Raw genomic sequence first — 71,749 nt, forward strand, 5'->3', positions numbered from 1 at the left:
TTCCTAGGCTTGTAATTAATTACAAACCTTTGAACAAAGCTCTTAGATGGATAAGGTATCCAATCCCTAATAAAAGGGACTTATTAAATCGGCTGTTTTCAGCCAAAGTTATGTCCAAATTTGATATGAAATCTGGGTTTTGGCAAATTCAGATAAATGAAAAAGATAGATACAAAACTGCATTTACAGTTCCATTTGGCCACTATGAGTGGAACGTGATGCCTTTTGGGCTAAAGAATGCCCCTTCAGAATTTCAAAATATAATGAATGACATTTTCAGTCCTTATACGTCATTCTGTATTGTTTATATCGATGATGTTTTAGTGTTCTCTGAGAATATAGATAAACACTTTAAACATCTTCAAGCATTTATTAATGCTGTCAAACATGCTGGTTTAGTTGTGTCAGCCAAGAAAATCAAATTATTTCAAACAGAAATAAGATTTCTTGGCCATACCATCAAAGAAGGGACTATTTTCCCCATTGATAGAGCTATTACTTTTGCGGATAAATTTCCAGATGAAATCAAAGAAAAAACTCAATTGCAAAGGTTTTTAGGAAGTCTTAATTATATTTCTGACTTCTATAAGAACTTAGCAATTGATGCTAAGCCTTTATTTGACAGGCTTAAGAAAAATCCTCCTGATTGGACTAATGTTCATACAGAAGCAGTCCAGAAAATAAAATTAAAGATTAGGGAAATCCCTTGTCTTGCCATTGCTAATCCAGAAGCTTTTAAAATTGTTGAAACTGATGCTTCTGAATTAGGCTATGGTGGAATCCTTAAACAAAGGATTAATAACAAAGAAACCCTAGTAAGATTTACTTCTGGGATATGGCAAGGGCCAAGGAAAAATTATTCCACAATTAAAAAAGAAATCCTTTCTATAGTTTTGTGTATACAGAAATTCGAAAGTGATTTACTAAACCAAAAATTTTTGGTCAGGGTTGATTGCAAATCAGCCAAAGATGTTTTAGAAAAAGATGTTAAAAATATAGCATCAAAACAAATTTTTGCCAGATGGCAAGGCATATTGTCTGTGTTTGATTTTGACATTGAATTTATCAAAGGAAGTAGTAATTCACTACCTGATTTCTTGACTCGTGAATTTTTACAGGGTCATGAGCAAAAAGCCTGATAATGGCAAAGGGAAAGCTAAATTTGCAGTTTCTCCCTCAAGCGCGGGTTCTCAGTCTTATAAGACTATGATTGTTAAAACAACGGAACAGCTTAAAGCTGAAGCCTTAAAGGCGACTCCTAAGGAGTTAAAATTAAGAGAAGATGCTTATTTAGCAGCAATTCAGTCTAATCAGACTAACGAATACATCTATCCATATATTCCTTACACTACTATATGGATAGCTCCTATTGAGCTAAAATACGCTCATCTTTCTCCAGCTGAAGCTTCATCCTTTTATCTCAGGGAATCAGCGGACCCATTCCTTTATCCTAAGGAATACAATTTTTACTGCGCAATCCTACAAGTGACTCAATCAGTAGAGTTTGATTCTGTCATAAGGTCAGGCGCTGAATGGGCTTATTCTAAAGCCTTTATTAAAAAAGTTGTTACCCCTGAAATTTGGCAGGGTGATTTATTTAAATATCATGAAATACCCAGAGCTGGGAGAAGAGAGTTGGACAAATATTGGTTTAACTACTTTGATTACATAAAAGCCTGGGAAGGGGCCTTCTGTTATGAGAACAGACTAAAGAAACACAGTTGGTTCCTCCAATTTCGTGATTTCAACACCACTAATCTTCCACAGTGGTTTATCAAGTGGTTTTACACTTGGGGATCACACCCCATAATTTTCCCTGACAAAGTCAGGAGTATATTTGATGATTTTATTAAATCCAACCCATCACTAAAAAATCCAGAGCTTATCTTTGCAGCTCATTATCAGGTGCCATGGATAGTTAAATGGGACGTTATTATTGCAAATTGTCCTATTAAAAAATTTGAAATAACAGTCTCTCATGTCCCTTATTTGGGAAGAAGAATTCTTATCAAATGGTGGGATAAATTTGAATTCTTTAAGGATTCAATATTTTCTGTAAAGGGAATTATTTCATTTGAACCAGCACCTCCACCAAAGGCTCCTAAAAAGGATGTTTCAGATCTTCTTAAAGAACTGCTCGCTTCTTCTTCAAAGTCAGACCTAAAGAAGCAGTTAAGAGAAATTTTATGCGACTCATCTGATGAAGATGACAATACTGAAGATGATGACTCTATGCAAGATTCCCAGGACCCATTTGCATAAAGTCTTAATCTCAATTATGATCGCTTTTATTAAAGCCAAGCATTTTGTAATGGGAAGGATATTATTATATCCACCACAATTATTCGCACTTTAAGGTGTCGGCATAAAATGCCAGTTATCTTTGAAATGTATATTAGCAGTAATTAGGACCTGGCGATGGGGCCCATCGAGCACCCGGGGTTACTTTTACTTGTCGTGATGCGTCGGCGGAAGAGATATTTCAGCAATAATGATTCCTTTACTTTACTTTAATAAAGAGCAATTGTAATACGTCATTGCTTAGGTATTTTGTTTTGTTGTTTTGTAAGTGCTCCATCTATATAAGGAGACTTAGTTCATTTGTAAGAGTACCTTGTAATTTTCTTCTACCTTGTAATTTTCTTCTACCTTGTAATTTTCTTCTACCTTGTAATCTTGTAAGAACAATAAGAATAAAATCCTTTTCCTCTTTCCATATTTCTCCACTCACTTCCTCCACTAACTATTGGTTTCTTCCACTAACTTTCTTCTTCCATTAACTTTCTTTCTTCCATGATCCTGTCTAGATTGGTATCAGAGCCAAGTGCGTAGGGAGGTATGTAATCTATCATAGTTTTTGTTAACATTCTGATGTTCTTTTTTTGTGTAACTTATGTGGCACATAAGTTAGTTATTTAGTGCCACCAACCTATGTTTTCAGGATTCTATCTTGTTTCCAGTGAATTTAGTAATGTGTTGGACATTAAACTGTTTCCTGGAATCTTGTAAATGTACTGTCTCTATGTTTCGTTTTCAAACCTATGACTGTGTTTTTGTTAACATTCTGCTCTTCCTTTCTTGTGTAAATAATGTGGCATATAAGTTAGTTATTTAGTGCCACCAACCTATGTTTTTCAGGATTCTATCTTGTTTCCAGTGAATCTGGTAATGTGTTGGACATTGAACTGTTTCCTAGAAGCTTGTAAATTTACTGTCTCTATGTTTTGTGTTTCCAATTTATGTTTTTAGTAAATTTAGTAATGTATTGGACATTGAACTGTTTCCGGGAAGCTTGTAAATGAACTGGCCCTATGGTTTGTTTTCCAACCTGTGCCTGACCATTTTTTTCTCATTCAAACTTATTTACTCCATACTTTTGCGAAGTGAATTTTCCTGTATAGCTTGAACATTATTTGTGTACTACCCAATTCTTATTCGAACTTATGTTGTAGTTAGACACTTTTGTACTTCGATTAATGACCTTAACAAAACAATGATCAATGACCGCATAAACATGTCAATGTTCTAAGTCACAAACCATTAATATTTTACCATATAATCCGTTCCTAAGTAAACTTAACAAAACAACACATAAACTTTTAGATATTCAAATTTTTAGTTTACTTCTGCAATACTCTTCCTCTATCCGTCCTTTGACTCCTCCAAAATTTGGTAGGTTATTTCTTCCCTCTTTCTCCGTGTTTTGTCTTCATATTGTTCCTTTCGGAAGCACTTTGTCGGGTAATTATGCTTGATGCTTTCGAGAAATATTTCCTCCATCTTTATCATTACGTAGAGACCACAATCTGGACTGTTTGATTTTAAAATTAGACGAACACACAGTTAGTTTCATGTACGGAATAACATAGTACTGTAATGGTCCAAAATCTGGGCTCACCTTTCCCCTTGTTGGGGCATTCAACATCTTTTATAAATGGGATTTTTGTGTCAATTTTTTTCCTTCCGCACTTCATCTTTATCATCGTTGCTGCCAGGATTTTTGCCAATTCTTTTGCATTGTAGTTACATCTGTTTCCCAGGTCGATGTCACGAATTAAAGAGTTGAAGTGCGTCCATTCGTTCTCCTCAAAATCATACACCAACAAAGTCCAGTGATGGCCCTCGAAAGAGTCATCACTGTATGGTGTATTAAGTGGAACGCACAACATTGCCGTATGATCTTTGATGAAGTGCTTCTTAATCCGATATTTTAAATTAACTTTGATTGTTCTTTCACTGCGCTTCTGCCTTATCATTGTCTGCATTGTGTCATTTTAGTTTACTAGTGAATTCACAAAATCCTCTTCAAATTTATTATAGTATTGGCTAAGAAACTTACAAATAGCAACGATGATAGGAAAAGCACTTCACGGTCGATGTTCGTATCTGACAACATTAAGTTGTCTGCAAACCAATCAATTATTTGAGAGTCACAGCCTCTATTCATCATTAGCTCGTCTAAATCTTTTGTTGTTAGGCAGTGATGCTGGTCCTTGTTACAGATATCGAGGCTGTACAAGATAAAGTAGGTCGAATTCATTAGTCACTCAGGATAATTAACTAGAAACTGTCTTGTTTACTAACCACAAACCTGTTTACCCGGAACCTTCCTGTGTACCAAACACACACTAATTTTCTGTCTGTAAAAAAAAATTACTCCCTCAGTCCCAAAAAGAATGACCTATTTTGAAAACACAACTTTTTAAGGGAACATCATTAATTGGAGTTTGACTTTAAAAAATAACATGGTTTTTCCAATTGTAACCTCATTAACTTTTGTAATTTACAATGAAAAAGTTGAATTTACTTTTAAATAAAGTTGTCATTAAATTTATAGTAATGGGTATTGTTGGAAAGAGCGAAAAGTTCTTTTCTTTATTTTTAGAAACAGGACACTAAAATGGGACAATCCAAAATAGAAATTAGGTCATTCAATATGGGACGGAGGGAGTATGAACCAAAAATATTTTGAAGGAATAGATAATACCTTGTCCATCTATTTTTCATGAATTTTTCCATCAATGGTTTTTCAGTGTCTTTCACATATGGCCATAACCCCCCTATTCTCCAGTTACTCAATTTCACATGGGGTTCTTTCTTCAGTTTTATCGCCTCCAAATCAATAACCGGGACTTCACTTGTTCCTTTTTCCGTTTTTCTCCTCACCCTTGAATTATTCTTAATCCTTTTCACAAGTGATGTTGGTACTGGCGAAGACCCTTTCCCTTTTTTAGATGCTACTCTTTTGGGAGGGCTTACATGGGGTGATTGAAACTGTCTCATGTTTACGGACACTTGTTCCACTGATTGTCTTCCCATTTCAGCAATATAGTCGAATTTTTGGGCCCCGGGTGTACACTCTTCATCTTCTTCAATCGGCACGGGAGACTTCTTTAGTGGAGTCCACTCAATTACTTGCGTCTCGAGTTCCATGTTGAGATCAAAACTAGGATAATCGTCGTTTGGATCCACCATCCTCTTTACATTATAATCTGTAAATAAATTACATGTGTAGTATTAAACTTGATTTTGAGGACCATTTAGTAAAGTTACGTACTAAATTGTGGGTTAAGATAATTGTTTGCATTGGTTACTTTCAGCATCTCCCTCGTCGCTTTCCTCTCCTTGCTTTCATCGCTTTCCTCGCTATTGTCTGATATAACTTCATGTAAACAACACTAAGTCATTTCCGAGACATATAATAATTTACGGTGAATGAAAAAGTTTCTTATAGAGGATCTAATTCTGCTAATTAGAATTTCAATACCCTAAAACCTTGTGAATTAATACTTAAAACCTGCCAATTGTTTACTATTTCTGGAATAAGAATAAAAACACTTGAAACTAACTCAATACTAAATGTAGAGAACAATATTAGATTAAACCAAAATAAATTCCTAATCTGAAATTAGAGTTTGCCTTTTTTCGCAGCTTTGCTTGCACCCTTGCTTTTGTCCTTTTTTTCATCCTTTGTCTCCTCATCTTCATCCTGTTCTTCCTCACTCTCTTCATCTTCTTCTTCCTTTTCTTCTTTACTGCCTTCTGACTCATCTTCCTCACTGTTCTTATCATCATCTTCTTCATCATCATCTTCTTCACCATCATCTTCTTCAGCCTCTTCTTCCTCACCTTCTTCATCATCCGTATCTTCTTCTCCACTGTCGGAATTTTCCTCATTACTCACTTTACCCTTTCCCTTATCTTTCTCCTCTTTTTCTTTTCCTCCCTTTCCTGCATCTTCCTTTCCTGCAACTTCTTTTCCTGAAACTTCCTTTCCTCAAACTTTTTTACTCTCTTTACTCTTTTCCTTTACTTTCTCCTGAGCCTCCTGTTGTTATACTGGTGCTTTCTCTGTATTCATTTCCATTACAGGCACTAAAATGCCTTCCGCTGATCGAACATAAGTGGCTACTGGAATCATTCCCTCTGCCAGTAGATTTGAATATCCTTTGAATGCATCGTCCCTCTCTTCAATAGCTTCTGCCAGTTCTGCCTGAAGTTCTTCATTTTCTTTCCTAAGCTTTTCATTTTCTTGCTTTAGCTGGTCATTTCTTAGCTTAAGTTGGTCAATCTCAAGAATCAAGTCACTTACGTTGGACTTGGTCTCTATTGTTTGCAAGAACTTGGTTTCTTCTTCGTTGAGGAGGAAAACAAAAGCTTCACTTACCTGAATGAGGAATAATATCGTATAATTATTTTCTTTTATTAACATGTGTAGTGGATATCTTAATGTAAAGTAAAAAACATTTCAGTTAACCAATAAGTTCCAAGTAAACCAATAATTTCCCACTAAACCAATGAGTTTAGAGTACATAAGTTAGTTTACATTAAACCCATAAGTTTACTGGTATGTAAATGTTATTTTATACCTGTTCAGATGTCAGACTGGCTAGCTTCTCGTCAAACGTTTCATTTATTTTCAACAGAGACCACCTTACAATCCTTGGGATTTCATCTTTATACCTCTCCTCTCTTTCATAGCAGAGAGTATGCTCACAGAACCATAGCTTTAAATAAGACAAACACATTTGTAAATTGAACAAGGCACTTCAATTCTAAGATATAATTGAAATAAACTTAAACATACTCACAGGCAGGATTAGTAGGCAGCCTGAAGCTCTAATTGGGTCGTTCGGGTGCTTATTCATGTGGTTTATCATGTATTGGTGCACCACCACTGGCCAATTATACTGTGAATTGTTGGAATCGAGTACCCTGTTGTTAAAGGAAATAAAACATTCGCAAAAATAAACATGATTATCAACCTGATGGCATCCATCTCATCCTCTTCCCCAACCGCTTTTCTCAGTGCATTAGCTATTTTAATGCATGCCACTTTTGGAGGCACCTCTCCAAAGTACTTTTCACAAAAATCTAATTGTGGTTTCTTGAGTACTTTGGTGGTTGGGAAAACCTCTGTTACCTCCCCTCTCAATGGCATGCCAAGAATCACAGAAATATCCTGAGGCTTCACCTTTAATATTTTGCCAGCGAGGTTGAAAGTTTCTGTCGAAGAGGAATACAAGCAGATTAGTTCAAAAATCGCGTTGTTTGGTCGACTTGTGCTGTCTGTGCCAATCTTGTCATTTATAAACGCGTTGACCAAGTTGTTGAATGGAGACTCTGCAAGCAACTTCCTCTGCCTGCGTGTCAATTTTGGATATGTAACTTTCAACTGCGTCTATGTATTCTTAAGAGAAATCTTGTACACCTTTGACAACTTGGTTGCCAAATTGTCGGGTCTATTTTTTGGCTCACTTGGAGAGCCAACCCAGCCACTTGCAGAGCCACCTTCAGGTACAGCTAGTTTTTTCTTCTTTTTGGGCCTTCCTTCTGGTTTTACATTTGCCATTTTTCTCTTTCCTTTAGGTTGTGGCACCACCGTTAAGCTATCATCTTGTGAGACCTGAAAAAATTACAAACCACTGACATTAGAAAGAGTTGAATTTTCTGGTAATCATCTGTGTGTTTCATAAAGAAAACTTAACTATGGTAACCATTCAGTGTACAAGAAATCAACTGGTTTACTGCAACTATTTTGTTGTACCAGAAATCAACTGGTTTACTGCAACTATTTTGTTGTACCACAAATCGTCTGGTTTACTGCAACTATTTTGTTGTACCAGTACACAGTAAAATTTTCTGCGAATTCCTCTTTGTATAATATACAATTTTATAAAAACAACTACAAACCACTCACATAAGAAAGAGTTGAATTTTTGGGAAATTATCTGTGTCTTACATACAGAATACTTAATGATGGTAAACCATCCAGTCTACAAGAAATCAACTGGTTTACTGGAACTATTTGGTTATACCAGTACACAACTTTATGAAACAGATCAATGTACAGGAAATATTATTATGTACTAGGAATAAGTTTATGAAACAGAAAATAGTTAAAGTTTTCAGTTACATACCTTTTTTCTAGGGCTCATTCTTCGACTTACTTGTTCTTCAAGAACAGTTTTCGATCTGCTAGACCGAGGTTCATCAATCGATACTTTCTTACTTGATTTTTTTGATGTAGTAGGCTTTACCATCTGTCCAAAACAAAGTAATATCACACAGTAACGAAATCTCTTAGTTGTTCATGATATAGAGATAGATAGAGAGAGAAAAAAATTAGAACATTAGGGTTTTTTGAATGAAAAATTACTAGAGAAAATAACAAAAACTTATGTTCATGATATAGAGTGAGAGAGACAGAGAGAGAGAAAACCTACCTTTGATTTCTTCAAAAAACTTCACAGTTGGAATTAGGGTTTCCTTCTTGCAACTCCCTTCTTCAATAAAAAAGGATTGTGGTTTTGTTTTTGAACTGAAATCAGGTGAAAGAGGGCTGATTTTAGAGGGATTTTACGGCTTCTGTTCTTTAATGGCGGGTGGTTTTTGAGAGAGGGAACGGTTTTTTGGTAGAGGGAATGGTGGTTTTTTGGGAGTTGATTGAAGTTAATTGAGGAAGAGGGAACGGTTTGGTAGATTTGGTAGATTTTTTTGCTGGAGTAAAGGCGTGGGAGAGAGAGAGTGATGGGGATGGGACGCCTCCACCTGCAACAGTCACTTCTAGCCGAAATTTTCAGATTTTTTTCGCGTTTCCCAGGCAATTTGAGTGGCATGATTCGTAATTTTTGAGTGACACGAATCGTAAATTTGTTAAAATAAAAGGGTATTTGGTTGGTCCAAATTGGGATCTGACACAAAGGACCTCCTTTAAATTTTTTGCCGACTTTGGATTGGGTCCTTATTTTGGGCCTTACACCCATTCCCTCATGTAATAATCCTTGAAGACTGAGCTTCCTTTTGCTGTCCAAGAAGTTAAATATTGACAAAAGAGAAGACCAAAGTTTATTAATACTACTAAAACCAAGAGTTTGGAGTAGTCCTAAAATCAGAGATGGTTTATTCAACCTATAAATCAGCGCCAATCTATAGGAATAATTTATTACTACAAACTACCGAGATCTCAACCATACCCAAGTTTCAAGTAATAAAACCAAGAGAACATTAACTCATCTCAGATGTTCAGCCAGTTTCACAAGAAACTAGAGAGAGGGAGAGAGAGGCATTGAAGAAATGCAGAAAGAAACTACTTGTAGGCCATCGAGATGGCTTCATCCCAATATGTTATATCCTCTTCTTCTCATCACCATTTTCACTGTGACAATCATTACTTCCCAAGTGTTTTACCCTTATTACAATAGCTTCCCCTCCATTATAACCACCCATGATAAAATTGTCATACCTTACTCTCTTCACAACCAGATCATCAATTTACAAACCCAACTCGGAACTCTGTTACAACAGCTAAGAACCGAAAACCCAGATTGCATATCTCCAACAAAATTCACTGATCAGTTACTTTCCATCGCAGTTTCTCTTGACAGATTCACAGACATTTTATCAAATATATATAGTCGCCCATCTGTTTCTCTCAATGAAACAAGTAACTTAGATGTGGATTTCACTGAAAATGAAGATGGCGAACAGGAAGAAGAACAATCTTTACATGAAAGGATCTTCAATTCGAGGGAGCTTCAAAATTACACTTCACCTAAAATTAACAGACAAGGTGGAAAGAAAAACTTCTTAGGAGTAGAAGCAGTTTATCCATCTGTAGGACTTTCATGTGTAACTTCAGCATCAAATATTGAACGTTACTTAAACTACAAGCTATATCGGACTTGCCCGGATGACTGGATCGTTGCTCAGAAACTTATGGTAAGTGGGTGTGACCCACTTCCTAGAAGGCGATGCTTTTCAATGTCCCCTAAAAAGTATAGTAAGCCATTTCCTACCAGAACTTCCCTATGGAGCTTGCCTAGTGATTCTAATATATTATGGACTCACTATAAATGCAAAGACTACTCGTGTTTGATTTCGAACAAAACAGTAGGTCATAGAGGCTTCTTCAAATGTGCAGATTGCTTTGATTTCAATATAAGAGGTTGGGAAATTTCTGCAAATGAGTCAATTTCAGCTGAGTTCACTATTGATCAAGTTCTCAAGTTGAAATCAGGAGAGATTCGAATAGGATTGGACTTTAGTCCTACAACAGGTACGTTTGCAGCGATCATGCGAGAGAGAAACATAACGATCGCAACTGCTACAATGAACTTAGGCGCTCCTTTTAATGAGGTAATTGCCTTGAGAGGACTTCTTCCTCTTTATGTTTCAATAGGCTCGAGATTGCCATTTTTCGATAATACACTAGATATTGTTCATTCTACTTTGTTTTTAGATGGATGGATAGGATTAGAAGTGCTCGAGTATGTCTTGTTTGACTGGGATCGTGTTCTTCGTCCCAAAGGGATTCTGTGGATCGATCGATTCTTTTGTAGTGAGGAAGACATGAAGTTGTACTTAGAAACAATTAGTAAATTAGGATACAAGAAGCTATTATGGAGATTAGTTCCAAAGACTGATAAAACAAGGGGTGAGCTCTTCTTATCTGCTGTTCTTGAAAAGCCACTGAGAGATTAGAACTGCCCTTAAAGAGACAAAGGTTGATGTGGCCCCTAAGCATGTCTAAAAATATCAGTCTTTTAGAGAACAATTTTTGAAATCAGTATGATTGTTCATGAAATATTTTTGTAATTCAGAAGCATTGTGGCACCCAGTTTAAAGAGATCATTTCAGAGATGTAATTCGTCGTTTATAAGTTTGAATTATGCTACATTGCTACCGATACAGTAATAGAGGATTTGAAAAAGGGAAATGACAAAGTTACAAAAGATTTTGACAGGAAAAAAGTTCCCAGCTAATGTGGCGGTTGTGGTTTGAAACTTTGACCAAATCTAGGCCGTTGAGAGATGAATATCACAACCGCCACATCAACTGCGAACTTTTTTTTGTAAAAATCCTTTGTAACTCTAGCATCTCCCTTTGAAGAAACTGAAGCTTGCAGATGCATTTCAAACGGTAACAAATTGGTCGTACTAATTTTATCTTGTAGAGTAACTCCTTTAGACGTACCTTTTCTTTCTTTTTCTCTTAAAGCAGCTTTAAGTTCTTCACTGAATCCTCATCCTCTTTAATTTTTTTGCATTGTGGCGACCTGTTCCAGTTAAAATCTTTGTGGAAAGTTTAGTTTGAATCAGATGCTCAGGGTTTGAAGAAATTTGGTCAGAACTTCTTATAAATCATTTTGTTCTACAAAAAACTGATCAATCGGTTTTTTTGTCTTTGGCTCCCTTTATTTTCATTTGACTGATTGCAAGAAGTTTGCAACTATTTGCAAGAGGGTTGTAACAGGTTGGAAAAAGATTGCAACTGCTTGCAAAAAGGTTGCAAGTGCTTGTAAAAGGGTTCCAAATATTGAGCTTTTGACTGAACAAGTACAAATATATGAATTTTTAATCAAACAAAATACTTATGTTGGATTTTTGACTTAAAAAAACTTAAAATTAGACTTTCGGTGCAATTTCCTGTTGTGGTGCCTGTTGGTAAAAGTTCCACTTGGAATAAATTTCAATTATTGAGACATCAAAAGGAAAGAAAAAGAAATTAAATTTCAATTAACACCAAACTCAAAAAATTAAAGTGTTCTCACTGTAATTGCGTCTAAACTTGACGTTGCGACTCACAATTCCATCCTCCACAGTACAAGACTAGTTATCAACAGTATCTTTGTTAGTTGCCGTCGCAAAAAATGGAAACGCCAAAATTCAGTGGTATCCAATCACATCATTCCAAATGCCAGAACAGGAGTGATTTGTTATTGCTAACTACAAATGACTCGATCTTCACAGTAAATTGCCACTATATTATACACACCACGCCAAATCGTAGCACTATAAGGAACAATCGATCTTCAGTAAATTGCCACTAGTTTATAACATGATTTAGGGTATAAACGTAAGTGTTTTGATGATTAAAATTCAGCAATAGCATAAAGATTATTCGATGATATTTTGGTTACACTATGCATGATTTATTTGTTGATTCCTGTTAAACTAATAAACCCATTATATGTTATTGTTAAGCATGAAAGTCATCTTGTATCATATGATGATTTGTTTGTATGTGTGATGTGGTGATGAGGTGAGTTGGTGGGAAGTTGATGAGTTTGGTGGTTGGTTCGACTCTCTCTACCGAATATTTGGTGCGATGATCAACGGGTCTGCATGGTAAGGCGTACTGAGGTATGATCTAGGTATGGAGCGTATGAAGTCGATGCTAACACAAGGATAGCCTTGTGGACCCCATCTACATGCAACGTAGGTTATGGGAGGGTTCGGGTGATGGTTCTGATTTTCCTGGATAGACACCAACTTACCATAACACTTGTGTTTGTTTGTTATATGTTACTTGCCTATGCCTCTAGTTGTCACCATTAATTATATACATGGAGAAATCTAGTTGACTTGATAGATCTTGAGACAATCTATTAAGGTTCGCTTGAAGTAAAAGTTATTTTGCCTGTAGTAAAAGTTCTATAACTTTTAAAAACTAGAAAATAACATAAAGTTAGTTTGGCAAGACAATTGCTTACATGTGAAACAGTTAGTTTAGTAATATTAATAATTTATTGCTTTTCTATTTTTTCTTTGACATCTTTTTATTTCTTTTATGTTCTCTACGAAATTGAGTCACTCTATAATACGACTAATTCACATTCCAAAAAGTAAGGATATCAACTTGATGAGAAATAAAATTGAAATAACTTTTTAATAAAAATAAGATATAATCATAGTTCCATCTATGAAGGAAACTGATAATGTACAGTCATACTGTTGAAAGTGTCTTGAATATGGGTTGATATCTAATCCGGTTTACGACTGATGTGCGTGAAAATGCCACATTTAGTCACTTAACTTTGATGAGTTAGTTCCTTTCGAGTTTCATTTCTAATTATTTATGTGTTTTTATTGCTAGGAAGTTTATTTGGGATTTGACGTTTGATTCGGGATAAAAATAGCGAATTATCACATTTTCATCTCATGCGGAAAAAAGGAAGAAAAGAACACCAGGGGTATTTTGGTCAAAATCAGAAGTCAAACAACAAGTCAAGTCAATGACGAGTCCGACGGTGAAAGCGGAAGTCAATTCGGAGTTCGGACGGGAAAGTTGTGAATGAAAGAACTCGAGGTTTGATTTTGAAACAAGGATTCTATGAAGGCACCCCTTGGGTTTTATATGAAAGTCAAAGTCCAAGCCCAAGTTCAAGAAGCAACTAAAAGAACAGATAACAAGGAAGAATTTAGGAGCACCTCCTTAGTTCTAATGAAACAAACCCATAGCTTAAGAAAAGAAAAGAAGAAGAGATCTTAAAGGCACCTCTTTGTGGTGTTGTTGGGCTTGTCTCATTAAGAGGTTCATCTTCTATCCTTTTTCTAAGTCTGATTTGGGGGGGGAGAAAGGGGAGGCTAGGGTTCTTGAGGTGTTCTTCATAAAAAAGCTCTAGGTTTTGGGATTGAAAGGGGGGAAAGGAAGGAGAGTAAAGAGAGGAAGTGGTGCCGGCCATAGCTTGGCCGTCCAAGCCAAGCTAGACGGGCACGGACAGAGCTCGGGAGGGAGGTACCCCGAGCAGCAACAAGGCAAAATCCCGAGCTCCATTGGAGCAGCTCGGGATTTTGTATAGGCAGCTCGGACTGCTCGGGTATTCATGGAACAACACACGGGACGTGCATAGCTTCTTCACGGGACGGATCAGAGCAGCTTGGACGGCATAGCACTTGGTCGGGCTAGGGTTTTGGCCGAATTTGTCACTCTCTTTGGTCGAACTTTTCTACCTTTTCCGACCATTTTCTTGAGTGGAAAAGTTAGGGCTTTTGTTTCCCTCATCTATACCTTGCTTTCCCTTGTGTTTGATTTGATTTTGGGCTAAGAATTTCTAGAGAGAGAAAGCTTGGTGAAGCTTTAATGGTGGATTTGTCTAAATGAAGAAGATGATGCTGATTACTAAAGGGAATCCTGATTTTTGCTAAGGGGAGATCGGCTGCACCTTAACTACTCACTTTTTCCGACGATCTTAGCCTCGAACCACATCGGAAAGGGGGATTCTCTTGTCATTTCCTTTTCATTTATTACTTATTCATCATGTTTAGCTAAATCAAGTGTGTCGATTATGGGATGAAATGTGATGAATTTTATGACTATGTTTGTGATGATTTAATGGTTTGATAATAAATTGATGTTCTCTTATTTTGATTACTTGTTTCAATCGTTTTTCATGTGTCTTATCAAATACTTCGCATAGTTAATCGATTAGGCAAAGTGATCGATATCGATCGTAGTTTAGATTCAAATTTCATGTGTCTTGTCATGCACTTCACATAGTTAGGCGACTAGACGACATTTTCGATGATTCGGTTTTAATCGTTTAGGAAGTTTGTTTGACTAAGTATTCTCTCCGAACATACGGAGTGCTTATGAATGTTCACCTTAGGAATCGAGACTAGATTTACATCAATCCATTAGATCAGACTACACATAGTCGTAGATTTATCATTATAGATTCCCGGACTTCGACACCTCCGTCACTTATTTGTCTCCCGACTCTTGTCCCCTGACTCTAGTTCCTCAGACACTTATCTCGAATCTCCCTCGCCCGTTCACTTTGATTGTTTAGTTTAGTTTTACTCGTTTTCTTCTTTTGTTACTCTTTCGACCAAAACCCCTATTTATCTTTGTTGCTTTCCTTTTTAGTCTAAGTTAGCTTGTAATATCTAGACCGAGGGATAAGACCCTTCGATATCCAAATTGCCTTCCTATCCTTGGATCGATCCCGGCTTTGCCGGATTACTACTTGATACCTCCGCTTGGGTGTGCAACCTTTTCGGGAGCATCAAGTTTTTGGCGCCGCTGCCGGGGATAGGTTTAGTAGTTTATATATCGTTTACGTGTTTTGTTCATTAGTTTAGTGTTATTTGCTTACTTGGACGTTTATTTTCTTTGTTTCTTTTAGCTTCTTTTAATTCTTGTTTTCTTTGCGGTACTCAGCCAAGGAGCTTTAAAGGACGAAAGCAAACAAGTTTGGGATAAAAATGTAGAGACAAGAAAAGGGAAGAGGATCCAATTGTGGTAACAAACGCCACCTTTAGTATCATTCCCTAACCTTTACCTATTTGAGCGGCTTAAGTGCATTTGTATCTTGTCTATTATTGATAGTAGTAGTTGAATTGAACACTTGTGATTGCTTGCATTTTGCTTTAATTGTGCTTCAATGGATGTTTATGGGAATGATAGTTGGAATGATGGGTATAAGGTTCATCGACCACTTAGAAGTCTTAGAGACTACCTTGAACCTAATATGGCTAGCATACCTTCATGCATCATATTTCCGATTTATGAGTGTAGTTTAGACATAGACCCTGAGATTATTCCATTACTTCCTATATTTCGAGGCCTAGAGAATGAAGATCCATATTTTCATTTGAGAGAGTTCGATGAGATTTGCTCGATACTCCCAATCAATGAAGTACTTGAGGAAGTCGCTAAGCTCAAATTATTTCCATTATCATTAAAAGAAAAGTCGAAAATATGGTTTCATTCTCTAAGGCCTAGTACTATAAGAAGTTGGGATGAGATGACTAGGGCGTTTTTGAAAAAGTTTTTCCCAATCCATCGAACCAACACCTTAAGAAGAAAAATTATGAATTTTGAGCAACACAAAGAGGAGACCTTCTTTGGGTGTTGGGAGAGATTTAAAGACCTCCTTCTCGCATGTCCACATCATAACTATGAAATATGGAGGGTCATCGGGTTCTTTTACGATGGCTTGACCTCCAAAATGAAACACTTCGTGGAAGTAATGTGCAACGGAGAGTTTATGAGTAAAAGTCCTAATGAGGCTTGGGAGTATCTCGACCTCTTAGCGGAGAAGGCCCAAGATTAGGACACACCCGTTAAGACTGACGGAGATATAGCCGAAGGAAACCATTACTCAAAAGGAGGCATATGCTTTTTAAAGGAGAATGGGGAAGTAGAAGATAAAATTGCCTACATGGCTCGAAAAGAATGTATAGATGTGCATGATGATGATTTAGTTATTGATATTGTTTGTAGCATTTGTGCAAGTAAAGAACACCTAGCGGGTGAATGTTCCGTGATTTCTCATTCTCGAGGGGTCTCACTAGGATGCACAAATGGTGTAGACATTCATGGGAAGCCCGTAGGTTCGAGGAGTGATGCCTTTACAAATGATTATGAGAATCTTCAAGAGCCCTTAGTCGGTTTCACTTATGCGTCTCATTATGAGAGGACTCTTGAAGATGTTTCGAAATCATTTTATGAGGCAGAAACTCAGATTAGCCAAAATACTTTGCATGTCCTTAAAGAGTTGGAGGAAAAATTGAAAGACATCGAGAAAGGGATTTTACAACCCCAAACTCCAACAAATCCCAAGGGTATAGGTGAAGGTAATACACCTAGTGCTAATGTTAAGTCCAACTCCATTCTAAAAAGTGATGAAATGATTAGCATGGATACTCCCATGACGGTAGACATACCCGAGGATCGTGCGACTTTTAAGAATGGTGGTGGGCATAACGAGGTTTTAAAGTCGAAATCTGAGTCTAAACCAGTTGATAGACCTAAACCCTCATTCTCTCAACAATTATTCTCTACCTGTGATATATATATGCTTGCACCGGTAGTTCAAAGGGACAATACAATTAATGCCTAGGAGGACCATAACAACATGACTAGTTTGATTCCTGGGACCTTTGTAGATCATTTTGGTGAAATGCATGCCCCCTCTGTTATTATATCAAACTTTGTTGCCTTGTCATCATCCAAGTTTGGGGATTACCTCTTATTTTTTGTCGTCTCACTTATATACCCATGCCATTACATTGTTGTGCGACGGTTCTTACCGGTTAAAACTTTCTTATGGATAGACCCCCAAATCTTTCGTCTTTTGCTTTATGATCGTTGAACCATTAAGATGGGATTTGATGTTTGTGGGTATCATCTCTGGAAACCCTCCACGAGACAAAACTCGTGCTCTCGTGCATACGAGAGACTCAAAGGCTAGTTGCATAGCTTGATGCAATCGAGTGATCCTGCGTGAGTGGTCATTTTTATATGGTCATGTTTATGCTTCATTCTTATTCTATTTATTGATGTGTTAGGAGTGTTTCTCAATTTGTATACTTTTGGGACGTGGTTCGTTCCAAGTTTGGGGATGGCGATGGGCTTATCATCAACTTGGAACTCGAATACATAAGTCTTGGTAGTATTACCTTTTATCTCCTTCGGCTATGGTAATATCCTTCCGCTCTTCTGTTTAACTTATTGTACCTCTTATATTTTAGTGAACATATGCTTAGAACATTGAGGACAATGTTAGTTTTAAGTTTGGGGATGGGGATACGACTTTTGGTCGCATGACATCATGACCTTAGATTTCAAAAGGCAAGAGGGTTCAACAAATTGACCAAATTTGAAAATTTTTGGGTAGATTTGGTATGACTCTAGTGGTATTTTTAAGTATGTTGATACATGTGGTTCTTTCTTGATAAATCTTATGCATGCTCTTAGTCCCTTCATGAATGTTAAGTCCTTCAGTGTTCGTGTGTTATCATGTGAGTATCATCTTAAGGAAGAAGGAACACTTCTAAGTGACCTAAAATAGTCATTAGTGGAGACTTAAACCCATGTGAGATATCTGAGCCTTTTCATTGCTTTTGAGTGTACTCTTCCGCGCTAACTCCGAGTAGAATGAAGAGCTACTCAACTTCGCAACTTTCAATAGAGCTTAGACGATCTCATGAGCTCAACTTCCTTAGCCACTAGGAGTGACATCAGGATAGCGAATAAACCTTACTCTTGTAGTCCATGAAACCCGATAATGGTGTCAACTTTAGAGAAACGGATACTCCACCATCCATTCATCATACTACTCTCGAGAATGAAGGCATGAAAAGTAAAAAAAAAAAAAAAGATGTGAAAGCAAAATGTGAAAGTAAAGGTGATTTGTTGAGAATACTAGTTGTATTTTTGTTTTGGTGTTTGGGTATGTGTGTAAAAAAGAAAAGAAAAGGAAAGAAAGTGAAAAAGTGAAGAAAAGAAAAAAAGGAAAAAAGAAAAAGAGAAAAGAAAAGAAAGAAAAAAGAAGAAAAAGAAAAAAAAGAAAGAAAGTTTGTTTATATTGTTATTTTGTGTTTGTGTAAGTGTTATGAAAATAAAGTATTCAATGCAATAAGTCAAGTTTAAAGGTTGTTTGAGTGTTCTTTTATCATTAAAGGCGTCGACATTCTCGGGATTTCATCATCTTCCATTCCATCACTTGTATCCGTTTACCTTTAGGAGGCGCTATTGGAGGGTAGAGTGGGTGAGAAGGGTGAGTGAGCTTCCCCATTCCGTTAGTGGTTGTTTCCATTCCTAAGAGATCATTTCGTTTTAGAACTTGATATTCTCATTTAATTTTGCATGTGTTGAGTTTACTTTATTCCATGCTCACACATGAGAGTGAACCATTACAATTCGATTTTGAGTGATTTCATGTTTAAGAGCGTGTGACCGTGAGGCTAAAGTCGAGGCGAAATGTGCTATGATAGGAAACAAGGTTTTGTAACTTTAGCCTTGGATGATACTCATGATGATGGGACACTTGCACTTGAGTATGAAACTATTAGTGAGGAGACTCTTTGCATGTTTTTGTGTTTATTGGTTTGATTCATATGTTTGACATACTTAAGTTTCTCACTTGTGATCATCAACGACCCCACCGACCTGCTTAAAAGGCAATGGTAATTGTCTGTCGAAACCGAAGGTTTCGGCGCGAAATTTTGGACCTGTTAGTAGGCCTGATTACCGAGGCAGAGCTCGTATGTGAAGTAAGACTCTGAGGCAGAGCTGATCTCTAAGACAAAGATGAAATGCGGAGCAGGGCTTATAACGGTTATTAGTGTTAGTGTATCCATGTGTATTTCGAATTTAAAAAGAGAGAGTCGGTGAGGCGGTGGGATTAGGGTTTTAGTGTCTATATAAACTAAAACCCTAGGAGATATCTGTGTTGAATTCTCACGAATCTCTTGTGTAACTTGTTTACTTATCATAGTGGAAATCATGTTGTCATTGTCGTCGCGGAGTAGGTCTCACCAACCGAACTATGTAAATCTCTTGTGTTATGTGTGATTGTTCTTTATTCCCATTGTTTTTCTTAGATTAATTACTTTCTTTTGTCATAACAAATATTGTGGCGTATCATATCTCTCATTGCACACATTTCTCTTCGTCCTTTCTGAGTTGTTTCTATATGCCTCGAATTTCGACTTTCGTTCTCCCTGCTTCCGTTTTCGGCCATCAAATCTATAAAATATGCCTCGTTTACTTGGGACCAAGAGGCATTAGTTGCAATTGCAGCTTCATAAAGACGCAATGCAGACTGATTGAAAGTTAGCTAAAGTATAAATTGATAAATTAGTTGGTAATATTATTAAAAGTAAATTTACAAGCAATCAAAACTAATTTTATGGAGAAAAATCTAAACCTAATAGGGAAACCAAACCAGCCAAGAAAAAAGTACTGAGAGCCCACCATCTATGTAGAGATTCAACAAAATGCACCATTTTATGACATACTCTTTCATCCATCATAATAAATTAGAATACACAAAACTAGATTCAAAGAACAAGCCCAATTATATGTTGCGATGCAAAATATCTAATACCTATTTAGTAAAACAAGAGATGTGAACAATGATAGCAATGATCATTATATTAAAACTTGATATATACTCATAACTAGTAAAAATTAACAGTGGTGGGTGAGAGAGAGATGATGATGGGGAAGCTACTTCCAAGGTTCTAATGGCATTTTCTTAGAGAGTAATAAGTGATTGGATTTTAGTAATTAAAGGGTTATTTTCATAGGTAATCGTTTTACATTTCTTAATAGTGAAAATAAACTTTGGTGACCTAGACTTCATCAATCAAGAACATGACAAAGTAAAAGAAAATGAAAAAGAGTTATTGAGAAGAAGTACATGTAAAAGAAGGGAGACGCAGATTACCTGTTTTTTATGTAAAAAAAATAAAAGAAGAAGGAGAAAAGTAATGGATGAGCAGCCAATTTGTGGGGAAAAGAGAAAACTACGGAGAACCCTAGAAAATGGGTTAAAATTTGTCCCTAAAAAAAGACGTGGGATTCCCTCCCAAAAAAGGGCGTGGTTCCCTCTTTTTATTTTCAGCGAAAATAGTCAAGTTATTTTTCCCTCCAACAAAAGTTACTTTGCTTTCAAGTCAAAAGCAAAAAAGATTTACTTTAAAAAAAAAGTTAAACTTAACTTAAGTAAAGTCGGTCATATTTACGTTACAAACTAACTTTTTTACTTTTCTACTTTAATAAGCAAAAAAGTAACTTATTTTAGTGTTCCTAAGCTAGAGAAGTCTTTAGGGTGAAGGAGGTACCCTTCGATCAAGATGACAATGCGATCAATCTGGCCAGTAGGAAATGATAATGATCATAAAGTTTGGTAATTTTTGGGAATCAATTTATTTATTTAGAAACCGACTACAATCTGCGGCTTAATTGGTTGATCCAAGGCTAACTACAACAAAATCATACAACACATTATACATAAAGACATCACCTTGATCGAAAGAAATGACTAGTGGGAATGGTGCTTAAGACACGGTAGAAGACCGGCCAAGAGATGCATAAAGAGGTTCAGCAAGGTGCCGACTGGTAATAACCAAAGTGGGCGGGCCAGGCGCTTGGGCCAAGTCAAGGGATGGGACTTTCCTGGCCGACTACATGAACTCCTTAAGGTGAGGATTGAAATGGTAATAACCAAAGTGGGCGGGCCAGGCGCTTGGGCCAAGTCAAGGGATGGACTTTCCTGGCCGACTACATGAATTCCTTAAGGGTGTGTTTGATATCTCCCATTTCCATGGAATAAAAGAATTTCCATGGAAATAGGTATTTCCACCGTTTGATACGAAATGTAATTCCATGGCTTTAATTCCCCAGGGAATCTATTTCCATGAAATAGTCCACTTTTAATTCCTTGCTCCCCCCTCCGAATTAGTTTATTTTAATATGTTCGGATACTGGAAACCTAATATTTATCTCCATATATGTTCAAAATGATATTTTTACCCATAAAATTTAGCAAAATAAATTTTTACTTATACATCGGGCAAATGACATTTTTGTCCTTCTTACCAAATGACATGTTTACACAGTTGCCAAAATTACATTTTTACCCTTTTATAATATCAAATGGACATTTTACCCTTATGTTGTCAAAATGACAATTTTACCCGCATATAATATTAAAATGACATTTTTACCCTTAAATTAGTAAAGTGACACAAGGTTAAATAATTTTACCACATAGGGGTAAAAATATAATTTTGCAAACATAAGGGTAAAAATGTAATTTAGACAACATAAGGATGAAAATGTAATTTTCGCAAAAGTAAAAATATCATTTAGACTACATAAAGAGTAAATAAAAACTCTTAATTGAATATTATATTCGTAGAAGTTGGTTGTCAACCAAATAACAAAGTTCGTAATTCCACGGAATAATAAATGACTACCAAACGAAAGAACTCTTATTTCTACGGAGTAAATTCCGTGGAAGACTTTCCCTGGAACTCTTGTATTTCCATGGAATTGTTTCCCTGATGTCAAACACAACCTAAGATGAGGATTGATTTCAATCCTCACCAAGGGAGTACTAATCAGAAAAGGTTTCCGATTAAATATTGTATTTAGATAAGTTTTAATTTGAATCTTGTAAGGAATCCTAATTCGATTAGTAAGTCTCGATTTTAATTTGACTTAATAAGTCTCTATAAAGGGTCGTGGTCACCTTTGCACTTGTCAATCAATTTAACCTCCCAAATAATCTCAACGTCTGTCTTTGACATCCCAGAAAATTTATCATTGGAAAGAGATATTGCGACTTAGCAATCCGAACTACGAACGCCCTAAGTCTCATCTTACTGCACCCAGATTGTTGTTGTCACGAGCTCTGTACGTTGTGGGGCTTCCAGCTTCTTCATCTGAAACTTCGTCCTCAACTGAATCTCTGATGACTGTTCTTTCCACAATTCAAAACCCTGTTTTGACATTACCGAAGTCAATCCATGGGCCCAAGTTGTCGCGACAATCCCTGTACTTTCACTGAGGATGATCTCGTTAAGTTGCAGCTTGGAAATTCCATCCCTGAGCATTCGAGTTGGTTTGTCCTTCTGCTAAAGATTGAATCTTTAAGACCACCGATCGGTTCCTTGGCCTCTACGTTGCATTTCTGAAAGAAGGCTTTTCTCTCCTTTTTCACTCTTCTTTTGTGGCTTTCCTAAACCATGTTGGGTCCTTCCCATGTTATCTTAGCACAATGCGGTTCGCTGTCATTATGGTCTTTTTTATTCTCTGTAAGTTACAGCTCAAGATTGTCCCAAGGATTCTGTCTTCACGTAGCTTTACCACATGAAGTAGGATAAAGTTAACTCTTCTTGATATTACTTGGCTGTGAAACGACATTCAAACATCCTTTTCAGGGCTACCTGAAAGAATTACAAAAGAAAATACCTCTTTATTTAATACAATGAGAACAATCAATGGTTCGCCATTCCTCCTAGGTATGTTACCCATGAGATTGATGAAATTCCCAAACTTTTTCTTGGACCGTCTGATGAGGCAGATGTGGCACTTAATCGAAAGACATGGTGTTTTGGATATCAACCCTACCTTTTACCAATAATGATAGGGACCTCGAAATCCCGGACAGAACCTAGGCATTCTTGGCCGGCTGGCGTTGAATTTGTCCCCCTCTCGCGAAATTTTCTATTTGGTCCGTCATTTGCAATAGATTTCAAAAGGAGCCTCCGGATGTTTTAATCCGGGCTGTTGATTTTGTCAACAACCTAGATTCGGTTACCAAATTCTCTATGGGATAAAAACCTATTTTTTTTCTCTTTCTCCGTCTAAACTCTACGGCAATTGCACCTTCTTTCTTCCAACTTCTATCCAGCTCTCTCTCTCTAGCTTCCTTTAACTTGTGGTTCGACTCTAAACTTCAACTCCAGATTGAGCTTGTTCTAGTATTTCCTAACAATTTTGAATAAGAAAGAGAATTTCAAGTATTGTTCACAAAATATGTAAGAAAACATATTATTGTTCTTAGCTTTGGTTCTAACATGTTATAATTTGTTTGTTCTTAAATTTCTTAATGTTTGTTCTTGAATATGTGTTTGTTCTTAAATTTCTTAATGTTTGTTCTTGAATTTGTGTTTGTTTTTAAATTTCGTTTCTTGTTTAGTATTATGTTTAGTATTAATGGAACTCAAGATTTCTTATATTTTGTTGTGTTATGTTTTTCTTTTGGGTTGAAGTCTAGTGGGACAAAAAATGAATTCGGAGAACAAAGATTTGGATGTTCTTGAAATAACATCTGAGAATGATGAAAAAAAACATGTAGAATCAGAATCATCAGAAGTAGAAGTACCCAGAGTTGGGATGGAATTTGATAGTGTTGACCACTTATACGAGTATTGTCTTAGTTATGCAAAAAAAGTCGGATATCCAGTGAAAAAGACAGGTCAGAAAAGTATTAACAGTGTTCTCCGGTACGTATATGTAGCATGTGGTAAGAGTGGAAAATATAAACCGAAAGGACAAAATTTGGTTTGTCCCCAACCTAGTGGTATAAGCGGATGCGAAGCTAAAGTTGCCGCTAAGTTACAACCTGACGGAAAATGGGTGATTTCCATTGTCAATTTAGAGCATAACCATGTCCTTAGTCCTGGAAAAGTTCGACATTACAAATGTAACAGGAAAATCAGTCCACATGTGGCTCGACAACTTGAAGTTTGTGATATGGCAGGAAATAAACCGAGTCGAAGTTATAGGCAACAGGTGGTGGCAGCCGGGGGACATGAAAATGTACCATTTACTGAAAGAGATGCTAGAAATCACATAAGAAATGCTAGGGTGTTACGACTTGGAGAAGGAGACAGTGTGGCAATTCAGGAGTATTTCTTAGCTCAACAAAGAAAAAATAATGGTTTTGTGTTTAGTATGGATTTAGATGAAAACTGTCAATTACGTAATGTATTTTGGGCGGACAGAAGGAGTAGAGAGGCATATAAAGAATTCGGAGATGTTGTTACTTTTGATACAACCTATCTAACAAATAAGTATGGCTTGCCTTTTGCTCCATTTGTCGGAGTCAACTATCATGGACAGTCTATTCTTTTGGGTTGCGGTTTATTGTCAAATGAAGACACAGATACGTTTGCTTGGTTATTTCGCACATGGCTTTCTTGTATGGATAACATCCCTCTATATGCCATTAGTACGGACCAAGATGGAGCTATGCATAATGCAATTGCAGAAGTATTCCCCAACACAAGACATCGGTGGTGTCTATGGCATGTTATGAAGAAAATACCAGAAAAACTTGTTCGCAGTTGGAACTTAATGATAGAAAAATATGGTTTACAAGAAAATAAATGGTTAGAGTACTTGTTCCAAGAGAGAAAACGACGGGCGCCAATTTATGTGAAAGATAAGTTCTGGGCAGGAATGTCTAGTACGCAATGTAATGAAAGTATGAACCCTTTTTTTTATGGTTTCGTTGGCGCGAAAACAAGTTAGAAGCTTTTTGTTGAACAATATAATTTTCCATTGAAGGAAAAGGTGGAAAAAGAGGCACGAGAAGATTTTAGATCATATAACTTACAGATCAAATGTGTGAGTCCATTCCCGATAGAAAAACAAATGAGGGATAAGTATACACTTATTAAGTTTTAGGAGTTTCAGATAGAACTGACTGGAAAGATGGCTTGTGAAACAGTAAATTGTATCGAATATGGTCATGTGTATGATTATAACATTTCGGAGGCAAAGAAAATAGGTGGAGGCACAAAGAGAATAGTATATAAGGTTACACTTGACCCTATTGAATGTGATGTTAGGTGCAATTGTTTGTTGTTTGAGTTTAAGGGGATGTTATGCCGACATGCAATAACTATATTGTGTAGGAACAACATCAATGTCATACCGGATAAATACATCCTACGGAGATGGAGGAAAGATGTAACAAGATCTCACACAAAGGTTAATGTCAACTATGGGAGTTGGAAGACCACACCACAACAAAAGCGATACGATGATTTGTGTCGTTCTTTCACCGAACTAGCAAGTGTTGCTTCTGAGGATGAAAGCAGTACTGAGGATTTACAACAATACCTCCATAAATATAAGTCGAAGTCTTCTTCTCATAACAAAGTGAGTAGCTCTTCAACAACCAGTAAGTCCAAGGGTTATACAGTCGATTGCGAAGATAATGCTCAAGAAAATATCCTTGATCCCGTCTTCTGTAAGGCGAAAGGAAGGCCTCGAGAGAATAGATTTAAAAAACCCCAATACAAGCCAAAAAAACACGTAAGCATGCTTGAACTTATGAATTTTTTCTTCTTTGTTTCCATCATACCAAACTTATATTGTTTCTTGTATTTAGTGTAATACAACTCAAGGAAGTACAGTTAGTGGTAATAATACGCACGAGGGCATGTTGTACACCGAGTCCACTACGGTAACTAGGTCTTAAAAGTTTTTATATATTGATTACTTTGGGTTCGGTTTTTGTTTCTATGTCAACTAACTTAGAAAATCTATTCTATTTAGGGTGGCACTACTGCAACGCCTACTTGTGATCCTGCTTGGAATTTTGCAAATACACAAGAGAGTTCACTTGGTGTTCATGTTGCGCAAGGGAATATCCTCATACCTCCCATCCACATGGTAATATTTTTTTTATTTCTGTTTAATCTATCACAAACTAAGTACATGTATACACTTATTCTTTTTTGTTTCATTTTTTACTTTGTAGTCACATATGGAGTTATTGACGGGCATGTATGGTCCTCAATACTATGCCCAACCGGAAAGATATGGTAGAGATGGTGGGCGTGGAACTACCAGACATGGAGATAGTGGAGAAGGAACTAGTGGACATGGAGATGATGGGCTTCAAGAGATATAAAACGATAGAGCATTTCTGTGTTTCAATTTCTGCTTTAAAGGATTTGATAATTTGTTTATAAGATGAGTTAAGGATTATATGAATATGTCTTAGTTAATGGATTGCAACAATTTGGACAACTTTTTAGACTGCTAAAATTTGGACAGCATTTTGTTGCACTTTGGACAATATTTTGGTTCATCTTGGATTGCTCCAAATCGGACAGCATTTTGCTGCAAATCGGACAACATTTTGCTGCAAATCGGGCAGCATTTTGCTACAAATCAGACAACATTTTATTTGGACTGCAGTCCAAAAAATATTCACATGCAGTACAGAGACATTCACAAACCTTAATCAAGCGCAAAAGATAAACAAACATGTAATGAACCACTTCAACGCATTCAATTAAAAAAAACATAGCACTTGATTCATAATAATGTTTTCTATAACCATATTTCATTACACAACAAGGATATTTTGTTCTTTTATATTGAATTACATTACTAAATTGTGAAAACCCGCAAAACACAAGTTGGGGTTTCCAACTTCTTATCCACATCATGGCAATTCCATTTATCGCCAATGACTGGGTCATAAAATAACACCGGATTCAGGGAGACTGCATGCACACATGATAGTACAAAATCTTATTCCACTTCTGAAGAATGGTCCTTAAGGCTCAAGAACTCTTCTCCCACATTTCGACTCTGTCTTTGTCGATTCACTTTGTTCTTCGAAGCTCACTGATTTTCTAAAACTTCTAACCCCTTCAGAGCTCCGTGCAAAGGTTTTTCGAATCCTTTCTGAAACAAAATCAATCTTTGACCCAAAACCTCTTGAATAGAGTTGATCACTTTTGACCCAGAACTAACTCTGAACTCCAATCCTGAAACCTGATCAAATCAAGAAATAACACATGAATTAACTCTGAACTCCAATCTTGAAACCTCTCGACTAACAAGTAGTACTAACAGTAAACATACGGTTTTCTTTATGATGTTTGGAACAAATTAGCTTCTAATAAATTCCTAAACTTCAATTTCTTATATAAATGAGCATTGGCATCAGATCCAAAAGAAAAGTCGGCTATATATATTATCGAAATGAAACGATTAACAAGTAGTACTAACAGTAAGCATAAAGGTAAATACCTCTCGACTAACAAGTAGTACTAACAGACTAACAGTAAACATAAGGTTTTCTTTATGATGTTTGGAACAAATTAGCTTCTAATAAATTTCTAAACTTCAATTTCTTATATAAATTAGCATTGGCATAAGTTCGAAAAGAAAAGTCGGCTATATATATTATCGAAATGAAATGACTAACAAGTAGTCAAGTAGTATTAACAGTAAGCATAAAGGTAAATACCTCTCAAACTTCTCATCTCTAGAATTCATCACTTTAGATTATCTCTTATATAGCACCCTAACTACTCCAAAACTGAATCTTTGGAGCCCTAAAAAAATGAGTAAAATGTCTTTCATTAGGTGCAACTGGAAAAATCCATACCCTAGATTTAACAAGTATGAAAACCCTATTAACAAGGTTTCTATGTCACTATTGAATACCATAGATTTCAAAACTAAATTCCAGTCTTAGTCTATTAACAAGTATGTAAACCCTAGATTTTAAAACTAAATTTCAGTCTCACTCCATTGACAAATATGAAAACCTAGAATTTAAAACGAGAAGCAATCGAGTTACCTGTTGGTGGTACGAATTCCACTATATCTCTCTTCTTTCTCCAGCGAGGTCGTAATACCTTGATCTTCTCGGGTTCTCCGGTTAGATGGTTGTAGTGAAGATCGAACAAGAAACAAAAGTGAAAGAAAGAATCCTGATTGATGGTTTTGGGTATTTACCCTCTTAATATGAGTAGATAAAATCTGTACCGTTGCTAAAATCAACGGTCCGGATTTAAATAAAGGAGGACTGATGCGAAACTATTGCAAATGACGGACCAAATAGAAAATTTCGCAAGAGGGGGACAGACTCAACGCCAGCCGGGCGAGAATGCCGACGTCTTGTCGCTGAGAAACTTCTTGTCGCTGAGAAAATTTCGCCACGTCGGCATTCTGCCTAGGTTCTGTCCGGGATTTCTAGGTCCCTATCATTATTGACCTTCTACCTTTCTCCTGAGAAACTTCTTGTCGCTGGACTAATTAAGGTATCAATGGGGTGATAGGGGGACTCCCTGGACATACTCCCAGGTGTAGGGCTGGGAAAACGGTCCGGGAACCTGGGGTCCGGCCCGTTCGACCCGGACCGTTTTGACCCGCAGTTCGATGGCTCAGGCTTATTGGGTCGGGACTCAGACATACCCTCAATTCCGAGTCCCGACCAGTTAGGTCCGTCCGACAGCCCCTCGTGTCAACCCGCCCGACAAGCCCTCATCTATTATAAAAACCCTCCTCAACAGAGAAACCCTAATATTAACCTAATCACTTTCTCTCTCTGCCTCTCTCTCTTAGCCGCCCCCTCTCTCTACTCTCTCTCCCCTTCTCATCAAACATCAAACAGAGAATATAAACACCATCACACCATAACCATTATTCCTTCTCATCTATTCAACTCGTATTAACTAATCAACTATTCTCAAAAAAACTAGTAGAAACTAAAGTCTTGAAGCATCCTCATCTCGCTTTGAATCACGATCTCGTCTCATTTACCTACTTGTTATCTGGAAATGGTTGGTTTTAGTTTTTTTTGTAGATCTGATGATGTTCTAACTCGAAGATTAGGTTTTTTTATTTAAAATGTGATGTAACTTTTTTGTAACGATGTTTGAGAGAATGTAGTATATATAGATCTGTTTCGATATTGTTTTCGTTTTTGTTTTTATTAAAGTTGTTTTCGTTGATCTTGGTTGTAATGATATTTTATTAGTAACTAGGGTTTACTGTTTTTTTTAGACTTGGATTTTCATTTAATGGGTTGAGAACTTGAGATAGGTTATGTTTTATTAAAATATAGGGTTTTTAGACTCTGTTTTTTTTTTAACTAAATCTAGGGTTTCAGAAGATTAGGTTTTTAGACTTTTTTTTATACTAAATCTAGGGTTTCAGAAATAGTTAGGTTAATTAATAAAAAAATCTTCTAAAAAAAAAAGAAAAAAAAAAAAGAAATCTCAAAAACCCGAGCCTGTTGGAACCCGCTCGGGCAGCCGGGCTCGGACGGGCTACGGGCTCCTATAGTGAGTGATTGGTCCGGCCCGATCCGCCCCCGATCCGCCCGGGCCCGATCCGCCCGAGCCCGACACTTTGTAGCCCGAGCCAGCCCGCACCCGCCCGATTCCCACCCCTACCCAGGTGTACTCCCCCTCTCAATGACAAGGCCATTTTGGTCTTTTCATAAATTTGTCAGATTGGAAAGACCAAAATAGCCGTATCTTGTGGGGGGGAGTACACTTGGGAGTATGTTTGAGGGAGTCCCCCATTCATTTTCCTAGGTATTGCTGGTAATCGAGCTTTTCTACTTCTTTCCTTATTCTTGTCTTGTGGGAGTTTCCTCGTTAAGCGTTTTCTCCCTTTTCCTACAGCATTGGTACCTAAGAAAAGGAAAGACAATACAGTTGATGTGGGAGTTTCCTTGTTAATCTTTAGCCTCCAAATGGGACGGTAGATCTGTTAAAGCTCCAAATGGGACCGCTGCTCTAGTTCCATTGGTTCTTGCAAATCTCCCTTCTGATGCTCAGGTAAAAGATATCTTGCCTATATAGGTTGTTTTTCCTGCAACCCTTTCAACTCTGAGAACCGCTCAGCCAATTCCCGTGATTTTGTACAGATCGATCTAGAAAAAGCTCATGGTGCTTAAGAGCCACTTCTCGATGGTCCTGATCGTACTGCTGCAATCCCATGTTCTTCTGTCTTCTTAGGAACTTCTCTTGCCAGCCCGTCATTGTACCTTATTTTCCCCCAACCAAGCTAGTCATTGGCATTGGTCCTGATGAGGTATACCTGGAAGAATGTGTGCTCGGGGGGTTCAACATGATAGGGAGAAGCTTCTAAAGAAACCCCTAAGAGCATCCCATATAGCTTTGGTTCTTTGATGCGGACTTTTGCCTTCTCCATATGTGTTTATACGTTTGCTTTGATTTTTCCGAACTAATCTGGAGGTTTGTAGAGCTGGCTTAAATTCCTGCCAAACTGGTTTATCAATGGCCAAAACATAGGAAACAAAGCTTCGCTCGATGTTGCTCTCGATGCGGGCAAATCTCGAAGAGACGTAGTTACAAGAGGAAGTTGCAAAGAACTCCTTGGCTAATGAGAAGACTAGAAACGAGGGGTTGGTGGATGAGTTGAAATAAGTGAAGGAGGATTGTGCCCATCAGATGTTACTACTGAGAGAGGAATATTCGGCGCAGAAGATGAGAGCACAAAAATAATTTGTCGAAAATTTCAAAGACTCTGATGAACTACGACAGTCTTTGAAGTTTTCACGCAAAAATGGTTTTAGTATGGGTTGTTTATGGGGTAAGTTGATTGATATTTGTGATCATAAGATTCAGGTTCTTTTACATATGAATTGAAAGTAGTATTTCTTTTCTTTTTAAGTCAGAACAGAATCTGCCTCGAGTCACATATTTCAGAGTGAATATTTTTTATATTACTCGTGGTGTCGGACTCGTCAAATTTGAGTTGATTTTGATCCATGTAAGTCATACAAATCAGATTCACACAATCAGCAAAAAAACTCATCTTAGTTATGTGACTAGTGAGCCTAAAGTGTTTTTCTCTCACTATTATGTTCAATTAGTTTGGTACTTTGGTAGAAGCAGAAACTACTCAATTGTTGTTTGAACAAGAAAAAAACGAATACAATGGTCAACCCAAACACATTTTAGTTTGAGGGTGTACTCTTAATTCACCAAGTAGTTAGGTTTAATGGCTAAATTAGGGTTGGGAAAAGGGGAGTGACTCTGGATCCGCCCACGAACCGCCCGAGCCCGATGTAATCGTGGGCACTCGGTGTCCGAGACAGACACTACCCATCTAGACCGTCAAATTTAGTCAGACGGGCACGGACAAAAGGCTCTAACAGGCATTCTGCCTGAGTCCGACCGATAAGCCCGAACGATTGTTATTTTCGACTTACTTATACATTTTAATCGTATATAGATAGTTATAATCAATTAATATAGTTCGCAATTAAACTACACAATTACACATATATGCATGGAAAGACTACGTTTTTTATTTATAAAACTGTGTATCTCTTTCATCTCAAAGAGTTTACGATGTGGACTATTTTCTATGGGTTTTGCTTTGGAAATCATAATGAGTATCTTTTATGGGCACTCAAGCAAAAAAAATAAAATAAACATTGTGCATGAATCCGACCGATCTGATATCCAGATTGCCCGACATTTTAGGCAGACACGGACGGACAACCAAACTTTGTCAAATGTCTGCTCGATTTGTCCAGATGTCTGAACAGAAAAATTGAGAAATTGTCCGTCCTGACCGAACCGGAAAAGTAATTGACTGTGGACTATCTGTTCGATCCGTTTCATCCCTAGGCTAAATAACGTTTAATATTTTGTGAATGTATTTTGTTCAAACATATGATTGGCACGCAAACCACTTTTCACACAATGTCTAAGTAATTTTGTTCAAACATATGATTGGCTTTGGAAAACGGTACGAGAACCGACCCTATCCGTCCTATTGTGAGGACCAGGAGCTCGAAGGGAGCCCGAGCCAAGCTCACCCGGCCCGACTCAGTCAAGGCCTTCAATCCGAGTCCCGACCCGTTATGCCCTCCCTTTAGCTGCCCAAGTTCTAAAGCCATGAAACCCGCCCGACCAACCAAATAAGTTTATATGATCTAATGGGGTAAAATATTTTGGCCTTAAAAGAACCTTGCATGCAATGAACACGTTATATGTAACCTCTCCCCTTGCTCCTTCATCTTTAACCCAACAATGTGGGAATAATAGTTTGAGCTTTCATAAATTTTGGCCATTGAAAAGCTTTGTATTGTAAAGAAAGGAAGAGATTATATATATGTATATAACCTCCTTGCTCCTTCATCTTTTATCAAACAATGTAGGACTAAATAGTTAGAGCTTTCATAACTTTTGGCCCTTAAGAAGCTTTGTATTGTAGGAAGAGATTAAAGATGAAGGAGCGAAGAGAGGTTATATATACATATATATATATATATATATACTAGGCATAACCCCCGCACTTCGTGCGGGGGCAATGCCCTTTATGAAATGGTAATAGTGATAATGAAATTGAGCTTAGTGCAATTATTTACAATTTTTACTTGTTTAATGCCTCGTGCGTAACTATAGATACAACGGATTATATCATATATGAGTTGAAAACAATTAGTGTGTTACTCCAACAAAAATATCATCTTCTATGATCTATCTTGTCAAAAGAAAGTTGCTTAGGTGATGAATGAGATAAAAAATTTGTACTCCGACTAAATATTACATATTAATGGCTTTTGCATAAAATTCAAAAGGATTATGCGTAGATTGTGATTAGCACAATCAATATATAACACTTTCTATAGTTTTAGTTTAAAACAAAAGTACTTCTTTCACAAATGCGAACTATGGCTTACTTAAGTTAGTAAAAAGTGAAGAACTTTTTTTTTTGTTGAAACAAAAAAATAAAAGTGAAGAACTTAGAAAGAAAATTGAAGTAATCATATAGATTAAAATATGAGTGGGTTAACAAATTAGATAAAAAATTTCAACAAAAAAAAAAAACAAATTATATAAATTACTTACGGATAAATCAAATGATTTCCACACGAAGAAGCAATATATGTTTTTACATATTAAATTGGAAAAACTTCACTATACTATACATCTTAGAACAATTCCTTGCTAAGAGAACTCCACTGAATGAGGTGAGTTGTGGATGATTTATTTTAGCTGACAAAAATGTTAGTCAATGTCAATGAAAATTTATATTGATGGAAAATAACACGACATTAATTGATTTACCTTGGGAACTAAGAATTAAGGTTGATAGTTGTGTGTTACATAAAAAAGAGTCTAATTGCTCAGCTATACGGATACTTGAACCGAGCTATATACGAAAGATAATGTGTACCTGCGGTCAAAGAGGTGAAGAACTACAAATTAGACAATGAATAAAAATAATAAGCTGCAATGTTACATTATAACATGACCTCTGAAGTTTATTGATGACTAAGAGAAACTTTCATGACAAAAAGAAGACCTCCGAAGTCGAACAACTATCAAGATGGGCAAAGTTAATCTCACCAGATCATACAATTCCAATGAAAAAAATTATTCTTCACTGTAACATACAAAAGAAAGGGAAGTCTAACGAGAGAGAGTAGGAAATGGATAGTTAATCTCGTGCTCTATCTCAAAAGTCAAAACCCTCTATTAAGAACGAAATACAATTCGATATTACAAAGCAAAGCAAATAAACATCGATAACGGGAATGTCAAACAAGAAATGGTACCTGAAAAAGAGGGTGATCTTCGGATTAGATGATTTGGGCTTTACTAAAATTTCAGTCATTGCGTTTCTTGTGGTAGTGGGAAGAGATGGGGGTAAAAATGGCAGAGATGTAAGCTAGGATGCGACAAATAAACAAATAGAAAATAAACAAAGAGTATTGCAATAATGGTTAGTTAAACAACTAAAAATCCAAAACCATACAAACAACATCAGAAAGGGCAATTTACTTACCTAGGTAAAGAAAGGGGGAAGCTAAAAGTAGTTCAAAACTTTTAAGCAAACCCGAAACGAAAACCCTGCATATTGGAGAAAAGAAAATTCACTTAATAACGAGTAATATGATTTATATCCCTTTACAATGTATGAGATCCACTCCAGTACAACGGTGCAGAAACGTATATCTGAGGAACAGCGGGGACGTGAAATCTAGGGAAAATGAAAGAGCAAAGATGAAGTAACATTAGTAAGAGAAGTTCAAATCAATTTTTATCGTGAGATGTCGCAGAATCTTGACTACTTATTCTCATCACCTTTTTTTATATCTCAGAGGTCTAAAATCAACTTAGCTCAGGTGAAATAGTAAGATATGGACTATACAATAAAGCATCTTATTGAGCAACTGTTAGTTTTTTAGGGTTTAATGCTTTCATTAGCTGTAACGATGTATCTCGAGTTCTTCTTCAACAGTGTTGTTATAACGTTAAGAGAGGGTGAAGATTTACGTCTGAGTGATAATAGAAGGCAATGGGACATTGGGAAGTTTTGAAGGTAATTGGTTGTAAATTATGGGAATCAGACCTGCATTTGTTAAAGATCAACATTCAAAAACCTAAGAAGAAATAATTATAGGATAAAACCCTAGAACTCAACCCTAAAACAAAGTAAGTGCTTGCCGACAGTAGAATTCATATTCGTTCTTCACGTCCTAGAAACATAGAACTCATCAGTCAAATATGATGAATATGAACAATAATTAAACCCTAATGAAAAATTCTTACCTGGAAGATCGTATCTGAAGATGTAACAGAGAAACGCTGCAACCTGTACTGCTTCTTCTTCCCCATTACAATTTTGAAAAATCAACATCAATCAGCGAGGCCTAATGTCCCATGAATACACAGATTAGAGGATAAAGAACCCTAAAAGCATAATAAAAAGTAAGTAGATCTTATGAGATAAAGATATTATTATAAACTCAGCATTATATGGCAGCCCATTGAAAGCAAACCGTAGAAAGGTTGTTTCTGCCTTTGTGTGATGATAAGACCTGGTGAAGGAAGAGCTGAATCGAATTCGGAGAGAGAGGCAGATAGGTGAGGATTCAGAAACTTATGAAGTTGAAGGTGGTAGAGTTAAAATCGTGTAAGAGGGTTTGTGAGAGAGGAAATCGAAGAAATGGAATCGGCTGAGGGAGAGGAACTGATCTGGAAGGTTGAAGAGACATCAAGTTTGTGAGATGAAGGGTTTTGGAAGTTAATGAGTCGTTGATTGAATTGAAGGGTCATCAATAAAACATGAATAATCATATCAAATTTGAGATCCGTTTGAACGACCCAGATTCAAAAAGATGAATAATCATGTCTGTGCGGGCAGGGGAATGCCCTTTACACAAATTAGAACGTTAGATGTGATATTTGATCATTCATGTTTTCTTCTCTTTAAACCCGTAACCAAATGATCTCTAATATCTAGACCTTGATGAGCCACCAAGAAACCTAGATCTAATACCATAAACACTATTGTTTTAAATTATGTATCGTCATGTGTCTATTTTCGTACATTTACAAGAATAAACACAAAACATTCAAAAATCAAAATCAATTTTTAAGCTCTTAAAGAGAAACAATTTCAAGAACAGTAGATTCATACATAGACATCCTTAGCAGAAACACAAATATGCAAAGTGGTCTTTGATGGTGATATAAGGAAATATGAAAATTTGATGCAAGAGCTGGAAAAGATAGAATGTGTGAAATAGATATCTCTGGCTTGTCAGAAGCAAAAAAAAATTTATGGTACAACGGTCTAGATATTAATGCAGAAACAAAAACATCACTTTCAGATCAGACATAGAAATCAAATACTTTGAGAATTTTAGCACTTCCTCAGATCTTAGAAACTTGTTTTTCTTCAATCTCTGTACTATCTTGCAATATTTAAAAAATGCAAAGACAATTTGAAATTTTAATAAAATTAATGAGACCATAAAATCCCATAATCAACAATGGTTTTTTATCAGTCCAAATGAAGAACATCAAGAGTCTATGAACGGTCATAACTGTAGTCATCAAGTCTTGTAGTTAATGCTAATTTTACTTCTACAAATGTTCACTCCGAGTTCGGAGTAATAACGTAGCACTCTTTCTTACTAAAAATGTAAACTTAATGAGATTGGACAAGAAATAATGAATATTGAATGTGTCGAATCACGTCAAGAGAAAATGTAATAGACTAAGAAAATTTATCTAATGACAACTTTAGTCATAATAGTTCTTGACAAAGTCCGAAGGTAATAAGTGAAGGAGTTGAAGGAGATGTCCTTCGACCAAGGTGACAATGCGAACAATTTGTCGGATAGGACAATTGATGTGGAAGATCATCAAGTCCGATTGATTTAGGGATCGTAGAGTTGTAGCTAGAGACCAACTACGATCGTCGAATTACGAAGTAATTCGCGGCTAACTTCGATCGGATCCTACAACGGGTTACACATAAGAGTGACAAATTGATCTAGGATATGACTAGTGGGAGTGAGATATAATCATGGGAGTGTCCCATAAACATATCTCATAGGCCTAAAAGGAATTAGGCAAAGATAGTACAAAAAGGCCAAAAACAGGGTTTTTGGGCCTAGACCGGTTCGGGTACTTCTAGGACTCGGATTGGGCTGAATTTTGGAGGGTTAGTTGCTGATATAATAAAAATTATATCTGCCAATTTTCGTGGTGTTTGGACACCTCCTCCTTAGGGAATTGAGAAAATACCAATAGTTGCTATTTTCGACTATTTCCCTAAATCTTATTCTAAAGGGTGTTTTAGGAAACCTAAAGGGAAGTGGATTCTTATTAGGGTTCTATATAAACACTCTTAGGGCAGAGAATAAGGTGTGGAATTTCTCTCTAAGCTTTCTTACTCTACCACATCAAGTAGAGAGGAGAAAGTGAGCTAATTCCCATTAACTATCTATCTAGTCAAGAAGAAAGGAGTTCTTCTTTTCAACCACCATTGGTGTGCTAGCTATACAACAAGGTGGGAGATCAAATTGTTTGCTCGTGTCCCATGTAGAGGAGCTACACTTGAAGCTCTTGATCTTCTTCAATCAATTCAACTAGTTCGAGGGAAAAGCGATTAAGGTAATCTACTATCTCCATTAGATTAATTACTAGTTTTGCATGTGATCCTGGGAATACTAGTGTAGACATTAGATGTCATATTTCCGCTATAAACACTAGTAGAAGGGTGTAAATCCCTACAGTGGCGTCAGAGCCTCTTGCTATTAACTAGTTTTTGCTAAGAATCGAACTAATTTATATGCTTGATAGTTTGAAAATTGAGTTTATAAAAGTATTTTAAAAGGTGTTTTTAAAAAGGTATTTTTAACTCATAATTTGATGGGATTCAATAAATTTTCAAATTGAGAATCACATTGATGATTAAAAGTGTTTTAAAAGTCTCAATTTTATTGAATTTCAAACTAATCCATGCTTGATTAAATTGATAGTTATGTTTAAAAAGATTTTAAAACATAAAATTTGATTAATTTTGAATTGGATTCAAAGATTTTTCAAAATTGATTTCAAAATTGTTCTTTGAAAAATTTCAAAAACCTAGATTTTGATCCAAAATTGGTTTGATTAAGAGTTGTTTTTAAGTTTTGGAAACTTTTGAAAAACAAAATTTTGGAATTTTAGAAGTGTTCTAAAAAGAGTAGTTTTGACTTTAGGAAGCTCTCAAAACAAATTTGGAAAAATTTAAAAGTTTCTAAAAGTTTTAAAATTTTTTTAGAAGTGTTCTAAAAGGAATTTCAAAAATTTAAGAAAAGTTTTAAAAATTGGAAAATAGCAACTTAGAGTTGCATAAGAAAAAAAAATTTCTTTTTTTTTTTTCTTTTTGGAAACTAGGGTTTTGAAAAACCCTAGTGTCCGGCCAGGAAGCTTCCTGGCCGGACCAGAAGCTCCTGGATGCGTCCTCTGGACGCGTCCAGAGCAGCTGCTGAGACGCGTCTTGAAGACGCGACCAGCAGCTGCGACAGAAGATTCTGGACGCGTCTTTGAGACGCGTCCAGAGCAGCTACTAAGGACGCGTCTTGAAGACGCGTCCAGGTCGCGTCTAAGACGCGACCAGCAGCTGCGAAGGAGCTTCCTGGACGCGTCTAGGACGCGTCCAGAGCACTCGACCAGACGCGTCTTGGAGACGCGTCTGGGAGGTTCTGGGTGTCTCGGACTAGTCCGAGACACCTAGTGCTGGTCTGGTCCAGTACCAGACACGTCTAGGACGCGTCTGGTACATGGACTAGCGTCCTGGCTCCGGCCAGGACGAGACCAGGCCTTGATAGGCCTCGGCCAGGACATGCCGGCCCTATGGGCCGTGCTATGTCCGGACCTTGTCCGAGCCCTTTTTGGGCTTGGGCCGGGACTTGTCTATGACTTGTCCCGGGCTTTTTCGAGGCTTTTCGGACCACGAAAAGGGACCATCATTCGAGTGGGAGTTTTTGCCAAATTTTTTTCCGATTCCAACCAAATAATTCCAAAATCAATCCGGGCCATCCAATAGCCCAAAACGGATTTCTCTTTAAATTGATTTATGAAATCATTAAGAATCGAACCAATATTTTTTCCGAAATTGACCCGGGCTTTCTCGAGCCCAAAACGGAGTTTTTCTTAAAGATGAGTTTAGAAATCATAAAAGATAAAACCGGAAAGCACCATTAGTAGAATTCTTCGAATTTAGACTTAAGGTCCGTAATGTGACATGTGATGTCAACAAAAGTATCTCCCAAGATAATCATGCATATATAATTCTTAGCCTTGATATATTATATGATTGCATGTGATGTGAATGCGGGAAACTAGTATGGCCATAGATTTATTTCTTTATTCTTGTTTTAAGCACGGATGGGTGCATGCTTTGTAATTAATTTTAATTTCAAGTTTATACGATCTGCGAATCGTTAGAGTCTTGTAATTAGAGTTTAGGGTCTATGAGTCCATTGAAGAAACTCGAGGATGAAATCCAAAGGCGAGTGGGAGAAATCAATGGAGGTTCAAAGATGGCGATCTAAGACGAACCAAAAGGCGAAACAAGAAGAAAACCAAGGGTGATTAGATCTTCTAGGTTAGGGGCCATACTAGGATCCATGTCTGCTTGATTTACTTTCTCGCGCGCATTTACTTACTTATTTACGCTTTATGTCGTGGATGTTAGTTAGGCTAAATAGTTCACTATAACAAACGCCAGACTAGCGTAAAAGTCCCCAAAAGTAATCTTGAGTAATCGCCTATCCAGATTAAGACACTCGTTGCGCCCTTGTTCGAGAAAGGTGGGTCGGCCTTCGCAGAGTACCTCCTCTACCTTGAGACAATGCGGGTAGGTCTATAGAAGAGGCCTACACGTCTAAATGGTTCTACTCAACGAGATCAGCAAGAGAGTCTTGGATACTCGAGGCAAAAGGATAGATTAGTCATTCATTAATGAAATCTATCAACCAAGAGTCATAAGGTATGATCAGTGAAGTAGTTCGCTCACCCGGAACGACGGAGTCAAAGGGTAGGGCCTTCGTCCGCTTTACTTCGAAGAACTGGGGTCTTGGAATCACTTATTCAATCGGGGACGATTGAATATTGAATAATGTGGGAAAACTAATGTTTTTCAAAAACGATAACGAGTTTTAAAACTTTGCCATTTCTTTTATGTAGTTCAAAGATGACAAAAGATATTTTCAACTTCCGCTCACTTCTCGACAAGGAGAAGCTGAATGAGCACAACTTCCTTGACTGGGAAAGGAACCTAGGAATAGTTCTCAGGATGGAAGGAAAGCAACATGTACTAGAAACTCCAATTCCTGTATTGGATGATAATTCGACTAAAGAAGAGATAGATGAAGAAAGGAGTGTGCGGAAAAAGGCAGAGCCCGTAACTTGCTTAATGCTAGCAACCATGGAACCGACTCTGCAAGAGCAATTCATAGACATGGATGCTTACTCCATGATGCGACAACTTCGGGAAATGTTCCAGAAACAGTCGAGATTGGAGAGGTTTGAAACCTCTAAAGCGATTATGGACATGCGCCTTGAAAAGGGAAAACCAGTTGGGCCTCATGTTCGTCAAATGATCAGGCTCATGTAGGGTTTTGGTGTATCCTATACACTACCTAGTGTTGTAAGCGGAATCTCAAACATCTCATGTTTAACACTAGATTGCCCAGGACCTATATGCATAAACTAATCAATGAACTAGAGAGGGATAAATACCTTAACGCGTTTTTCCCTCGAACCATTCCAATCGCATGCAAAGATCGAGAGCTCCAATTGTAGCTCCTCTACTTGAGACACCGAGTGAATAGACTTGATCTCCCTTCCTTTCAGACTGCTAGGACTTACTAGAAGGTTGAGAAGAACTCTTCTTCTTGACTAGATTGATAGAATGGGAACTTTCTCTCTATATTCCTCTCTCTCCAATTGCTGTATATTCAGAGAGAGAGAGAGCTGTATATTTTTCCTTAGAGAAAAATCCACCCCTTTTCTGTTCTCAACTGACCCAATATATAGACAAACCCTAATTAGAATCTCATTCAGATTAGGTTTTCTATTTTCTGGGTCACAGAAAAGATAATTACCAAAATACCCTTTTTGGGGTATTTTGATAATCCCCTTAAGTGTGGCCGGCCAGGGCAGCCCACTATGGGCCTTATATGGCCGGCCCACTTACTCTGGTCGGCCATCTCATGGCCGGCCCAAAGAGCCTCCTTTCTATCTTGTCCCGAATCTCCATTCGGACCCTTTCGACCTTTCCAGTTGAATCCCATCCAACTTTAGCCAGTTCCCGTCTAGTCAATTCTCTCCGATCAAGTTACCACTCTTATGTGTAACCCGTTGTAGGATCCGGTCTATGTTAGCCTCGAATCAACTCCTTGATCCGATGATCGTAGTTGGCTTCTAGCAAAGCATTACGACCCCTAATTGGACCGGACTGGATGATCTTTGCGTGTGGTCATCGTTATCCTAACTGACAAATTGATCGCATTGCCACCTTGGTCGAAGGACACTCCTTCGGAAGGACATCTCCTTCAGACCGAACGGATAAATCCTTCAGTCTCCCACTTGTACTTAGAACAAGTGCAATGCTCGATTCCCATGTCGCTTAGTATCCCATCTGATACGTCACACCGTTCAGACTTTCTTGATCCAGAGAACAACTGTCAATTCAAATGATTAACTCTTAATCCATTTGAGTGCGGCCACACATTTCACAGTTGCTTCTCCTCATGTGGCCCGGAGATACTTATTCCTAACTTAATAGGAGGACATCATCCAGTCTTGTACTCCCACTTAACTTCATGTCTATCCTGTCTCCCCCAGTATGCTGCCTTTATAACCTCCTTTTACGGCGCGGCGTTTGACAGTACCAAAGTTCGACATTCCTTACATAAGATGAGTGGAGCACTCATGTTTACGGAATCTCTCCAATCTTGCCTATAAGAGTTTGTGACGCCTTTTTCAACTTCTTGAAAAAAAACTCTCATCTTTGGGTTAATCCAATGTAGATTCCCCAATCTACATCCATGTAATTGACTTAAATACCATATTCCTATAGCTCATGGAACTGCGCTATCAGTCAATTCCCATGCTAGTCTTCTTAAGTCATTGTTGTCCATGCAATGACCTGGACTAGGGACTCTATAATGAATCTATTCCATGTTCACTTAGTAGGGTTCCATTTACCAGATCACGTATCTGATAAACCTACCTGGAATTCCTCATTATTTTTGGACTGTCATTAAACACTAAACCATGATTTAACGACGAAATAATTAACTTATTTCTGATAATAAGAGTTTGTAAATCTTGAGCCTACCCGTGTAACTCCTTACACCCCCAAGTTTACTAGTCTAAGCTTTTCAGGAAAGCTTAATGCCTATGACCTTAGTATTACCACCATACTTAGTCAAGGTGACAGTTTAGTTAATAGATCAAATCTATATGGATTTTGCTTGTTATCATCCGATGATAATCTTCAGTATCGCCATACCGAATTAAAACTTCCCAAGTTTTAACTATTTTCTTTTATTTGTAAAGTTTGCAACAGTCTCCGCCTGGAACCCTTCCAACTTACTGTTCTTCCAAGTCAAGATTGTCATCTTATTTTGGAAGTTTGCAACATATGACTTTTCAACCTTTTATTTTCATACCGAGATCACACAAGTTCTTCTCAAGTACATTGTGTGATCCAGATTAGCTCATCTGGATTTGATTGGTGACGACCATAAATACTCCAAGTATTTTGCGACGTCGAGGCGAATGCTAATCATGTCCCACATGACCGATTTTATGCCTTTTGCATAACCATCTTTCTCATGCGCGCTTGCTCATCAGAATCCTTCAGATTCAAAATCTTGCTAAGCTGTGTGCCATGAGACTTGGGTAGAAATACTCCGTTTGAGTGTTTCACATTGGACTTTTCAAGACCTTTTCTTGAACAAGTCTTATCACCTTCTCGATCTATCTCCATAGATCTTTGGTGCCCAAAAGCATTTCACCTTTATGTGGTCCTTTTATTGAGTCAGTTCTAAACTGTTTTCAACATCAGAATGTTGTTCTCAATCTCTAGTATGTCATCTACATACCGGACCAAAGAAAACTGGGTCACTCCCACTAACCTTCTTGAACTTCTTAAATTCAAGATTTCTCTTCATTCCCAAAGAAACCAACTCTTGATTACTTTGCTGAATCGAAGATTCCAACTCCTACTTGCTCGCTTTAATCCCTTGATGGATTTTGAAGCTTGCATTCTTACTAGCTTCAGAAGAGTAAACTTCCTCCTGAATGTGTCATGTACACATTCCTTTACTAGTAATAGATCATTATGGTCATGCTCTGGGAAACACCAATGTTTCCCTCCTTGTCTGTTTTTCACTTTGAAAAACCTATTTGGACTTAACAGGAACCCTTCCTTTAAGCAAAATAGACCAAGTTCCAAACTTGATTTCAGACATGGATACCATTCTGATCATATGGCTCCAAGCCATGTTTCGGAGTGATTCCGTCACAGCTAGCTCATTTTCTTCTTCAGCCGGATCCCCATCCTCTGAGGCAGATTTATGAGCTTTCAAGGTCTATAAGGGGTTTGAACAACTTCGAGACACTCTCAACTCCTTGAGGGTTCTCTTGCGAATCACATTCGCCCTGCGCGGGAGGATCTCCGAGATCTACCATCTCTTCCTCTCTTTCCTTTTCTATCGGCTCAGAATAGTTAGGAATCGCGACTTCTGACATCGGTACCACGGTGTCAGTTTGTTGCTCAGATCGAATTTCTTCGATTTCTAATATTTCTCCCACTTGTCTTCTTGAAATAACTCTTATTTCAAGGAAGACACCATCACGAGCAACAACCACCTTGTTCTCTGATTGCTTGTGGAAGAATCCCCAATATTTATTTATCCCATAAATAAATATTCTTTCCTGATATGCAAACTTGGTTCTCGGAAACCATTTACGTTTCATATCTATAGACCTTCAGAAAAGACCACTTTTGGAACCCTTCCAAACCCATACTCTTATGGTGTCTTTTCAGCTTTTGACGGAATATGGTTAGCTAGGAAGAACGACCGTGTTTGAGAATATATCCTAGAAAGTGTTCGAAAGATTGGCCTTAACCCATCACATATCGAACCATGTCTCACATGTTCGATTACTCCCACTAAACTCATCATCCATATGATGTGTTTGTGGAGCAAGTTGAGAAACTATTTCTCAACTTCTTTTGATGGTCATCAAATTTCTGATTCAAATATTCATCATCTCGATCCAATCGAATGACTTATATTTTCATCAAGTGGATTCAGGTTGACTCTAGTTAGTGTACCAATAATTTTACGTACAACTGTATGTACAAAAAAAAAACTATTAGTTTACTAGCCCTTTCTCCCTTTCTAAAAGGTGACTTTGTCAAATGGCCACGTTGAACAAAATTCACATGTGTCGTATGATTCAAAATCATTAGACTTAGAAATTCATACCATTGGATCTTCTTCATGTGTTTTATGTCAATTTGACCAATGACAAAACATGAGTTGACCTCTCCGAATCCTTTGATTATAGCCTATCGTATCATTGTTAATGTTCTTGGTTCTCTAAGAACCTTTCGTTAATTTAGCACTATTTTAAAACATCTGATGTTTCTAGAAGAACATAATAACTCTTATTAAGTTCTACCTAGATTAGTGTCTAAAAGAAGACTTTGATCCCTTTCAGCATCCTTAGCAACTCTTGCTTCTGCTCCCTCTTGGATCCTTTCTTTTTTTAGTCAAGCATGTAATTCCCACAAAGGGAATCTACAAAACTTGCTAAACTAACTTAGTTAACAAAGATACAAGAATCGGAATTCATAATTCCTTTTCTTTTCTCTTCCAGGTACTCCGGGTAGTTTCCTTGAATGGCCTAGCCAAACTTTTACAACGACCCTTTAACCTTTTGAATCATAAGAACTCTTCTTATATTCTTTCGGTAGCTGAATCTTAAGAACGTTTCTTAGATTCACTTTTCCTCAATGTTCTTTTCAAGACGACTTTCTTAGAGGCACCATCCTCTCCATTCACGACTTCTAGTGGAACTCTTCCTTTAGTTTTCGAATGGTTGTGTATGCATCCATATCATTAATCTCTACGTGAGAGAAGAATTTTATGGATGTTCACAAAAGACTTTGGATAATCATATCCTCAATCGTCTGAAGAACCAATGAACATTAGGAATGATATATTCTCGGACGTTTTCTTTATTTCGAATTCGAGAACGCTTCTCGGATTCCTTTCCAATCATGAAAATAATTTTCGTTTAATTCCTTCTAAAGGAATGAACGAAGGTTGGAAAACTATTTTCTAACAGTCATATATTCTCTACTTTTAAAAGAAAATAAAACAAAATCCTAAAACTTATTATCATTGCAAAAACACTTTTTGCCATATTATTCAGTGAAAACCGTCCCCCTTTGAATAATATGATTCCAAGATCCCATTCCTGTGAAGTTAAGCGTACTTTGGCACTGCCCTTAACTTCACCCTCCTGGGTGAGTAACTCCTTACTGATCATATCTCATATGACTCTTGGTTGATGAATAACACTTATGTGTTAAATTCATCCTTTTGCCTCGAAATCCAAAACTCTTTTGCTGACTCGTTTGAGAATAACCATTTAGACATGTAGACCTCTTCATAGGTCTACCCGTATTGTCCCGAGGTAAAAGATGGCACCCTGCTTTGGCATGACCCACCATCGATGAACAAGGGCGCAACAGGTGTCTTAATCTGGGTAGGCATTACTCAAAATTCTTTTTGGGGACTTTTACGTTTTTGTTTGCATGCATTACTGTGAACTCTAACATAATCATACACCACACAAAACGTAAATAAATAAATGCGCGCGAGAAAATAAATCAAGCAGATATGATCCTAGTATGGCCCCTAACCTAAAAGATCTAATCTTCTTAGGTTCTTTGCTTGTTTAGCCTCCGTTCGCCTGGATCTCCATCCTCGAACATCCATTGAATTCTCCCACTCGAACCACGATCTCATCCTTTGGCTCTTCAATGGACTCAATTGTACCCTTAAACTCTAATTACAAGACTCAACGATTCGCAGATCGTATAAAACTTGAAATTAAATTAATTACAACGGGCACCCATCCGTGCTTAAAAACAAGATAGAACAATTCTATGGCCATACTAGAACCCGCATTCACATCCATACACACATAATAATATGACATTCATAAAACACCCAAGTATGTATGAGATTCGCTTACTCAGGTCGAATCTAGGTTTGCTATGTTCTAGATAGCTATTCGGGAGATACTACCGACATCTCTATGTCTAACGTGCCTTAAGTCCCACTAATGGCTCGTTTGGTTTTATCTCAAAAGATTTTGAAATCGTTTTGGAAAAACTCCGATTCGGGCTTTGGTGGGCCCGGGTCGCTTTCGGAAAAAATATGGTCAAAGTCGGAAGAAGAAAACCGAACCCTCCCACTTAAGTCAAGGTCCAAAAGACCCGAGTCTAACTCAAAAGACTTAAGTCAAACTTGGTCAAGGGACCCTTTGACTAGACCTAGTCAAGTCTCGGTCAAGGTCCGAACCAAGGTCGGACCCGGATTGGCACGTTACAGACCGTGCCAAGTCCCTCGGGTGGTCGCGTCCTGGCCCTAGGCCAGACGCTTCCTGACCATGCAGACGCGTCCTAGACGCTCTGCCCAAGTCTTAAGCTTCTCGGACTCCCAGTGCGAGATAGCTTCTGGTCTCACCAGACGCGTCCCAGACGCGCTCTGGAAGGTTCTGTCCTGGTCGCGTCCGGATTCCCAATCCGAGATGCGTCCGGACATGTCTCTGTGGTCGCGTCTGGAAGACGCGACCTCAGGTGCTGGACGCGGATCCTTCGGGATCCCTGTCCGAGACGCTCTCGGACTCCCAGTCCGAGACGCTCTCGGACGCGTCCTCTGTCCGAGAATAGCGCGGACGCGTCTAATCCGAGACGCTCTCGGATTCCCAGTCCGGGAAGGACTGGGACGCGTCCTGAGCGTCCGCGACTGGCCAGACGCGTCCTGGGACGCGTCCTGGTCAGTCCGGTCTCCTGGACAGCACCCTGTTTTCTTCAATTTTCCAAAAAATTCCAACTTTTTGCTGCTGTTTTGATGATTCTTCATCCAAAAACTCAGCAATTTGAAAACTCTTTTCAAAAAACCATCCACTTTAAAATTTTATTTTGAAAACTCTTTTCAAAAACACCAAATTTTAAAGATTTACCATTGAAACTCTTTCAATTTTCTATCCGATTAAGTCTAAATCTAATTCAAACTAATCAATTTCATGTCTAAATCCCTATTTAAACATAAAATCATCTAATCAATCAAGCTCGAATCTAATTCGACTAGTCAGAGATAGTTTCATGCAACCGGCTCTGATACCACTGTAGGGTTTTGGTGTATCCTATACACTACCTAGTGTTGTAAGCGGAATCTCAAACATCTCATGTTTAACACTAGATTGCCCAGGACCTATATGCATAAACTAATCAATGAACTAGAGAGGGATAAATACCTTAACGCGTTTTTCCCTCGAACCATTCCAATCGCATGCAAAGATCGAGAGCTCCAATTGTAGCTCCTCTACTTGAGACACCGAGTGAATAGACTTGATCTCCCTTCCTTTCAGACTGCTAGGACTTACTAGAAGGTTGAGAAGAACTCTTCTTCTTGACTAGATTGATAGAATGGGAACTTTCTCTCTATATTCCTCTCTCTCCAATAGCTGTATATTCAGAGAGAGAGAGAGCTGTATATTTTTCCTTAGAGAAAAATCCACCCCTTTTCTGTTCTCAACTGACCCAATATATAGACAAACCCTAATTAGAATCTCATTCAGATTAGGTTTTCTATTTTCTGGGTCACAGAAAAGATAATTACCAAAATACCCTTTTTGGGGTATTTTGATAATCCCCTTAAGTGTGGCCGGCCAGGGCAGCCCACTATGGGCCTTATATGGCCGGCCCACTTACTCTGGTCGGCCATCTCATGGCCGGCCCAAAGAGCCTCCTTTCTATCTTGTCCCGAATCTCCATTCGGACCCTTTCGGCCTTTCCAGTTGAATCCCATCCAACTTTAGCCAGTTCCCGTCTAGTCAATTCTCTCCGATCAAGTTACCACTCTTATGTGTAACCCGTTGTAGGATCCGGTCTATGTTAGCCTCGAATCAACTCCTTGATCTGATGATCGTAGTTGGCTTCTAGCAAAGCATTACGACCCCTAATTGGACCGGACTGGATGATCTTTGCGTGTGGTCATCGTTATCCTAACTGACAAATTGATCGCATTGCCACCTTGGTCGAAGGACACTCCTTCAGAAGGACATCTCCTTCAGACCGAACGGATAAATCCTTCAGCTCATAGGCAAACTGGTTAAACTAGGTTTCCCTTATAGCCAACAGACAGCTACCGACACTATCCTTCACTCCCTCCATAGTGGTTTTAATCAGTTTAAGATGAACTACAACATGAATGGATGGGATAAAACGTTGGAGGAACTTCATTCTATGCTTCTAACAGCCGAAAAGGACGTCGCTATAGTGGAAACTAAGAAGGACGTTCTTATGGTACAAAAGGACAAAGGGTTCAAGAAAGGTGGAAAACAGAAGAAGAAAACCACGTCAAAAGGTAAAAGCAAACGAGTTGCCAAACCTAAAGACAAAGGTCCTCCTCCTGACACCAAATGTTTCTACTGTGATGGCAAGGGCCACTGGAAAAGAAACTGCCCTAAGTTCTTGGAGGACAAAAAGAATGGAACAGTGGCTTCCAATTCAGGTATAAACAGTTAACTTATCAAATACTGAAAAATTCCCAAACCTTGGTATATGATACCTAAAATTGCCCTTTCATTGTGAATGTACAGGCGCAGCTGGGAACTGAGTATTTGGCTAAGGAAGACAAGATCCAAGAGGGAGCAGAAGCCTCGACTGCTAAGGATGCTGAAAGGGATCGAAGTCTACTTTAGGCACTATTCTAGATTAATCGTTTTCTAGTTTTTTTTAACATCATCTCTGTACTAAGTATTATGGAGAATCAATAAAGAACTTTATTTCTAAATTGAGATGTTAATAAGTGCTAAATTTAACAAACTATACCAAAAGATTCTAAAATTGGTCAAAAACCTATAAGATAGGTTCATCCCAATCGGAAAGGGATGAGGACAACAAGTCCACTATAACCAAAACATGAATCAAACTGACAAGAAAGAAAGCCTTGAGTCAAAAACAGAGATTGATCTTCAAACGTACTTCTAACCTATCCATATTTGGAGTGTCCAAAAGGATTAAGATGAAGAACACGAATCAAACTCTATCCTCCAAAATCCATTTAGTCTAGACATAGCTTCTCACAAAACTACCAAAATTCCGTCTAACAGCTAAGCTTGTAAAAGCATTACAAAAACTAGCTAATATCTGACGCAATTTCTTTTGAAAGAAATTTGGGCTTCTTCCACAACCAATCAAGAGAACAAAGTGTTTGTTGCTCATGATAGTATTCTTCTAATAATTAGCACACCTGGTCGTCTGGGAGAAAAACACTAATTATTACAAGAATAAGTGGGAGAAAAGTACAAGTCGATTTAAATCGATCATGAGAAAAATCATGGAGGGTCATGAAGAACAATCATGAAACTTGTACAAGACGATTAAAGTCGACCAAGAGCAACAAACTGCGGCTCCCCGAAAAGGAAAGGTTAAAGACATGATCTTATAAACCCACCGCACAAAAGCGAATGTCATTCGCCGGAGAACTCTCAAAACAAGTGAAAGTGTCTCTAAAGGAATATCTTAAAGTAATTGAGAAAATTCCAAATTGTTGTTCAAAAGCCCTAAAAGGTCAAATCTCAAAGACACAAAAAATAAAGGTTATTTCTGAAGAGATAAAAGACCTGCGCAGAAACGGAAACTGACTCTAGATTTTGGCTAGAACCCAAAATCATCGTGGAATCCATATCTCGTCAAGACATGAAGCTTGATAATTTAAGTCAACAAAAGACCTAAATTGGTTTTCCAAAATAGAAAACTGAGAAGGATGGAAACATTCGTGTTTCCCGAAACGAGACAAGAAGAATAAAGATTCTTCCAATCAAGTTATGTCCACAAGCATGCTTCAGAAATCTATCGACGGATTAAAAGCACGCAAGAGTTAGAATCTTCGATTCAAAAGGCAATCAGAGAAATTTGATTCCTGGAGAATGAAGAAAATCTTGAATCACGAGTTTCAAGAAGGTAAGTGGGAGTAAACAAACCTTCCGGGTCCGTATGCAGAGTACATACAAAATATTGAGTATGACATAAGGTGTTGTATAACAGTAACGAACTGACTCAATAAAGGACCACACACAAAAGGATAAAATGCCATTTTGGACATCTGAAGATCTATAAGCATAGATCAAAAGGATGATAGGATTAGAGAGACTCAGTACGCTGAGATGCTTGAGATCCGAAACAGAAAATCTAAGACTCGGAAAGTCTAAAAGAATTTCGACCCAAAAACTCATGACAGAGGGCGTTGCAAAACTCGGAGTCTAAAAGACACCGATGAGCTAGCACGCATGAGAGAGACATTTATGTTCGAAAACATAAAGTCAATCATGTTGGACATGATTAGCATTTAAACATCCGAATTCGGATTGGAAAACCGAAACACTACTTAGTACATCCTAGAAGGCTAAAGGATGAAGTAGTACAAAGTTGAACATGTCATCGTAGCAAACTTCCAGACATGGAAGGAAAGTAGGCTAAAAGTGTTTTAAGCCGGGAACTGTTGCAAATACTACACAAAGAATTAAAGGCCTTAACTCTAGTAAAGATTACTAGATATTATCAAGGTTGAAGATAGTAATCTTCAAATTAATTGATAATAGCAAAGTTTAAAACCGACTACCACGGTAGTCAAACTAAACTGTCACCTAAGACATAGTATGAGATTCATACACAGTCTAAGGCATGAGGTGTAATTTTAAACCTCGACAAGTAAAACTGAGTGGGTAAAAGGAGTTTTACGGAAGAGGCTCAGATTTACAACTCTCATTATCAGAAATAATAAGAATTATTTCACCAGTCGTCTAAACTTGGTTTAGTGTTTAAACGACAGTCCATAGATAATAAAACGTTCCGAATAGGTTTGTCAGATACGTGATCTGATGAATGAAACCCTATTAAGTGAACTTGGAATATTTATTATCAAAAATCCCTGGTCCAGGTCATTGCATGGACAACAATGACTCACGAAGACTAGCACGGGAGTCGATGGGTTAGCGCAGTTTCATGGGCTATAGGAATAGTATATTCTATTCGACTACGTGGGTGTATAAAAGGTTTATACACTGGATAACCCTCAAATGAGAAGTACATCATTCGTGATGAACGTCAATACTTCTCATAAAGACAATTGGAGAGATTCCTCAAAACATGAGTGCTCCACTCATCTTATGTAAGGAATGCCCGACTTTGGTTCCGTTAAACGCCGCGCCGTAAAAGGAGGTTATAAAAACTGATACTGGGAAGGACAGGATAGACATGAAGTTAAGTGGGAGCGCAAGAATGGATTGTGTCACCCTAATCACATTAGGTACAAAGTGTCTCAAGGCCACTTGATGAGTAGCAACTGAAAATGCGTGGCCGCGCTCAAACGGATTAAAAGTTAATCGTTTGTCTTTTACAGTTGTACTCGGATATCAAGAAAGTCTGAATGATGTGACACGTATCAGATGGGATACTAAATTGACACGGGAATCGAGGCATTGCACTTGTTCTAAGTCCAAGTGGGAGTCTGAAGGAGTTGAAGGAGATGTCCTTCGACCAAGGTGACAATGCGAACAATTTGTCGGATAGGACAATTGATGTGGAAGATCATCAAGTCCGATTGATTTAGGGATCGTAGAGTTGTAGCTAGAGACCAACTACGATCGTCGAATTACGAGCGGCTAACTTCGATCGGATCCTACAATGGGTTACACATAAGAGTGACAAATTGATCTAGGATATGACTAGTGGGAGTGAGATATAATCATGGGAGTGTCCCATAAACATATCTCATAGGCCTAAAAGGAATTAGGCAAAGATAGTACAAAAAGGCCAAAAACAGGGTTTTTGGGCCTAGACCGGTTCGGGTACTTCTAGGACTCGGATTGGGCTGAATTTTGGAGGGTTAGTTTCTGATATAATAAACATTATATCTGCCAATTTTCGTGGTGTTTGGACACCTCCTCCTTAGGGAATTGAGAAAATACCAATAGTTGCTATTTTCGACTATTTCCCTAAATCTTATTCTAAAGGGTGTTTTAGGAAACCTAAAAGGAAGTGGATTCTTATTAGGGTTTTATATAAACACTCTTAGGGCAGAGAATAAGGTGTGGAATTTCTCTCTAAGCTTTCTTACTCTACCACATCAAGTAGAGAGGAGAAAGTGAGCTAATTCCCATTAACTATCTATCTAGTCAAGAAGAAAGGAGTTCTTCTTTTCAACCACCATTGGTGTGCTAGCTATACAACAAGGTGGGAGATCAAATTGTTTGCTCGTGTCCCAAGTAGAGGAGCTACACTTGAAGCTCTTGATCTTCTTCAATCAATTCAACTAGTTCGAGGGAAAAGCGATTAAGGTAATCTACTATCTCCATTAGATTAATTACTAGTTTTGCATGTGATCCTGGGAATACTAGTGTAGACATTAGATGTCATATTTCCGCTATAAACACTAGTAGAAGGGTGTAAATCCCTACAATAAGAGAGGCACTCAAAGATGGTCTCGCCAAGCAATGCTTGAACATGGTGTCATCCTCTTTCCGTACTCCTTTGCTACCTTTGAAATTGATTCAAGACTAATTTGTAAACAAAATGTGTCGAATTAGTATTATTCATCCTCAACTCTATATGGAATGATCATTCGTGTTAATAAAAAGTTGATTGTGCAACTCCAAACCTTTCTTACCAAATGGGACAGTGTGTTTCTAATAGAGTACCTGTTTTTTAGTCATCTTTAAAACAAATAAAAGGAAAATAGGTGTCCTGCCATTTAACTATATCATATAATATACTAATACATCATTTATCTACGAACCTAACTGATTAAGTTGTTACGTGCAACGTAAACTAATTCGACCTAAAAGAAACATAACTTTTTCTAAATAAACCACACTGAAATAGTTTAACAACCCTTCGAAGTACAAACTGAACTAATTGGATGTAATACTAATAAATCGATAGGAATCTTACCTTTGCACCATGGAGATTGAAGTTTAGGAACATTTGCTGCCACCAAGTCTAGGTTTAAAAATCAATCTTCTTGTATAGAGATGAAAGTCTTAGCTGTGCCGTCTTAAATATGGTGTTAAACTACCCTGAACAATTCATACCTACATCATAAGAAAATACACCAACATCCTTATCTTGTTATCTACATCGTAAAATCTATGCGAAAATCAAACAACAACAAAAATTAAAAGCATCATTCAAGGTGCACTGTTACCTGCTATTGAATCTTGTCAGACAGTGTAAAAACGGGAAATTGGTTTAAAAATATTTCAAAAATCCTATACTTAAAATGGACCTTCATTACCATGACGAAACCAGGTATTGTAAGGAACAGGTTACAGATTTGTCATATGCTATGTCGAGCCCTAAAAAATTAAGAATTTAACTACACTAATAGTCTTGTGTACTCAAATATACTAAAGATCACCATGCTCTATTTACTTAAATATACCCAGTGCCTTGTGTACTCAAAGAGACTCAAAGATATAGATTAAAGAAACTAACTCTGACATATCTATATCACCAAGAAGCCTCCCAAATAACATTAGACAACACCAAAAAAAATATTATACAAAAAGTCAAATTCATTGAGGAAATGTATCATACAAGCTTTGTGCATCTTATACTATACAAGGAGAGGAATTCATTGAGGAGTTCTATCAAACATGTTTTGTGCTACTTATTAAAATAATGAATCTTACTTCGCTTACCAGATTGAACATAAACAATATAAGAGTAAGCAAAGTATTGCAAAAAAATCAAAACATAACAATTTAAAACTGTAACAAGTTATTACATGATTGGACAAAGATAGAACAATACCTGGATTGGTCGAAGACGAAAATCTAGAAACAATATCTTCCAATAACCAGAAATCCAAGAATCCAAACAACAATAAAAATTTCAGCTAGGTAATGAAAGAAGGATGTCAGAAATTTTATCCCAAATTTTGTCTGTTTTAGAAAGAAAGACGAAAAGAGATATACAATTATGATTCAGTCATTGATGAAAGTTTGGGTTAGTGATTTTAAGAATGAAACAATTGGAGATAGGAATAACAAAAAACTAATTAGATCGGAAGATGAAATTAACAATAAAGTTGTAATAAGATTTGTGGAATAATTACAGAGACTTTGAGAGAAAATTGGAGTAACAAAAATTAAGAGAAGAGGGGGCAGAGGTAAGAAAAGTAGAGTTAGATGGAAGAGTTAAATGTTGTATGTTCCGTTTCCCACCAGCTTTGAGAAGGGTAAGATGGAAGGGTTAAATTTCGTTCTTTGATTTCACACGAATCTTAGAGAACTGGATAATTAGAATCAAAGAACCACATTGAGCGAGAGAGAGGATGGAGAGAGATTGAAAAGAATTTGAGGAGTTAAAGGAAGTTGAAACCCAATTGATAGTGGAGGAGGAAGAAGGATTAAGATTATGTCCTAATCAAATTACTTATATCCTAGTCAGATTACGAATTTGTCCTAGTCATATTGTTTTACATTAATTGTGTCCTAGTCACAAGGATCTGATTAGTATAATAGATATATAATCTCTCTTCGCTCCTTCATCTTTAACCCAACAATGTGAGACTAAAGAGTTGGAGCTTGCTAAAATTATAGCCCATAAAGAGCTTTATATATAACCTCTCCCCATGTAAATTCTTCTTTAGATGTTCAATGTGGGACTAAATTTCCAAAGAGAACTACAAAAGTCTCTTAATTTTATTTGTCCCACATCACTTATTTAGAGTTAGAAAAGAAATTTGAGACTTTTATTAAATGAAAAAAAAAAAATTCATACAAAACATTAAGCCCATTAAATTTATTAGTCCCACATCATTTATTTAGAGTTAAAGGGGAAGTGAGACTCTTAGTTAAAGGGGAAGTGAGACTCTTATTATAGAGAAAATAAGAGAATTATAATGAACAAAATCTAATGAATGAAAATGAAGAAGGGATGATTTTTTTTTTGAAGATATTAGCCCCACATTCTCTTTGAATTAAAAAGAAGTTAAGTGACTATATAAGAGATGATAATGAAGAAGGGCGAGTGAAATCCATTGAAGATATTAGTACCACATTACCTCATTAGAAATAAGAGTTAATTCTTATTTGGCCCCCTACTTTGTGACCAGCTTCAAATATGACCCCCAAATTTTTGTAAATTCAAATATGACCCCCTATTTTCATACAAATGCCATAACTACCCCTCCCATTAATGTATTTTCAAAATAAAATAAAACCTAAATTCCACCTCACTTCCCTCTCCACCACTCATCTCTCTCTACGTCAGCTCTCTCTCCAACTCACCTCTCTCTCTCTCTACCTCACCAGTCTCTTCTACGATGAAGGTCGCCGACCGAAAAATTTTCCGGCCGGCAACCTTCAAACTAAATAAAAATAAATTTTTTTTCTCTCATCTCTCTCTCTCTAAAAACTCCGGCGAAGGGGTTTCCCTTCACCGGAGTTCTGGTCTGTTGAAGAACATACCAGATCTGGTATGTTCTTCAACAGACCTGTTTGGAGAAGAGACTGACGATGTATTTTCCAGCCGGCGATCTTCATCGGAGAAGAGACTGGCGAGGTGGAGTGAGAGAGAGAGAGGTGAGTTGGAGAGAGAGGTGACGTGTAGAGAGATGAGTGGTGGGGAGGGAAGTGAGGTGAAATTTAGGTTTTCTTTTTTATTTATTTTTGAAAATACATTAATAGGAGGGGGTAGTTATGGCATTTGTATGAAAATAGGGGGCCATATTTGAATTTACAGAAATTTGGGGGCCATATTTGAAGCTGGTCACAAAGTAGGGGGCCAAATAGGAATTAACTCTAGAAATAATAAAGAGTTAAAGACTTTTATATAAGGTGGCTTTATACTACAAGAGAAGAGAATGAAGATATTAGTCCCACATTACCTCATTAGAAATAATGAGTTAGGGACTTCTATATAAGATGAGTTTATACAAGAGAAGAAAATGAAGTATAGTGAATGAAATCTTTTAAAGATATTAGTCCCACGTTGTACCTTTAAAAACAATGAGTTAAAGGACTTTCATCTAAAGGGAATGAAGAGTGAAAATCAATGAACAAAAACTTGAAGCGTACCCGGAACCCGATAGGTCCGGATTTTTAACGTGCTCAGATGGGCCACAAGCAACAAAACATTAGTTGTCCGCCCAAGTCCGCCTGCTATTCTTACCGTCATTTGGGTAAAGGTCCGATCCGCCCGAGCCCAAAGAAGAGAAGGGCCCGATCCGCCCGAGCCAATAAACAAGTAATTAGGGTATGAGACCACCAATCGTCAACAAACAAAAAAAAGACCGCCAAATGGGAACATGGTGGTTTATTCTTTGGAAAGGGGCGACTCTAGATTCACCCATAGGGCATAATCCAATTCCAATATTCACAAGAAGGTTAACCACACAGATATTTGGAACAGAAACTTCCCCCAAGTGTAAAAAAATATATATATGAAACCGAGTGCCCTCTTCTTATCTAAGGTAAAACTGTACTATCCATTGTCAAAAGAATTATATTCCTACTCAACTCTGAATTTATGTAATCTCAAACCTCAATTTCAGATATAAAGGGGTGACCCCAGAAATCTTCTAATGTTTGCAAGAAATCATCACCATTAGGAGGTACTGTTTCACACAGAATCAGCGTTCTTGCGCACCACCTCACCTTGACCGCCACCAACTCTTTCATTACCGTTCTGTTCACCCCGTTGGAAACTATCCTCCCCACCTCGTCCTGATGGACCACGTCTGCCTGAAAAGTCCCCACGGTTTCCAAAATCATTCCTTCCATATCCTCGTCCACCAAAATTACCACGGCCCCTGAAGTCATTCCTGGACCCTCCTCTTCCTGGAGTAAAACGTCCTCTCCCACCAGTACTTCCACCACTACCAACTACAAGCAAAAACAGTCGTTGTCTTACCAGGTTAAGCCACCCATCTCAAGCGAAATAGTAATCATTATTATAACATTTACTATGGAGCTTTCAACATGTTAACGTTTTAAAACCAAAATCTACGTGCAGAGGCTCACTTGCCTCGAGTAGTAGTTCTCTTCTCCTCAATAAAAACTTGACGGCCGCTCATTGTGATTGATGAAGTCTACATGAACAGAATACACTTAGTTGATGGATACGATAGACAAAGAAATGCTTAAAGTGAAAGATGGTTGCTAAAAATAACCCAACTTCCTGAAGTACTTCCAAGGATAAGATCGAAGATCCACGAAAAGAACATAAGCCACCTATAGGCAATGGACACTTAATTCTGAAAAGACTAGATACTTGTTTCCATAATTAGAAGACAACTCCATGTAAGCAACAAGGATATTCTCCAGAACGAGGTAAACATGTAAGCTACTAATGGTACAAGAAACTGAACAAGTATACATTGACCTTCTTTTTTGTTGAAAGAGTATACATTGACCTGATAATGTGTCTTGATGTATTACTTATTCTAAAACTGAAACAAAGTTTATATCCAGGAGGCACCAAAAAGTACAATCTAATTTATATGGTAAGTGTATGATCAAGAATCTGGTATAATAGGCAAGGATAATAAACCATAGAAATATAAAGAAAGGCTTAAAGTTTGTTGCCCTGTACTACACTTGCATCTCAATCTCAAATAAAACACCTTCCCTATGTGGCGTGTTTACTAACATTCATGCATTGTTATAGGCACCTCAAGCCAGAAAAACATTGAAAAGAGTTCTTAAACTCGAAGGCTGGAGCAAGTGCACGGAAAAAGCCAGTAACTCAAACGTGACTGTAGTCAAATTTTCTGACTTGGTCGGTAAATTTGGAACTCATGTATTAGTTTTAAACAGTTGTACATAATTGACTTACTACTCTAATGATTTGACTTTGGTCATCAAAACAAAAAGAGTACCACAATCAACAACTAGGTCTCTTTTTGGAAATGAAAGCAGTATAGCATAGTCCATACCTCGACTGCACTATTCATGGAACTCAGTTGTTCAAATTCAACAAAGCCGAAGCAGAATCCCGTTTGCTACAGAGATGAAAACGTGACTTAAACTCTCTACCAATGGGCTTTTAAATATAAATTGTACTGATACACAAATAGCCAATGAGACAAACCTTATTACTTCTGACTTGAACACCACCAGGCTTAACCAGCCCAAATTTCTTGAATTCTTCCTCAACATGTGTAACAGTCGCATTCAAAGGGAGATTCTTGATATAGATTGAGTGCCCTTCAACTGTAGGGAATACAAATTAGAAGAGCGTGAAAGAAAGAGGACAATCAAAAGGAAACTTTTCAAGATATTTGGGTCCAAGCTTTTAGACTACCTGACCCTTGCGAACAACACAATGTCTACACAGGTCTAAATCTAAAACAATTAATATGAACGATACTATGATAGTGATCTGTTGATAGAATATCAGGACCAGTAACAACAGAAAAAGTGAAATCAAAACATCTCTTGTACTGTAGGATTTCTGCATGATATGAATGACATATTAACATATTGATAATAGAATAGAATAAAGAAAATGGTAACTACCTTCTTCGTGGACATTGCTACTTTCAGAATTATAGTTGCTGGTAGGAACAGGTGCTTCTTGAGCAGGAGCAGGTGCTGTAGATGAAGCTGGAGCAGATGTATGCACCTTTTGCCCAACAGCAGCAGGTGTCACCTTCACAGATTTACTAGGTGCCCTCACTGTGTTTGTAGGAACATATACCTGAGTAGGCACTGCCGTTGCGCTGGCTTTCATAACCTTTAGCTGTGCATCAAATTCCATACAAGTGAGTAATATTTTTAGGAGAATTGCTCGATTAAATTATAAGGTATATAGGAAAAGAACTGACAATTGAAGCATATGATTTTTTGGGGGCATCTTCTTGGACAGTAGAATGTTCTGTTAATTGGAACAACTCGTTTTGCACTGGTTTAACTGGGGGATCCTCAACAAACTCTCCGTCCACAACCTCCTTCGGCACAACCACTCCTTCATTTGCTGGAGGGTCATATACTTCCTCCCCGTTACTAAGATCCTCCTCTATGACAGGTGTTTCCAGCTCCACAGAAACATGAGAGGGCTCTAAAAAGAAGATAATGGTAAATGATAGAGCAGAAATCAAGCAAAAGAAAAAGAAAATGGAATGAGACAAACCAGGATCTGGGGTCATAGGAGCTGCTTGAATGTTACCACTTGTTGCATTTACAGGTAAAGGCATCGGCACCACCAATTTATTTTCAATATACCTAAAAACATCATTCAGAACAAAGTAACCTTTGTCTTGCGGGGCAAGGAAGAATGACTGTGTAAACTTCTTTCCTACATTGTCTGTCCCTGTTAGACATCCTGTCACTAATACAACCACCCCACCCTTGTAAGATTCCTGAGCATCTGCAGTTTTTATCTCTGCTTTGTAGTCTTTGTAGTTCAAGGAGAGGATCTTTTCATTAATAGCCTGATGCATGCAAGTTTAGTTATTATTAGCCTACTTGGATTTGGATAAAGCTCAACTGTTTTCTTTTCTGAAACTTTGAATGAAAATTTTATTGAAGAAATGGAGAAATGCAAAGGACAATCAGGATAAACAAAAAAGAAAACATAGCAAAGGTCTGTCACATGGTATTTATGATATTCATGCTGCCATGCATCCCAATTGTATATGAAGTCATAATATGGGATCGTATTAGTGTTTTTTATCATCCTGGACTTGTGGAAGAGAAACCCCTTTGACATCTACTGCCAATGTGCTATTTAAATTTTCCTCCTTAGAGATTTTACTATTTCTACCTTTCCAATACTCCATACCAAGGAATGAAATTTCGGTTTCGATGGAAATTTCGGTCGGTCCAAAAGTGGACACGTTTCGGGGAAACGTTTCGGTCTGCGTGGAAATTTTACAAATTTGCGGAATGATAAAACAGTTCTAAAACAATTAAGTTCCGTATTAATCTGCAATAAAACAATTAGTTTAGGGGATAAATTGAGTTATTTAACTCTATTAGTACTAAAACAGTTAAGTTAGGTGTTTATCTGCAATTAAACAGTTAGTTTAGGGGGTACATTGAATTATTTATCAGATGTAAACCTAAAACAATTAGTTTAGGGGTTCAATCTGCTATAATAGTAATAGTTAGGGGGCTAACCAGAAATAAAACATAACATTCTTGTTTTGTAGTAAAAATTGTTTTCCCCTTAAATACAACCCTTAATCCCTATTTCTATGACTTCTCAGCCGAAACCGACTGTTCCCTCTTCCTCTTTCTCTCTCAAATCGGAATCTGAAGTTAAAGATCACCTAAAGAAGAGAAGAATCTCTTGAAGAACAAAAGATTTGAGTAGTCAAGAAAGATGGAACAAATTAATAGAAAGGTAGAAGATAAACGACTAAGGTATTATATGAGTTATGATTTTAGAATCTTTCGAAACCCTAAGCCTAAATCTCTGTTTCGAAATTTCGTGTCAGATTTCGGTGGAAATTTCGTTTCGGTGATGTGAATTTAGGACATGTTTCGGTCATTTCGACCGAAATATGTCGACATTTTATTCCTTGCTCCATACAATGTCTATAGGGACCATTTTCCAGATGTCTCCATACTTCTTTTTCCGAAGTCCTTCCCATTGTTCCAGATGGCTATAGGGACTATTTCTACCTTAAAGGTTTTTCCTTGCACCAGTTAACTTTGAGAGATCCTGTGAAGTAGGTCCAACTGTCATCTGCCACTTGACAGTGAACAAAAATATGGTCTATAGATTCTGACTCCATAAATAACACACATCTGTTGACCATATTGAAGCCTGTCTTGTTTAGCTGGTCTAGAGTGAATAGTTTCTGGACATATGCTGTCCATACAGTGAAACTAAATTTCTGTTTCATGCATCATTTGCATTAGTTTGTAGATCACATGTTTTTTTGATAAAACAAGACAATGATAGTAAATCAGTTGCAGGAGTTATTATTCTGTTTCATGCATCATTTGCTAAATTTCCGTGATCAAAACACTACAATGAATGGGGTAGATATAGGGTCAGGGTTTTTATTTTACACAAAAAAAAACAACACGGCAATAATAAAGCAGTTGCAGAAGTCATTATTCTGTTTCATGGATCATTTGCAACAATTGGTAGCCCAAACTAAATTACTGTGATCAAAACACTGATAAATGTGGTTGATTTATGTGCAGTTAGCCAGCTAATAGATCAAATCTCTCAAATAGCACCAGGCACAATAAAAATTGGTTAACAAATTCTTCGTCGATCGAAGACATTGACTAGTCAAAGGCAAAGCTATAGTGCATCTATGTCAGGCCATAAACATTAAGAACTTAACCATTTTAATTCAATGGTTTTAGAAATGTTCTAAATACCAGAAGAATCAAAGTTTAAGGCATAATACGTTTATCCACACCATTTGCTGCTTCAAAGGGGTGACAGTGCACATGTTTTGCAACATCAGAGCGAAGTGTGCAAAACAATTTGGTAAAATTTCTAATATTTCTCTTTGAACCTAATATATAACATAAAATGGTTCTTCATGCCAACAACCCTTGGTTGGATGGTAAGATGTATAGTCTTCCACCTTAGAGGTCAAGGTTTCGAGGCACGCTGAACAATTCAAAAATAAAATGGTTCTTCATAGTTCATACATCAACTAATGAGTTTTCATGCATATAATAGTGGAATGGTTCTTATGTAACACATTTGATACTGAACTAATGAGTTTTCATGTATCTGTACACCTAAACCCAAATAATACAATTTTTTAAGCAATCTAGAACAGAAGATGATAACGATAAGACATTGTAGGATTTATCATACTTACACTCATGGTTGTAACAGACTCCATATCCCCATTGGGTCCTAGCCGACTAACAACACTTGAGTCCTGATAGAACCTGAAAACCAACTGTGGAGATTCATGAAGAATATGATAGTATTGCTCCACAAAAGCATTACCAACTACTTGGGCACTGTGAGCAGGTGCAGGGTTTTCTGTTGCCATCTCTGCATCATTCCAATATTAATATTCCATTTCAGGAATACAACAACACAAATATGATACAGAAATACAGGAAAAATATTAACTGGCATGTTGACTACTTTAGCCTACAATAAAGAACACCAGTCAAAATACTAGAACTTGTACTGCACACTGCCTGCAGCTTAACATAGCATAGTGCCATAGTTCATGGAACCAAAAAAATATGTAAGCCGTCAACTACACAAGCTAATCCAACAATTAAGAACACTGCAAAGCCCAAGTTATCACCGCTGATAAGATAGCAGAATCAATAAGAAAACTAACAAAAACACTTTGCAGTTAACCAAATTTGCACTAAAACCTTAATTTATTTTTCTTTTCTGAGAAGGTGGTAAAAATCTTAATATTTACAAACCAAACAAACTACTAAAGAAACTCGTTACCGGACTTTACTCATGTGGTGTGAAAATGAACCATTTGATTCTTTTTTCAACAGATCATTTGCGTATCTTAAGGCTCCACAGACCACAGGTAATGCACGTAAGGTAACCATGTTATTTCCGACTCACATCATCATTCAACACCAAAAAGTAACAACTGTTACTTGATTTACAGTAATGAAGAAACAAGGACGAGAAGATGATTGAAACATCTAGCAAGGCAGGTCCAGCAATAACCAAAAGTAACTTCAAAACTAAGCTACCCAATAAGGTCGAACCTAATACCAAGAAAAAAAAAAAGGAGATCCAAATACACCCTCGAAATCAACCACAAATTATTTACAAAAGCAACAAAAAAGAATGTTAAATGAGCAGGCCTAAAAACCCTAGAGATTCCACTATCGACGAAAAATATTAGAAACTAACAGCATTATGACCTACTAAAATAGAACAGGGAACTGAAGATCCAAGATCCAGAATCAAATGCATAAACTTCAAAAACTGAAGTTTGGAGCTCTAGTACAAGTCACATTTGTATGAAAGATTAGAAATAAACCAAACAGAAACCAAACCAAAATCTATAAACAATTGATCATTTTAACTTAAAACTGTCACCATAAATATATACAAACATTAACAGAGATCAACTAACCTAAGCATCAGCCAATCAAGTATATTATTAGATAAACATTGACCAGCAATATCAAAACTCCTAAATCAACAAAAAGATACCAAACAAAGGAATACAGAAAACATTTGATATCATAACTTATTAAGCTAAAGCGAGCAGTCAAATATATATAAAGAACTAAAACTAAGAAAGTAGAACGAGAAGATCTGGGAGAGAAAGAGAGAGAGCGAGAGGGAGTTTACCTCCTCTTATTAGAAGATTTGAAGTCTTCGCCAAAAAGACGGGGACAGAAATATGAGAAGAGGGAGAGCAGAACGATGTAGAGAAGAAAAAGAAACGATTTGTAAGAGGGAGAATTACTGAAACCCCAGGTTTGAAATGCTGTTTACCTAAATCCCCAAAACCCCCCACCTTTGGTAGATTTAACTTTGAGATTTTAAATATTACTTTTTTGTCCCGTTACGTTTTACACCACCTTTACTAATTGATTTACATTTTACACCACTTTTATTAACAGATTTACGTTTTACACCAGGTATTCAAAATGAAGGGACAAGATCAAAGTGAAGGGCCAAGATGACACCAAATTATGGTCGTTTTTTAACCGTTTTTTGCTCTTTTTTTAGCCTTATTTTTTCTATTTAAACCCATGAAACCACTCTACAAACTTCACCCCTACCATCAACAGCTACTACTTAGGATTTATTTAATGGTTTCTTCAAGTTCATCAAATGTGTATCAAAATGCAAGATCACAGCAAGAGGTAGTTTTTTTACTCTAGTTCTTTTAATTTATTTGTATAATTATGATTTTTCAACTTTCACCATGTTTAGGTTATTTGTCAACTTTGCGATCAATACGGACATTTGGTGCTAGATTATTTGATTAGTCATAAAAATGTCCCATCTGAGTCGTTTAATTTATCCAACTTAGTCAGTTTCGAGTCTTTATTATAATAAAATGGTTGGTTTTCTTGATTAGGTGTCTTTTGCAGAGTTAGGTGTGAAAACGGTTAAAACGAGAAAAAGATACACAGAAGATATCTTGGTCATTTGGAGTCACGGACATTTTGATGGGCAAGGTCAATATATGGGTAAAAAGTAGAGTCGGAGACGAGCCCGTAGGAGAAAACGGAAGTCAATTCGGAGTTTGGACGAAAGAATTACATGAAGTCAAAGTTAGGTCAAAATTGGGACAAAGTTGGTCCACAGTTGGGCACACGGGAACCCTTTGGGTAACGTGGCAACTCCTGAAGCTTGGAGCATCGTATCTCTGTACACTCGCAAAGCAATGAATCGATCCTAAAGTGCATAATCCAGTACAACGCAATGCGACTTAGGTTTATAATCCCACACCAACGCCTTAATCTTGTCCATCTGTTTCCCCCTTAAGTCTCAATCCGACGGTCCAGTAGCGACCAAAGTTCCATGTGGTTGATAGCTGATTTGGTGCAACCCGAAATAACTCATTACCGTAGTCCTAACTGAAGGCCTCCAGATCTGTGTGTCCTTGATCGGACGGTTGAGCATGATGCCGCAACTTGGCAACTGTGCACCCGGGTGTACTATAGCCTCCGTGCTTTAAAACCTTTACCCACTACCGGTCCCTTCTTCAGCCAACACATGGCATCCGAATTTCCACCATAAACTCCCGCCGCCGTCCTTCAAGAATCAATTTTAGGGTTTCCCGACATCTAACCCATAACTTTGTTTCTTCCAGAAATAACCCTCCCATTTCTCTCCTTCTACCACTTTAACCCTAATAAAACCCTAGCCTTATAAAATGTCTTTTACTCACTCATTTTTTGATAGACTTGGATATCCCTCTCATTTCTCTAACCTATTTTCTTAGCCTCTCTCCCCCCTTCCCTTTTGTAGTAGTAAAATCCTAAAATCATCTTCTTCTACCATCTTAGCCACCTTAATCTCTTCTTCTCAATTTCCTTCTTTCCCAATTTATAGATCTAATTTCTAGTTCTATCTTATTTTCTTCCTCAATTTCTTCTCTATAACATATTTCCTTCCATTTTCTTCTCTAAAAATTCTCTTTCTTATCTTCTAAGAAAGCTAATATTTGGATTTGGAGCATAGGTTGAAGTATACTTGGAGAATATTTTGGAGCAAGGATTTGGGTGACCTCTTTTCTTTGTCTCATTTATTTCCATGTATTTTGTTTATCAATATGTCTATAAATTTACTGAGTAGTTAATCTTGTCTCTAGGGTATTAGAGGAAATCGTATTTGATCTTTATTGAAATATATTATTGATTAATAAATCCTTCTATTGAGTTTTAATGTCTATTAATTGTCATTTCATATAGATTTTATAATCTTTTCATTGTTCATGTTTCATAATTAGATATTTCATACTTTTGTTTAGTTATTAGATGGGATATGCTTGTTAGATGATGAATGATAGTTAAGGAGTTTATTCTTTATATGATAATCATTTAAAAATACACGATTTTGAAATTTGTTAATCTAGAATAGCTTCTGAAATCTAAATAGTTCATTATGTTAGATTTTGAGTTATATTAAAAAAGGGTTAGTTAATTAATTGCATGCTTTAGAAAGTCAATTTATGTGGTGGAATGAAAAAAAAAACCCTATATTTCTTTCTCATCTTGATTTTATTCTTCTTTAGTATTTTATTCTTTTACTTTTCAATCGTTTTCAACAACAAAACCAAATTTAGGAAAGGGGTGTTGATTTAAGACTTAAAGCGAAATTGCTTATCCTTTGGATCGATTTCCGGACTTTCGACAATAAAACTTATAATGGAAACCTAGTGCACATGGACCAATCTCCGAAGAAAACACAAATTTCTATGGGGTATATTTTATCATAATACCCTTTATAACTTTATATAGAAGATAAAACCCAATTTTGAAACAATCCCAAAAATACTCTTTTCTTTTTTCTTTGATTTTCTCTCTCTAATATTTTCTCCCATAACCGAAACCTTCTTAAATTTTCTCTTTAAAACTAAAACCCTTCTTCCATATCCGATTTTCAGTTTCATCGTTTTTCTTCCTCATCGCCTTTTTTCATCATCTTATTCCATAACCGAGTGGTGGAGACGACTGGAATCATCTTAATCGTGTTTCTTCATCATCTTCATCTTAAACGAAGAATTCTTCATCTTTTTCTCTCTAGAATGGAATCTCATCTCTAAAACCAAACCCAACTGAGTAGAGAAGTCATTTGGGAATCATCTTCATCGTTTTTCTTCATCTTTCTTCATCAAGTGTCCTTATTCCTTCATTGTTTTCCTTCATCGGTCAAGTTTTTATTAGTCGTATTATCTCTCTCTAAAACACATCCTCGATTTCCAAGTTGTTTTCATCATCTTCTCACTTTTGATTAAGATTTTATGATTGAAATCTTAATTAAGACTCCACTTTCGTCATCATCTTCATCATCAGTTTATCTTTGGTAAGTTTTATTCTGTACTATTAGGTTCTAACAGATTCTGAAAAAACAACATTTTTATAAAACATAACATGTTTTGTATAGATCAAAACACATATATTGTTGTTTGTATACATAACACAACACATTTTGAACATTAACAAAACACATTTTGCTCTCCATCATCATTTTACATCTTTGTTTTGATTTTTTGATAATTATTGATGTCAGATCTACAAACAGATTACACTTCTTAACAAATGTATGATACATGATGCACCCGAAAAGGTTGCACACCCAAGCGGAGGTATCAAGTAGTAATCCGGCAAAGCCGAGATCGATCCAAGGATAGGAAGGTAGTTTGGATATCGAAGGGTCTTATCCCTTAGTCTAGATATTACAAACGAACTTAGACTAAAAGGGGGAAGAACAAAGGTAAACGGGGGTTTTGATCGAAAGAGTAACAAAAGAAGAAAGCGAGTAAAACTAAATTAACTATCAAAGTGAACGAGCGAGCGAGAGATTTGAGAGAAGAGTTCGGAGGAGCAAGAGTCGGGGAATAAGAGTCGGGAGACAAATAAGTGAGAGAGGTGTCGAAGTCCGGGAATCTGTAATGACAAATCTACGACTATGTGTAGTTCGATCTAATGTTTCAAAGTATAATCGATGTTCGACTCCTAAGGTGATGTCTATAAGCACTACGTATATCCGGAGATCATACTTAGTCAAACAAACGTCATAATCGGTTAATCCCGAGTCATCGAAAGTGTCACCTAGTCGCCTAACTATGTGAAGTGCATGACAAGACACATGAAAATATGACTTAGACTACGATCGATATCGAATACTTCGTTTCGTCTATTAACTATGCGAAGTGCTTGACAAGACACATGAAAATATGATCAAAATAATAATCGAAATTAATGAATATCAATTTGTAATCAAAACATCAAATCATATTAAACATAATCACGAATTCATCACATTTCATCTCATATAATCGACACACTAAAGTTAGCTAAATATGGTGATTGAATAAGAAATGGAAAGAAAATGATGAGAGAATCCCCCTTTTCGATGTGGTTCGAGGCTAAGATCGTCGGAAAATATGAGTTTTTAGTTGCAGCCGATCTCCCCTTAGCAATTTTCTGGGTTCCCCATAGTGACCACCATCATCTTCTCCATTTAGAACACAACCTCCATTAAAGCTAAACCCTAGCTTTCTCTCTCTAGAAAACTTCAACCAAAATCAAATCAAACCATGTGGAAAGGAAGACCATGACATAGGGAGTAAAAAACCTAACTTTTCCGGCCAAGAAAGTGGCCGGAAAAGTGAAGAAAGGTCCGGCCAAAATAAGAAGAATCCGGCCAAAAAATCAAGTAGATCCGGCCAAATGTGGAGCTCTCGGCCAAGATGCTGCTGTCCATGGCCGTCCCGAGCTACTGTGCTAGGCTGCTACTGGCCGGTGGTCGCGTCCCGTGCTCCCTAAGCCGTCCGAGTTGCTGTGCCGAGCTGAAGAAAGACCCGAGTAGCTGCTGTGCATCTCGTGCTCTGCTCATGCTGCTGATGAAGCCTTGTTGTTGCGCGTCCCGGAGCTGCTGTTGCGCGTCCCTGAATGCTTCCCGAGCTGCTGCTCGTGTTGCAGCCGAGCAGCAGCTCGGCCGGCCTATGCTTTGGCTGGATCCTCCTTCTTCTTGCTCTTTTTTTTTCTCTCTCTCAAGCTCTCAACTCAAGAACAAGAACCCTAAACTCCTTTCTCCCCCTCTTGCTTGGTGAATAAGATGATGAATAGTTCCTTCCTTGATTTCTTTTTCTCACTTGTGTATACACAACCCTAGACTAAGTCTTAGGCCATTTTGACTTGGACCAAAAAGGTGCCCATAGAATCTCTACCTCTTTGGGCTCTTGGGTTGGGCTTCTTTCTAAAGCAAGGGAGTGCCTTCATCGAATCCTTGTTTCAAGACCGAACCTCGGCTTCTTTCCTTCGCTATAGAAGACTGCAATTGGCAAGTTCATGGTTGGACACTGTTGCAATGAAAATCCATGATTGGGCACCATTGAAATGCAAAGATTTTTTTTTATTATTGTTATAGTAAAACACATTATGTTCTAACTCAATCTCACTGTTGCCAACAAAATTTATACTTTTCAACTTGAAGTTTATCGGTTGTTGGCTGAAAATATAATATAACAGTTTTTGGTTGTTTACAGAACAACATTTGTATATGAAAAACATATTTAAGTAGATGAAAATCACATTTTGCTTCAAACAAAATAGATAAACTTCAATAACAAAAAACAAAATTACATTGTTTGTTAGTGAAAAAATATCAAAAGATTTTCCATTTTCGATTTGCAATCTGGTATAAATTTAGGCTCTCCAACCGCATCAACTATGCAACCCCCATTGACTTCCCTATATATTTTTTGTTTTTAGAACTTGTTCTACTGTAGAAAAATTTTTGATTTAGCTCTCTGAAATCAGCATTATCCACTCAATAATTAATATTATCTACTAAAACAGGAAATGTCTGATAAAACACATATATTGTTTCTGCTAATAATCTTTCATTTTTCATTTTTTTGGTATTTTTACTGGATAATAACACGTCATTTTGCGTAAAAAGTGTATTTTGTTACGTATTACAAAAATATAATTTACTAGATAACAACACATCAAATTGGGCATTGAGTGGAAGTCTCATCTTGTAAATCACAATATGGAAAATCATAATACAAAACCTAATATGAAACACCATGTTTATGAACAAAAAATCTATGAAATGGATGATACAAAATGTGTTTTGTAATAAACAATTTTTGAAATGGTACAGACGCTGAAACATAAGTTTGAAGATCAAACCCTAAAAAAAAATAAAGATGACAAAACATAACCTTAAAGATGAATCGTACACATTAAAGCATAAAGAAAGCAAGAAGATGAAGCTTCAAGATTCTCCAGAGCTTCTCATGAGCATTACCAAACCTTAGTAAAACATTACCAATCGTTAATGGAGCTTGAAAATGAAGATGAAGCTTGAAGATGTAGATGACGTTTTGTTTCGACTTTTAGGCTTCCGGTTGTGCTTTACAATGTAAAGTGTTTTGGAGAAAGAGTGTAATGATTCGAGTTAAGAGAGCGACCTGGATTGAAGATATTTTAGGGTTTTGAGGGTTATGGACGACCGGTTTCTAAAGAGAGAGAAAGTGGGAAAAAACTTTCCGATTTTTTGAAGAGGGCCAAAAGTTAAAAGATATTTTCTGATTTTGAAAGACACATGACTGATTTTATTGTGATGTAAAATTTTCACGTCCGGCTCTCACGAAATTCGGGTAGGAATAGAAACATGTTTCATTAATTAGAGAGTAAGAGGGTCCAAAAGAGAAACCGACTAAAATCCCTTTTTCGGGGAAGATAGGACTCTATTCCCTTTTAGGATTTTATTTTCGGCCTAAAACCCATGGACCCCTTTTTTTTAGCCTAAAAAATTACTTTATTGTTTATAGCCTACTAATCTTCATTTTCACCTCTCCTCCACCACCACAACTTCCGACCCACCACTATTTCCAACCACCCTTCTCTCTCTCGCTCTCTATATTTATTTATCTTTCTCTAACGCTCACTCTCATTGTTTCTTTGTAGCTCTCTCTCTCTCTCTCTCTCTCTCTCTCTCTCTTGTTTCCCTAAACCCTAGACCACGAGAGATTTGTGGACTTCTGGCTCAGACAGTAAGTGAAAGAGTGAGAGAAGTAGAGCGACAAAGAGAGAGACAATTAAAGTGCGAGAGGAAGAAATAAAACACAACATGAGGGAGAAAGGTGGCGAAACATAAGAGAGAAAAAACATGAGGAGATGAAGATTAGGAGGAAAATTAGAAATTCAATTTTTGAACCCAAAATGAAGATGCCCTCTAGGTAAAACTTTATTGATCAAAGTCTCTATGCCCAAGAGACTTTTCTTTATGCCCCAAAGTCGCGGTTATCTTAAGAAGGTGGTAGACGAGGACATAAATTGCAAATGTGCGAAGTATTCAGATCCGGATATTTGAGAGTCCAAGAATGTCCAAGGTATTCAACTTCAGACATTTGAGAGTCTATGAGTGTCGAAGCATTCAAATCAAGACAAAAACTCCATAACTTTGGTGGATTTAGACTTTCAAGGACATCTAAATTGGTTGATTATAGTGTAAATTTGGAGAGGAAAATGTAATTCGAACGATGGAGGACATTGGTGTCGAGCCAATGTTTGGTCAGTTTTGACCATGTCAAGGTGTCAATCAATTGACCTGAGCGGCACGTGCTAGCTTCACCTGCATGTATACAAAAAGAGCCTTTCATAGAGTCACCAGGGAGGTGGACCCGAACGAACTCTATCACCTAAGTCCCACTCTAACCAGAGAGATTGTAGGGAGGTCGGTACTGATGATACATAAAATGAACACCAGTTGACTATCGTCAATAAGTCAAGAAAAAACCAAAAGCCCAACGGATCAACCTGTCTCAAGGCAACAGAACCGCTGAGCCCGAAGAAGTTTTCCACCTAAGCCCAGGATAGGGAGGTCGGCAAAATTATCTAAGGAGCTCCAGTCCTGCCTTACCTCAAACACAATCAGGTCTGCTCTGGGATTCGTAAGGAGAGTCGGGGGTCAGCTTAAGCAAGGTCGATGCCTTAAGCCCTGAACATAGGAAAGCACAAGTTATTGGATTATGGTGTCTCCTAGTGTTTCTAGAGGAATCTCAAACATTTAATGTCTAACATTAGTATCCCTAGGATCTCATGCATAAGCTAAAGATGAACTTAGGAGTTTAGAGATTTACCTGAATCGCTAATTCCAACGGACTGAATTGATTTCTTTCTCGAACACCGAGACCTTTAATTGTAGTTCCTCTACTTGAGACAAATCGACTTGATCTCTCTCCTTTGAAGTTAGCTAAAACTCCCCGACATTTAGACGGAGAATTCTTTCTTCTTTAGATTAGATAGATAGCATTTATCTCTTTCTTTCTTTACTTGACGTTGTAAAGATAGAAATCTCTTTAAGAATTCTCCACACCTGTTTATGTTCTAAAGAGACCCTTAAATAGAATCTAATGAGTCTGAATCCCATCGGACAAGGATTCCTTTATGGCCACATAAACAAATATCTAAATCTCATTCAGATTAGGATTCCCAAATGAGTTAATCATCCGGGAAACCCTAATTACTTTGCAGCCTAATCTTTCCCTTATTGGGTTGTGCTTGGCCGACCTTTATAGCATGGTCGGTCATGCCTTAGCCGACCTTCCTTTTACCAGGCCTTTTGCCCGACTTGTTACCCTTTCTTCTCGGACTTTTGCTCTTTCTCCTATGACCTTTTGGACATATTT

The 71,749-nt window shown here is 37.3% G+C and overlaps 4 protein-coding genes and 3 long non-coding RNA genes across 9 annotated transcripts; 3 read left to right on the plus strand and 4 right to left on the minus strand.

Annotated features, from left to right (window-relative positions):
- Window positions 1–3,481: 3,481 nt before the first annotated feature.
- On the minus strand, window positions 3,482–7,637 carry LOC147549007 (uncharacterized). Of its 2 annotated transcripts, XR_015238577.1 has the most exons (6): window positions 7,092–7,510; window positions 6,870–7,007; window positions 5,920–6,667; window positions 4,988–5,662; window positions 4,340–4,404; window positions 3,482–4,259 (listed from the first exon to the last, which is right to left on the minus strand). XR_015238577.1 is itself a non-coding variant. In XM_086671725.1 (3 exons), the coding sequence occupies exons 1-3, from the start codon at window positions 7,158–7,160 to the stop codon at window positions 6,335–6,337; spliced, it is 540 nt and encodes a 179-aa protein (XP_086527851.1). In that variant the 5' UTR covers window positions 7,161–7,637; the 3' UTR covers window positions 5,759–6,334. The 2 variants fall into 2 exon arrangements, 1 of the variants encoding a protein (XP_086527851.1); XM_086671725.1 differs by lacking the exons at window positions 3,482–4,259; window positions 4,340–4,404; window positions 4,988–5,662 and having other exon boundaries at window positions 5,759–6,667; window positions 7,092–7,637.
- Window positions 7,638–7,818: 181 nt separating this feature from the next.
- LOC147549008 (uncharacterized) lies at window positions 7,819–8,842 on the minus strand. The gene is made up of 3 exons (XR_015238578.1): window positions 8,727–8,842; window positions 8,421–8,543; window positions 7,819–7,906 (listed from the first exon to the last, which is right to left on the minus strand). It is a non-coding gene; the product is annotated as an uncharacterized LOC147549008 (long non-coding RNA).
- A 687-nt stretch (window positions 8,843–9,529) lies between these two features.
- Window positions 9,530–11,620, plus strand: LOC147549009 (putative methyltransferase At1g29790). The gene has a single exon (XM_086670912.1). The coding sequence runs from the start codon at window positions 9,577–9,579 to the stop codon at window positions 10,981–10,983; it is 1,407 nt and encodes a 468-aa protein (XP_086527038.1). The 5' UTR covers window positions 9,530–9,576; the 3' UTR covers window positions 10,984–11,620.
- A 12,156-nt stretch (window positions 11,621–23,776) lies between these two features.
- Window positions 23,777–28,265, plus strand: LOC147549010 (protein FAR1-RELATED SEQUENCE 5-like). The gene is made up of 2 exons (XM_086670767.1): window positions 23,777–25,276; window positions 27,552–28,265. Exon 1 carries the CDS (start codon window positions 23,812–23,814, stop codon window positions 25,057–25,059), a length of 1,248 nt encoding a protein of 415 aa, XP_086526893.1. The 5' UTR covers window positions 23,777–23,811; the 3' UTR covers window positions 25,060–25,276; window positions 27,552–28,265.
- LOC147549011 (uncharacterized) lies at window positions 26,838–28,234 on the minus strand. The gene is made up of 3 exons (XR_015238162.1): window positions 28,139–28,234; window positions 27,803–27,890; window positions 26,838–27,324 (listed from the first exon to the last, which is right to left on the minus strand). It is a non-coding gene; the product is annotated as an uncharacterized LOC147549011 (long non-coding RNA).
- Window positions 28,266–29,995: 1,730 nt separating the features above from the next.
- LOC147549012 (uncharacterized) lies at window positions 29,996–30,958 on the plus strand. The gene is made up of 2 exons (XR_015238300.1): window positions 29,996–30,128; window positions 30,218–30,958. It is a non-coding gene; the product is annotated as an uncharacterized LOC147549012 (long non-coding RNA).
- Window positions 30,959–56,345: 25,387 nt separating this feature from the next.
- LOC147549013 (nuclear transport factor 2-like) lies at window positions 56,346–63,380 on the minus strand. Of its 2 annotated transcripts, none has more exons than XM_086667825.1 (9): window positions 63,214–63,380; window positions 61,742–61,814; window positions 59,077–59,377; window positions 58,772–59,004; window positions 58,464–58,686; window positions 58,036–58,157; window positions 57,881–57,946; window positions 56,971–57,034; window positions 56,346–56,828 (listed from the first exon to the last, which is right to left on the minus strand). In XM_086667825.1, exons 2-9 carry the CDS (start codon window positions 61,763–61,765, stop codon window positions 56,566–56,568), a joined length of 1,296 nt encoding a protein of 431 aa, XP_086523951.1. In that variant the 5' UTR covers window positions 61,766–61,814; window positions 63,214–63,380; the 3' UTR covers window positions 56,346–56,565. The 2 variants fall into 2 exon arrangements, with proteins under 2 accessions (XP_086523951.1, XP_086523952.1); XM_086667826.1 differs by having other exon boundaries at window positions 61,742–61,923; window positions 63,214–63,368.
- Window positions 63,381–71,749: the final 8,369 nt, after the last annotated feature.

The sequence above is a fragment of the Eschscholzia californica genome, unplaced genomic scaffold, assembly GCF_041429995.1.
Source record: "Eschscholzia californica isolate CP2 unplaced genomic scaffold, dmEscCali1.0.p SCAF_3, whole genome shotgun sequence".
In the NCBI taxonomy this organism is placed as follows: domain Eukaryota; kingdom Viridiplantae; phylum Streptophyta; class Magnoliopsida; order Ranunculales; family Papaveraceae; genus Eschscholzia; species Eschscholzia californica.

Bases quoted from the DNA above. Each gene is read 5' to 3' on its own strand.
- LOC147549010 (XM_086670767.1), top strand. From the start codon at position 23,812: ATGAATTCGGAGAACAAAGATTTGGATGTTCTTGAAATAACATCTGAG.
- LOC147549007 (XM_086671725.1), bottom strand. From the start codon at position 7,160: ATGATAAACCACATGAATAAGCACCCGAACGACCCAATTAGAGCTTCA. The intron at 7,008-7,091 runs GTGAGTATGTTT...TCTTATTTAAAG, and splicing joins GCTGCCTACTAATCCTGCCT to CTATGGTTCTGTGAGCATAC. The intron at 6,668-6,869 runs GTATAAAATAAC...TTCCTCATTCAG, and splicing joins CCAGTCTGACATCTGAACAG to GTAAGTGAAGCTTTTGTTTT.
- LOC147549009 (XM_086670912.1), top strand. From the start codon at position 9,577: ATGCAGAAAGAAACTACTTGTAGGCCATCGAGATGGCTTCATCCCAAT.
- LOC147549013 (XM_086667826.1), bottom strand. From the start codon at position 61,921: ATGGCAACAGAAAACCCTGCACCTGCTCACAGTGCCCAAGTAGTTGGT. The intron at 59,378-61,741 runs GTAAGTATGATA...TGCATGCATCAG, and splicing joins AGTCTGTTACAACCATGAGT to GCTATTAATGAAAAGATCCT. The intron at 59,005-59,076 runs GTTTGTCTCATT...TCTTCTTTTTAG, and splicing joins TCCTATGACCCCAGATCCTG to AGCCCTCTCATGTTTCTGTG.